Source organism: Vicia villosa, linkage group LG1 (assembly GCF_029867415.1).
Source record: "Vicia villosa cultivar HV-30 ecotype Madison, WI linkage group LG1, Vvil1.0, whole genome shotgun sequence".
NCBI lineage: Eukaryota > Viridiplantae > Streptophyta > Magnoliopsida > Fabales > Fabaceae > Vicia > Vicia villosa.
The window spans coordinates 130,487,237-130,559,325 of record NC_081180.1 but is presented as its reverse complement, the minus strand read 5'-3'; the positions used below and the strand labels follow the sequence as shown (position 1 = coordinate 130,559,325).

The 72,089-nt window shown below is 36.1% G+C and overlaps 4 protein-coding genes across 4 annotated transcripts; 1 reads left to right on the top strand and 3 right to left on the bottom strand.

Moving 5' to 3' along the window:
- Positions 1-26,012: 26,012 nt before the first annotated feature.
- On the top strand, positions 26,013-33,176 carry LOC131644201 (protein neprosin-like). Its single transcript, XM_058914633.1, has 7 exons — positions 26,013-27,068; positions 27,199-27,285; positions 27,434-27,709; positions 28,275-28,448; positions 28,722-28,775; positions 32,024-32,170; positions 32,259-33,176. The coding sequence occupies exons 1-7, from the start codon at positions 26,865-26,867 to the stop codon at positions 32,634-32,636; spliced, it is 1,320 nt and encodes a 439-aa protein (XP_058770616.1). The 5' UTR covers positions 26,013-26,864; the 3' UTR covers positions 32,637-33,176.
- Positions 33,177-34,328: 1,152 nt separating this feature from the next.
- On the bottom strand, positions 34,329-46,177 carry LOC131644204 (ammonium transporter 1 member 2-like). The gene is made up of 10 exons (XM_058914635.1): positions 45,855-46,177; positions 45,703-45,762; positions 45,537-45,584; positions 44,817-44,949; positions 44,622-44,698; positions 43,313-43,411; positions 43,148-43,218; positions 42,978-43,068; positions 42,783-42,883; positions 34,329-36,116 (listed from the first exon to the last, which is right to left on the bottom strand). The coding sequence occupies exons 1-10, from the start codon at positions 46,104-46,106 to the stop codon at positions 34,559-34,561; spliced, it is 2,490 nt and encodes an 829-aa protein (XP_058770618.1). The 5' UTR covers positions 46,107-46,177; the 3' UTR covers positions 34,329-34,558.
- A 3,362-nt stretch (positions 46,178-49,539) lies between these two features.
- On the bottom strand, positions 49,540-50,708 carry LOC131654095 (NAC domain-containing protein 102-like). The gene is made up of 3 exons (XM_058924517.1): positions 50,630-50,708; positions 50,060-50,334; positions 49,540-49,803 (listed from the first exon to the last, which is right to left on the bottom strand). The coding sequence occupies exons 1-3, from the start codon at positions 50,706-50,708 to the stop codon at positions 49,540-49,542; spliced, it is 618 nt and encodes a 205-aa protein (XP_058780500.1).
- Positions 50,709-58,320: 7,612 nt separating this feature from the next.
- LOC131644202 (uncharacterized) lies at positions 58,321-60,862 on the bottom strand. Its single transcript, XM_058914634.1, has 5 exons — positions 60,608-60,862; positions 60,338-60,501; positions 59,700-59,784; positions 59,503-59,584; positions 58,321-58,625 (listed from the first exon to the last, which is right to left on the bottom strand). The coding sequence occupies exons 1-5, from the start codon at positions 60,770-60,772 to the stop codon at positions 58,531-58,533; spliced, it is 591 nt and encodes a 196-aa protein (XP_058770617.1). The 5' UTR covers positions 60,773-60,862; the 3' UTR covers positions 58,321-58,530.
- Positions 60,863-72,089: the final 11,227 nt, after the last annotated feature.

Here is a 72,089-nt window from a genome sequence, read left to right as displayed (position 1 = left end):
TGGTGCCCAAATCTCCTGGGAGTGACGAGTAGACAGGGTGACCCCGGGCCTGCGTGCCTGTATTCTTCGGCCTGCGTGCCATTTTCTCTTTTGTTGGATAATGCTCGGATTACTTTTGGGGGCCTGCGTGCCCGTCATTTTGTTTGTAACTTTTGGACATCGCCGGCCAGTTGGTCGGCAATTTTTAATGTTACATGATTTTGCTTGCTTATATCTGTTTATCTACACTTTCGGCGTTATCGTTGTATGCTTGTTTTTTCTTTGATAACTTTCCTGCTGTGCTCGTATGACGAGGCATTTCCTCTATACTTAGAGTATTTTACGATTGTTTTAGGTAACTGATGACTTGTGCTCGGATATGCCGTAGAGTCACCTGTATACTTGTGATATTAGGGGTTTTGTGGACTATGCTCGGCCTAGATTGATTGCCCGGGCGTGTTGAGTACGGGCCGGGTGCGCAGAGCAGGTATGCGCCTTTAGCGAGCGCGAGACCGCGGTTGTGGCCAAGCGTTCGCGGCGTGAACGATCCCATCGCGAGCTGGGGTTCTGCCATGCAGGTACTTCCATGGAGGGTCTAGGTGTAGAATCCGCCGAGGGGTCGGTCCGTCCATCCGATGAGAGGGATCGACCGTTGCTGTCGTGGAATGCTCACGTCCGTACCGGCGACGTGGATCCGTGCCCGTCTGTTACCTGAGTTTGGGCCAGAGGTCGGGCGTTTTAGCTTATGTTTAACTATAATAACGTCTGAGTTTTTCAGCATTCCAGGGTCGAGCAAGTTTCTCCCCGAGAAGATTCTCGAGGTAGTAGGCGCCGTTCTCGGTTTTGTCATAAACTCGGTACGGGCCTTCCCAGTTTGGGGCTAGTTTGCCCTCGCGCGAGTCTTTCATGTTTCTGCGAAGCACTAGGGCGCCGATTTCAAATTCGCGCTTTATAACTTTGGTGTTATGGCGAAGAGCTATTTGCTGTTTTAGTTTAGCTTCTCGGAGGGCTGATCCTGCTCGGATCTCTTCTACCATATCGAGTTCTTCCCTCATGGCCTCGTCGTTAAGTTCTTCCTCGAGGGGGAATTCGGTGCGCCGAGAAGGCTCTCGGATTTCTACGGGAATTACGGCTTCGGTGCCGTAGGTTAGTCGGAAAGGAGTCTCGCCTGTGCTCGAATGGGGCGTCGTCCTATACGCCCAGAGTACACTATGTAGTTCTTCGACCCAAGCTTTTTTGGCTTCGCCGAGTCTTCTCTTTAATCCTCGGAGGATGACTCGGTTGGCTGCCTCGGCCTGCCCGTTCGTCTGAGGGTGCTCGACTGAGGTGAAGTGTTGCTTCGTGCCGAGCTTGGCCACAAACTCTTGGAATTTTTTGTCAGTGAACTGGGTGCCATTGTCGGTGATTATGGCCTGAGGGACCCCGAACCGGGCGAGTATGTTTCGTTTGTAGAAACGGAGCACGTTTTGAGATGTGATCTTGGCAAGCGCCTCGGCTTCTATCCATTTCGTGAAGTAATCGACGGCGACCACGAGATATTTATTTTGGTGCGAGCCGACCGGGAACGGACCGAGGAGGTCCATTCCCCAGGTGGAAAAAGGCCAAGGGGAGGAGAGGGATTTTAGCTCGTTGGGGGGAGCTAGGTGCATGTCGGCATGCCGCTGACATCTGTCGCATTTCTGAACATGCTCCTTGGCGTCCTGCTGCATAGTCGGCCAATAATAGCCGGCTCTGAGGGCTTTCCTCGCCAGAGATCGGCCGCCGAGGTGCTGGCCGTTAATCCCTTCGTGAAGCTCTTGCAGTACTTCCATTGCCTGCGAGCCGTCGATGCATTTAAGAAGGGGAATGGAGAAGCCGCGCCGATAGAGTTTATTTTCGATGACCGTGTACGAGCAGGCTCTCCTCTTAATGGCTGAAGCTTCCTTCGGATCATCGGGGAGCTCGTCGTTCATGAGGTATTTGTATACCGGAGTCATCCAGCAATGGGCGTCTCCGATGGCAAATACTTGTATGGTCTGCGCGTTTTTGCCTACGCTTGGATCGGACAAGATTTCTTGTATCACCGACTTGTTCCCTCCCTTCTTTCTTGTGCTTGCGAGCTTGGATAAGAGGTCGGCCCTCGAGTTGTGTTCCCGAGGGATGTGTGCGACGTCTGCCTTTGTGAATCCTTTCATCTTTTCTTTGACGAGCGATAGATATTCGGCTAGCGTGTCGTTCTTGGCTTGGTAATCGCCGCTAACTTGTGACGCGACCAGTTGAGAGTCGGTATAAATCATGACTTCCCGAGCGCCCACGTCCTCGGCGAGGCGTAGGCCCGCTAGGAGGGCTTCGTACTCGGCCTGGTTGTTCGATGTGGTGAAGGATAGGACTAAGGATACTTCGATGACGAGTCCATCGTCGTTCTCCAAGATGATACCGGCCCCACTGCCCGCGTGGCTTGAGGCGCCATCAACGTAGATGGTCCACTTTTTCTCGGTGGGTGTTGGGGAGTTGGAGATCGTCGTCATCTCGGCCACGAAGTCGGCGAGCGCTTGAGCTTTTAACGCTTTCCTGCCCTCGTATTGTATGTCAAATTCGGACAGTTCGAGAGACCATTTCAGCATTCTCCCGGCCATGTCTGGTCGGCTGAGAAGTTGTTTGATCGGTTGGTCTGTCCGGACGATGATAGTGTGGGCGAGGAAGTAGTACCTCAGTCTCCTGGCGGCCGTTATTAGGGCCAGTGCGATTTTTTCTATCTGTTGATATCGGACCTCGGGCCCTTGTAGGGCTTTGCTAGTGAAATACACTGGCTTCTGCCCGTCTTCCGTTTCTCGGATCAGGGCTGCGCTGGCCGCCTCGCCTGAAACGGCCAAGTAGAGATAGAGAACCTCGTTGCTGTCTGGTCGGGATAGCACCGGAGGTTTGGAGAGCACTTGTGTAATACGGTGAACTGACTTTTTATCGATCGAAATGTCGCGGTTAAGCATGAGTCGCCACCGACTTTTATTTTATCCAAACTATATTCGGAGAGGCAAAAAGAAACAGAAAAAAAACCTTTTAAGAAATCTGAGTTCGGGGGGTAATTTATGCAAAGGGAAGGTGTAAGGCACCCTTTGCATCCATGGTTTGCCATGGGCTCTTAATTGCTTTGCTTGCTCGTTTGTTTAGAAAATGTAGATGAAAGAGATAGGGACTTTAGCTCGTAAATGAGCGTAGCCCTTTTGAAAAATTATGAGAAAGAATATAATGAAAGTTTGAGCATTGCAAGGCAATTAGGGGCAATTACCTTAAACTCAGATGATAGGTCTCTTTTTAGCCTTTCAGAATGAAAGGGTCTATCCTTGCCATAAGAGGGCAGGAAGCCTTTCGTTTGGAGGTTGAAGGGTCATCGAAGCATCCTTTGCCATAAGACTGTCCCATGCCATAGAAGGGCAGGTAGTCTAAGGCAAGGATCAGAATAAGCCATTTCGTAGGCAGCCAGAAGATACCTCAGCCTTTTTTCGTGGGCAACTTCCGAGGGTCGAGGTCATATTGTGTATCGAAGGCAGCATCATTTAGGGTCGTATGACCTTTAGTATTCGAGGCAACATGGCTGAGGTATCTTCGAATTCGAGGGACGTGGCTTATTCTGCAAAAACACAAAGGCAACAGGCAACAGGCAACAAGGCAACAGAGAGGTTACCCCAAAAGTGTGCGTGTGTGCAACAATCACGTGGTTAATTCAACATTTATTTGTGATTAATTATCTAATTCAATTAAGACTTGCACTCCCTAGGATTACTAACCACGCAGTTTAATATAAAGCAAAAAAACAATAGCAATATGGGGAAGGGAAATTGTAACCAGCGGAGGAGAGGGGAATCGAAACCGGCGGGATAATAAACAATAATTGAAACAGAAAATATTAGAGTTAGGGTTTTAGGGTTACCGATACGCGTAGCTTTGGCAATTGACAAACCCTGAAGATTGGAAAAGAAAGAACAAACAGAAAAGTGGGTGAGTGCATCATCGGTTCGAAGGCAAAAGAACTAACCCTAAAATAAAAGGATAAATGTTGAAAGGCTAAATAAATGAATAAAGAAGAATAGATACTTAGCTTTGCATTTGATCTGATATGGTTGGTGATCGAAGGATGCCTTGAGACTAACCCTGAAAAGGCAAAAAGGCTGAGGAAAGATGAAGGCAAAACAAACCCCTGATTTTAAAAGAAAACAAAAATAGACTTTAATTTTAAGGTACTTAGCTCTGGGTTCTTGATCGGGCGCGTTGTCGGAGTGAACCATGTCGATAACCCTGAAAAGGCAAGGCACAAAAGAAAGAAAATATTTTTCAGTGTATGGAATGTTCTTCACAAACCCTGATTAGGGCATGGTTTAAATAAGAAAATATAAATGATTTTTAATTAATTATTGGTCTCGCGACCTAATTAATTAAATTGATATCAAAAATTAAATCGAGAGTGAAAATAATTTTTATGCAATTTTTGGAATTAAAATAAAGCATATATGAGTTTTAAAAGATAAATAAATAAATAATCTATTTAAAATAAATAAAATAAAATAAAATAAATATATTAAGAAAAATAAATAATTGACATAATATGAATAAATAAATATTATTTATTATTATGTATATAAAATATAAAAAAAAAGTTTATGAAAACTAAATTATATTAGTAAAAGAAGAAGAGGAAAAGCGAATAAAACAAAAGTATATGTAATTATAAACAAAATAGAAAGATTATATAATTAATAATTAATATATATATATATAAAGAAAATAAAAAACTCAGCTTGATCCCATGCTGCTGGCTTCCGATTGTCCATGATGCACATGCACCTTTGAAGGCGTTAGATCAATAGTGGAGACGATCTGACGGCTGGAATGTGGGGTGCACCATGATCCCCAGTTGCAAGCTTGCACTAGATCTGCCTGTGAAATGAAACAAAATAATAGGTAAAAAACAATTTCACGACGCTGGGATCGAACCCAGGTCGTCTTGGTCACAAGCTACGCGCCTTGCCATCCAGTCAACGCTGCGTTTGTGATAAGTAGCTGCATTCAAAGAAATATACAGAAACAAAATCCAATTGGTGGAAAGACGCGCGCGCTGGATGTTTTTTGAATGAGCCAATCACGTGAAGACACTCCATCGTCTTCCTCGTGAAAAACTTACAGCATACCTTTTACAGCACCCTTTACCAGTTAGCTATAAAAGGACCATACTTTTTACACCTGTTCATCGTAAAACAATCCATATGTGCATGAAACTTAAAAGTAAAACCATGGTTCAACTTGGTTCGTCATGGCGAATTCATCTACGGCGTTAATTTAGCCTGATTCTGCCTGCAACGAGAAACCCTAAAAACAAACCCTAATGCTCAACAATGGAGATTCGTGATATATTCACGAAAACATCAAATTAACGAACCAGAAACATTCTACACATCACAATGATCATCAATATGCAAACGAAATTCAATTATGCATCATGAATCATGCTAATCGACTTAAAACAAATTCACGAAAAACCTGGCATGCAGTTATCAATTCCAGTCGTGCAAGAACTCGAGCGGTATCTGAATAGCTTCAGGGAGGCTTGAAGAAAGTGTTTGGATCTACAGCAGCTCTTGAATTGGCCTCGAACTCAGAATTTGATGTTTGAAATTTCCTTGAATTCTTGAACTCGGGATAGCTCTTTTTGCTGCAGATTTTTCATCCCCTAGTATTAGAGTGTGCTTAGGTACTTATAGAGAGTACATTAGGTCACTATTATTGGATGAAATCTTCTTGAATCAATAATTTGTTCTTTGAGAAAATTTGACTTGCAAATCTTTCTAAATATGTCCAAAATCAATCTCTTTTCTCAATTTGCTTTGAACGAAATTTGACCTATTTGGAGGACAATATTGATTGATTCCTTGGTTTAAACTTAAAGCAAAATCATATCTTTATTTAATTTACTATTTTATATAATTAAATTATGACTTAAATAAGTAAAAATCATAAAATAATTAATAAAATGCTGTGAACTTTGAAAGATATATTTTTAGGTCGTTCATGGGCTTAAGGTGTAGTTTGGATGAAAAAATATAGGCCCATTTGGAAATGTTTGGAATTTTAGGCTTTTTCTCCTTTGTACACCTTTGAAAAATAGGTGAACTTGCACCCCATGCCATTTCTTCATATCTCAATATTTTTTCAAGCTTGTAGACTCTTTGAAAACCTTAAAGAGTCCTATAACCAGTGTCTTTGGTCTCATATTAAAATAAATTTTCGTTCTCCTTGTGTGTCCTTTTGAAAAAAATGTCTTTTTGTTGACTTTTGAAAAGGACCTATAATGTATGAAGCCATATCTCTTAAACCATTGACCTATGGGCTTTGATTCTTGGACCATTGGATGGAGGAATGAATTCCCTTCAAAATGAGCTTTGGTGGGAATTTTTCTGATGAAGTATGAATATTTGGTGAATTTTCAAAGTTTGGTTGACTTTTTCAGTTCATGCCCAAAATAGTAACCTTTAACTTTTGATCTTTTCTTGTATCATCATGATCAACCCTTGATCAAATGATGATTTTAGGGTTATGAGGATGTTGTTGACCTTATGGAACCACCTTGAGCCATTGATTATTCAAACCCTAGTTTAGGACTTCTGTGTGAAAGACTGTGTTTTGGAGCTTTGTCTTTTGATTTGGTTTTATGTATGAAAAATAGCATGGGCAAATTTTGGGGTATGACAGCTGCCCCTGTTCAATTATCTTAAACCTGAAGATGTAGAGTGGTCTGCGCGCCAGTCGGTATCTGAAGGTGGAAGATGATTGAACATAAGAATACCAAGAAATTTGCCCTATTTGAAGTAGGGACTTTTGTCGGAGATGGGCTTGTGGATGCCATCTGGTAGTTGAAGTTTGAGAAATGTCGTTTGCGCGTTGATCGTGTCATTACCGTTCGTAGTAAATGAATTAGATCTTTTGGAGAGATAATCGTGTCTACATCGTTCGTGATGATAGAATTAGACTCTCTTGTCGTGTCAGCACCGTTCGTAGTAACTGAATTAGACCGTGGACGTCAGTGATCGTGTCTACACCGTTCGTGATGATAGAATTAGACCTCTGAAATTTGATCGTGTCAGTACCGTTCGTAGTATCTGAATTAGATCTTCTGTCGTGTCAGTACCGTTCGTAGTAGCTGAATTAGACTGAGAAGGTCAGTGATCGTGTCTACACCGTTCGTGATGATAGAATTAGATCTCTGAGAGTTGACCGTGTCAGTACCGTTCGTAGTACCCGAATTAGATCTTTTGTCGTGTCAGTACTGTTCGTAGTAGCTGAATTAGACCTTTTGTCGTGTCAGTACTGTTCGTAGTAGCTGAATTAGACTTTGAAAGTGATCGTGTCATTACCGTTCGTGGTAAATGAATTAGATCTTCGAGCGTTGATCGTGTCAGTACCATTCGTAGTAGCTGAATTAGATCTTGGAAAGTTGGAGATTTCGTTCATTTGTCGGTACCTGTATTCTGAAAAAGGTAAGGTTAATCTTTATGCCATGTCATGATGCATGGGTTATGTAATGAATCCCTCAAAATAAATGAGAGCTTTTGCATGTTATGTATGAGTTCATTATGAGGTAATGTATGCAGTGTATGAATATGTTTATGACATATGATATGTGAATATGATTTATGTTGTCTTTGATTAAGAAAGTAGATCTTTATGTCCTTGTAATTGTACTGTCTGATCTTGTCTTGAAGATGCTCAACTGGGAATTTATGATTTCTGCTTGGAGATGATCAGTGACTTGATGTACCCTGATTTTAGAGATAAACCATGTTGGAGAAGAGCAACATATTGGATGACCGGTAATGCGGGAGATGTAAACTCTGTTGGGGAGTCATGTCTTTGTTGAGACGAATATGTTTGAAGATATCTTCTTGAGAATTGCTCTGTGGGGATATGATCTTACGAACGTGGCTTTGTGGGGAGATGTGGGTGTCTGGAAAGTTGCCCCCAGTATCATAGTAACTTACTACTTGATTCAGGACATGCCACTGAGTATTGATCAAGATGTTGAATTTGGACTTGCATAGATTTGCCCCAGTTAGCAGGAACTTTGGAAAGATTCGCCTCGCGAGGATTTTATGAGATATTTACTATGGGCGATATGCCCCCAGTAATCATAGGCTCATGACAATGTCTCACGTTGATCGGGGAGTAGCTTTAGATATGCTTGGATGCATGCCCCTGATTGTTCGAGCATCTATGAGAGATTCTTAGAATCTTGACTTGATTGCCCCAGATTGTTTGGGCAAAGCATGCCATGCCCCTTGTATACGTACGAGACATTGCTTTCTTGGAGTAATTTTGTCTGTCGGGATAATTTTCAATCATTAGTTGTACTCTGTGCAAATTCTTTCTGTTGCTAACATTCGGAATTATGTAGCAGAATATGCTTAATAATGAATTCATGAGATGCAATGCATACATTTGTCTTGAGTTTTGAAAAAACATTAAAACAAGAGATGTAAAAGCGTGATATTCGTAAAAACATGCTATTTGTAATAATGTGATGTTTGTGAAAAACAGGATATCAACTTAACATTTGTAGTAAGCTTTAAGGAGTCGGGATACCCTTTTGGTGACAGTATGCTTTTGAACTAACCATGCTTCAGTTAGGACTTTCAAGGGTTGTAATGTGGCTTGGTTCACGGTTTAAGAAACAAAGGATAAAGGCTCAAAATTTGATTGTACCCACCCCCTCTTCGTGATGATCTTCAATCCTAAGCTCAATTAATTCAACTTATGCATTCAGGTTCCAAGAGACTTTTGGATTTGCGTCTTTGATAATGATGATAGTTCACCAGCACAGAGAACTTTTGAGATGGCAGTCACTTCTTCCTTTTGGTAGTCACAACTTTGTGCTTTTCAGGAATTTATTGACAAACCTTTCTTTTATTTATTTATTTATTTATTTTTTTTTTTTGATATCCCTAACTTTTGCCTGAACTGTCTATTTTGAGCTTACAGTCAGCGGGATGCCTTGATTTTTTGCCTAAGTCATCTTTTGATTTTTTGACTTAGCAGGCTTTTCTTTGTATATATGTTTTTTCATTTTTTTCTTTTTGAAAGATATTGACTGCCTTGTTTGATGATTGATGAACCGTCATTGTCTTTTGATTGACATTTCCAACACTTCTTTGATGTGTGTGGATGAATACTTGTGATTGAAACCTTTGTTGAAAGGTGTACTGAATGATTCTCTTAAAATAGAATGCACAGCCAGATTAACTGAGAACTACCCTGCCCCAGGTTATGGTCAAGGGTTTTAATTAGTATAAGAAAGAAACTTCTACTTCTTTGGCTCAAAGGGGTTGACGAGGGATTAACATCCTTATATCTCCACTGTTTAGGAATTGAAACAATGCCTGTACATCGTCAGCATAGTCCGCTCAAAAGCATACTGTATGAGGTTGTGGTATCGTTTTCGTCATCCTCCCTCAAAAGGCATACAGCTTTAGTAGGAGTTTCATATCACAAAACATATGCAAAGTAAAGATGCAGCTTAAATGAGTGATAGCGAAATAATTTATTCAAGACAGACATATGCAATGCACTGATGATGATTATTAAGACAGATAATGTCTATCATAAGTCGAATGTTTAAACAAACAGAAAGGAGACTTGCAAATGAAAGTAGATCTAATGATCCAAAAGTTTGTCCGTCTAGACGTCAGTCTGTCTTGTCATGACTAGGCATAGGAGCGGTAATCACCATAGGAGTTTCGGGAGAGTTGAATTTGATTTCCTTGTTATCGATTAGATCTTGAATCTTATTCCTCAATGTCCATCAATTTTTTATGTAATGTCCAGGAATGTTGGAATGGTACGCGCACCTCGCATTGGGATTATAGTCAGGAATGTAGGTGTTAGAATTCGTTGGCTCGATTGCCCTGAGCGTCTGGATCATATGAGTGAATTGATTGTTGTGACTCAGTTGTCGTGATTCCATTATCGTGACTCAGTTGTCGTGATTCCATTATCGTGACTCAGTTGTCGTGACTTTGTTGTCGTGACTCAGTTGTCGTGATTCCATTATCGTGACTCAGTTGTCGTGATTCCATTATCATGAATCAGTTGTCGTGATTCCATTATCGTGACTCAGTTGTCGTGATTCCATTATCGTGACTCAATTGTCGTGACTTCGTTGTCGTGATTCCATTATCGTGACTCAGTTGTCGTGACTTTGTTGTCGTGACTCAATTGTCGTGATTCCATTATCGTGACTCAGTTGTCGTGATTCCATTATCGTGACTCAGTTGTCGTGATTCCATTATCGTGACTCAGTTGTCGTGATTTTGTTGTCGTGACTCGGTTGTCGTTACTTCATTGTCGTGGTCTTTTCTGATTTGAGTGTCATGATTAAATCTTTAATGGCACGCTTCAATGGTCTACCATCCTTTACACCATAACCAGGATTGTTCGAATAATAAGCGCATCTCGCATTATAATTGTACCCCAAGAATAGGAGTGCCTTTAATTCTTCTTGCCCCTTGGACAAGTTCAGGATCAAATCTTGAGACTGGGCATTCTGAGCTTGAAGGTCTTTGACTAATTGCTCGAGATTCATGATGCATGGAATAAAAAGCGAGGAGGTGAGAAACCTGTGGTGGAAACCTGTGATGTAATGTTATGAATGCAGATGCAATTATTTTCAAGGATCTCTAGAAATTTAGTTAGCAACGTTTAAAAATGATTTGGTCGCTTCTTCGTTTGAAGAACTCTGATTTTTGGTGTTTTTCTATGGGAATCAAGCTCACCATATCCAGTGGGTCATAGCCTCTGATTCGGGATATCTTTGAACTTGAAGGTATATGGCTAGAGGAAAATAAATCCTCTTGCCCCTTGGTAGGTGTTGAGCCTTCTGAATTGGAAGGTATGTGGCTAGAGGAAAATAAATCCTCTTGCCCTTTGATAGGAATTTAGTCTTTGATAAAGGCACCTGAAATTGTGCGCCCTAAATTCCTAAGATCCTTGAAAGGGTTAGTTAAAACATGTTATGCTTATGATGTCATGATGCCATGATGTTATGCGTATGCAGTTCATTAGGCATAGTGTGAGATAGTAAGGACAAACAAGTCCTTTTAACAAAACCTGCAAGGAAACGAAGGTCAGTAGCAAACACAAACAAGTAACACAAGTCACACAATTTTTGGCTTAAGGACTGCATGGAGTCTGATCAGGTGTCCTTCCCAAGGGTATTTCTATGGATAAGGAGATTTCAGCAACGGGTTCTACAAGTTATCCAGAATTGTCAGCCCTTCTAAAGCACCCTCGGACATGATGCATTTGCACCATGCAATGATACTTTGAGAAAGAACCTATCTGAATTGTAGCATCGGGTAGCGACTAGTCCTTAACATTTGTCAAGAGTAGTCCCCCCACTACGTTCCTAAAGGCCAGGATGGGTTAAGGGTAACTAAAGGTCCTTGAGCTCCGGCGCACCCACAGACACATACATAGACCCCCCTCATTTGAGAAAGGTGTGCATATGCTATGGAGTCCTAACTCAAGTGTGAACTTCATATTGACTCATCTCCCACATATGTGAAAGAGGTCGCCATGACTATGCCACTCCTAATCTTAAGTGTTCTTGAATCCGGGAATAGGATTCGTCCTTCAATTTTCCCAAAACAGCCCTGAAAAATAAAACAAGCAAAGCAAACAATAGAAAACAATTAAGTGATTCCTAAACTTTTAAGGTAACCCCTCTTTTATCGAAATTTATCCCCAGCAGAGTCGCCAGTTCTGTAATACGGTGAACTGACTTTTTATCGATCGAAATGTCGCGGTTAAGCATGAGTCGCCACCGACTTTTATTTTATCCAAACTATATTCGGAGAGGCAAAAAGAAACAGAAAAAAAACCTTTTAAGAAATCTGAGTTCGGGGGGTAATTTATGCAAAGGGAAGGTGTAAGGCACCCTTTGCATCCATGGTTTGCCATGGGCTCTTAATTGCTTTGCTTGCTCGTTTGTTTAGAAAATGTAGATGAAAGAGATAGGGACTTTAGCTCGTAAATGAGCGTAGCCCTTTTGAAAAATTATGAGAAAGAATATAATGAAAGTTTGAGCATTGCAAGGCAATTAGGGGCAATTACCTTAAACTCAGATGATAGGTCTCTTTTTAGCCTTTCAGAATGAAAGGGTCTATCCTTGCCATAAGAGGGCAGGAAGCCTTTCGTTTGGAGGTTGAAGGGTCATCGAAGCATCCTTTGCCATAAGACTGTCCCATGCCATAGAAGGGCAGGTAGTCTAAGGCAAGGATCAGAATAAGCCATTTCGTAGGCAGCCAGAAGATACCTCAGCCTTTTTTCGTGGGCAACTTCCGAGGGTCGAGGTCATATTGTGTATCGAAGGCAGCATCATTTAGGGTCGTATGACCTTTAGTATTCGAGGCAACATGGCTGAGGTATCTTCGAATTCGAGGGACGTGGCTTATTCTGCAAAAACACAAAGGCAACAGGCAACAGGCAACAAGGCAACAGAGAGGTTACCCCAAAAGTGTGCGTGTGTGCAACAATCACGTGGTTAATTCAACATTTATTTGTGATTAATTATCTAATTCAATTAAGACTTGCACTCCCTAGGATTACTAACCACGCAGTTTAATATAAAGCAAAAAAACAATAGCAATATGGGGAAGGGAAATTGTAACCAGCGGAGGAGAGGGGAATCGAAACCGGCGGGATAATAAACAATAATTGAAACAGAAAATATTAGAGTTAGGGTTTTAGGGTTACCGATACGCGTAGCTTTGGCAATTGACAAACCCTGAAGATTGGAAAAGAAAGAACAAACAGAAAAGTGGGTGAGTGCATCATCGGTTCGAAGGCAAAAGAACTAACCCTAAAATAAAAGGATAAATGTTGAAAGGCTAAATAAATGAATAAAGAAGAATAGATACTTAGCTTTGCATTTGATCTGATATGGTTGGTGATCGAAGGATGCCTTGAGACTAACCCTGAAAAGGCAAAAAGGCTGAGGAAAGATGAAGGCAAAACAAACCCCTGATTTTAAAAGAAAACAAAAATAGACTTTAATTTTAAGGTACTTAGCTCTGGGTTCTTGATCGGGCGCGTTGTCGGAGTGAACCATGTCGATAACCCTGAAAAGGCAAGGCACAAAAGAAAGAAAATATTTTTCAGTGTATGGAATGTTCTTCACAAACCCTGATTAGGGCATGGTTTAAATAAGAAAATATAAATGATTTTTAATTAATTATTGGTCTCGCGACCTAATTAATTAAATTGATATCAAAAATTAAATCGAGAGTGAAAATAATTTTTATGCAATTTTTGGAATTAAAATAAAGCATATATGAGTTTTAAAAGATAAATAAATAAATAATCTATTTAAAATAAATAAAATAAAATAAAATAAATATATTAAGAAAAATAAATAATTGACATAATATGAATAAATAAATATTATTTATTATTATGTATATAAAATATAAAAAAAAAGTTTATGAAAACTAAATTATATTAGTAAAAGAAGAAGAGGAAAAGCGAATAAAACAAAAGTATATGTAATTATAAACAAAATAGAAAGATTATATAATTAATAATTAATATATATATATAAAGAAAATAAAAAACTCAGCTTGATCCCATGCTGCTGGCTTCCGATTGTCCATGATGCACATGCACCTTTGAAGGCGTTAGATCAATAGTGGAGACGATCTGACGGCTGGAATGTGGGGTGCACCATGATCCCCAGTTGCAAGCTTGCACTAGATCTGCCTGTGAAATGAAACAAAATAATAGGTAAAAAACAATTTCACGACGCTGGGATCGAACCCAGGTCGTCTTGGTCACAAGCTACGCGCCTTGCCATCCAGTCAACGCTGCGTTTGTGATAAGTAGCTGCATTCAAAGAAATATACAGAAACAAAATCCAATTGGTGGAAAGACGCGCGCGCTGGATGTTTTTTGAATGAGCCAATCACGTGAAGACACTCCATCGTCTTCCTCGTGAAAAACTTACAGCATACCTTTTACAGCACCCTTTACCAGTTAGCTATAAAAGGACCATACTTTTTACACCTGTTCATCGTAAAACAATCCATATGTGCATGAAACTTAAAAGTAAAACCATGGTTCAACTTGGTTCGTCATGGCGAATTCATCTACGGCGTTAATTTAGCCTGATTCTGCCTGCAACGAGAAACCCTAAAAACAAACCCTAATGCTCAACAATGGAGATTCGTGATATATTCACGAAAACATCAAATTAACGAACCAGAAACATTCTACACATCACAATGATCATCAATATGCAAACGAAATTCAATTATGCATCATGAATCATGCTAATCGACTTAAAACAAATTCACGAAAAACCTGGCATGCAGTTATCAATTCCAGTCGTGCAAGAACTCGAGCGGTATCTGAATAGCTTCAGGGAGGCTTGAAGAAAGTGTTTGGATCTACAGCAGCTCTTGAATTGGCCTCGAACTCAGAATTTGATGTTTGAAATTTCCTTGAATTCTTGAACTCGGGATAGCTCTTTTTGCTGCAGATTTTTCATCCCCTAGTATTAGAGTGTGCTTAGGTACTTATAGAGAGTACATTAGGTCACTATTATTGGATGAAATCTTCTTGAATCAATAATTTGTTCTTTGAGAAAATTTGACTTGCAAATCTTTCTAAATATGTCCAAAATCAATCTCTTTTCTCAATTTGCTTTGAACGAAATTTGACCTATTTGGAGGACAATATTGATTGATTCCTTGGTTTAAACTTAAAGCAAAATCATATCTTTATTTAATTTACTATTTTATATAATTAAATTATGACTTAAATAAGTAAAAATCATAAAATAATTAATAAAATGCTGTGAACTTTGAAAGATATATTTTTAGGTCGTTCATGGGCTTAAGGTGTAGTTTGGATGAAAAAATATAGGCCCATTTGGAAATGTTTGGAATTTTAGGCTTTTTCTCCTTTGTACACCTTTGAAAAATAGGTGAACTTGCACCCCATGCCATTTCTTCATATCTCAATATTTTTTCAAGCTTGTAGACTCTTTGAAAACCTTAAAGAGTCCTATAACCAGTGTCTTTGGTCTCATATTAAAATAAATTTTCGTTCTCCTTGTGTGTCCTTTTGAAAAAAATGTCTTTTTGTTGACTTTTGAAAAGGACCTATAATGTATGAAGCCATATCTCTTAAACCATTGACCTATGGGCTTTGATTCTTGGACCATTGGATGGAGGAATGAATTCCCTTCAAAATGAGCTTTGGTGGGAATTTTTCTGATGAAGTATGAATATTTGGTGAATTTTCAAAGTTTGGTTGACTTTTTCAGTTCATGCCCAAAATAGTAACCTTTAACTTTTGATCTTTTCTTGTATCATCATGATCAACCCTTGATCAAATGATGATTTTAGGGTTATGAGGATGTTGTTGACCTTATGGAACCACCTTGAGCCATTGATTATTCAAACCCTAGTTTAGGACTTCTGTGTGAAAGACTGTGTTTTGGAGCTTTGTCTTTTGATTTGGTTTTATGTATGAAAAATAGCATGGGCAAATTTTGGGGTATGACAACTTGTTTGAGGTGGGATAACGCTCGTTCGCATTCCTCGGACCACTCGAAAGCTGCTTCTTTCCGAAGAAGCTTAAAGAATGGAAGTGCATGCTGGGCGGATTTCGCGACGAAGCGGGATAATGCCGTGAGCATTCCGTTTAGTACTTGGATGGATTTTTTATTGGTGGGGGTAGGGAGGTCTGAGAATGCTCGGCACTTATCAGGGTTGGCTTATATTCCTCGTTCTGTTAAGTAGAAACCGAGGAATTTGCCTGGCCGTACTCCGAAGGTACACTTCTCCGGATTGAAGCGCATCCTGCAGGACCTGGCCTGCTTGAAGACCCGCTCGAGATGTAGTGTGTGGTCGGAGTCTTCCCGAGATTTGACGATCATGTCGTCCATATACACCTCGAGTGTGTCGCCGACTTCTCCTCGGAAGACCTTGTTCATCATCCGCTGGTAGGTTGCCCCGGCGTTTTTGAGTCCGAAGGGCATTACGTTGTAGTAATAATTGCCCGATTCGGTCATGAAAGCCGTGCATTGCTTGTCGCATTTCGCCATGGGAATCTGGTTGTAACCAGAATAAGCGTCCATGAAGGACAACAGTTTATAGCCGGCCGAGTTGTCGACCAGTCTATCAATATTAGGTAAAGGGTAGGCGTCCTTTGGACATGCCCGGTTAACATCAGTATAATCAACACACATTCTCCATTTTCCATTAGATTTTTTAACAAGTACAACATTTGAGAGCCAAGTTGAATACTTGGCCTCGGAAATAAAATTTGCCTCTAGGAGGTCTTTTACAGCTTTCTCGGCAGCCTCCGCTTTCTCGGGAGACTGCCGACGCCTACGTTGTACTACGGCCTTGGCGGATGGATTGATGGAGAGGTGGTGGCAGGCGACCTCAGGGTCGAGTCCGGGCATCTCTGCGGCGCTCCAGGCGAACAGGTCGGCATTGGCTCGAAGGCAGGCTACAAGTTGCTTTCTTGGTAGGTCAGGGATGCCTTTGCCGATCTTCACTGCTCTGTCGGGGTTGTCTCCCAGGGGGATCAGCTCGAAATCTCCGTCGGGGACAGGCCGGACGGGATGAGGGGCCTTTGATTGTGTTTCTTCCCCGGTCTTCAGTTCTTCTTGTGTGAACCTTGCATCGAGGTCGACTGAGCTGACGTTGGCCGTTGGAACCTGGTCCTCCCGAGGATGCTTGTCTTCGGTCTTTGGTTTTTTGTTGGAGCTGGTCGGAGGAGCGATCAGTTCTAGCCCTTTGACGGATGCGTCGAAGATCCTTCTCGCAGCTTCAATGTCGGCGTTGATGGTGGCTACTTTCCCTGTCCTCGTGTAGAACTTCATCTTCAGATGGACCGTGGAGGGTACGGCGGTTAGCTCGGCCAGTGTTGGGCGCCCGATGATGCAGTTGTACAATGTTTTGCAGTCGATTACCAAGAACCTGGTTTTGACTTGCCTGGACGCTTCCCCTTCCCCGAAGGTGACAATCAGCTCGACGTAGCCCCATGGTTTGGTGGTGGCTCCGTTAAAACCTTGGAGGTCGGAACCCACATAGGGAGTGAGGTGCGAGTCATCCAGCTGAAGTGTTTGGAAGAGGTGGGAGTACATGATGTCGACCGAACTACCTTCATCTACCAGGACCCGTCGAACGTCGAAGTTTGCCATTCTGGCTCGGACGAGGAGGGGAATGGTGGCGTTTGGAGCTCCGCCGGGCAGTTCTTCGAGGTAGAAAGTGATTGGCTCTGACTTTCCTCGGAATTTCCGCAGAGTAGGGCCGAGATCGGCATTGGCGCTGAGCAGCTCGTCGAACTTTCTCTTGACTGAACTGACGGTGAGAGAGCCGGGGTCTCCGCCGTTGGAGATGACCATTGCGGTGGGGAAATGTTCCCAGGTGCTGAGGGCGGTCGTCACGCCGACTGAAGGGATGAAGTCTTCTGGTCGGGTTACGGACAGCGCGACTTGAAGCGGTCTGCTGTCTGGTGAGTTCCCCTCGTCAGAGTTTCGAGGGATGTCTCTTCTGGGGGGTTCTCCCTTCCTGGTGTACCTTGCCAGGTGGCCTTCTTTGATCAGGGTCTCTATGGCATCTTTGAGATTTATGCATTCGTTGGTCATATGCCCGTGACTTTTGTGGTACTTGCAGTACTTGGACTTGTCCGTCCCCGGTCTTGTAGGATTTGACTTCGGGGGCCTAATGTTGGATTTCTTGAACTCGGCGTTCTGGCAATCGGCCAGGATTTTCTCCCGGGAGGTGTTCAAAGGAGTGTAGTCGTTGAAACGCCCTGCTGGTCCTCGCCGTTCTTTGACATCTCGGGACCTGTCGTCCCTTCTTTTGTCTTGTCCTCGGCGTGACCCCGGATCCTCGAGGTTTGAGCTGCGAGTAGCGTCACTGCCCCTCGAGGCTTTGATCGCGGCTGCCTCGCCTTCCTCAAAATCGATGAATGCCTTTGCTTTGAGGAGGAGGGCATTCATCGAGTGCACCTTCTCAATCTTGATGGCCTTCTTGAAGTCACTGCCGGGGAGAAGTCCTCGCTCCAAGATGTACCTCTTCATGTAGTCTTCTGTCTGCACTTGGACGGCCTCTTTGTTGAATCTTTCAAGGTAATCTCGAAGAGGTTCGTTGGGTCCTTGTACCACGGCCTCGAGATTGGCTTCCGATTTCGGTTGTCGTCGGGAGGCTGTGAAGTGGCTCAAGAAGAGTTCTTTGAGCTCGGTCCAGGAATGGATGGAGTTCGAAGGGAGGTTCCTGTACCAATTCATCGCTCCCTTTCTGAGGGTGGTCGGGAAAATGCGGCACTTGATCGAGCCTCTGACGACGTGATAGTCCATGACCGCTTCGATGCTCCGAATATGGTCGTCGGGGTCAGTGGTCCCGTCGTATTGGTCCAACACTGGTGGTTTTTCCATACCCCGAGGGAGGTGGGCTCTCCGGATATGGGCGGACAAGGGGCTGCGGAAGTCCTCCTCGTCGCTTGGCCCCGGTGAATGATAGTGCCTGTTTCGTCGGGAATCATCTTGGTCCCCGCCCAGCGCAGCTTTGGAGGGGCCCCGGCGGCCCTGTTCGGGGGAGAGGTTTCTCTGTTCAGCGGCTTCAGGTTTCTGGTTCTTCCTGTTCTTTCTGGGTGGAGAACGGGAACGGGTCCTCCGGTGGCGATGTCTTCTCGGGGGAGACCTCGAAGAAGATGGAGAACGCCGACGGTATCTTCTCGGCGGTGAGCGCGAGGAGGAATAGGAGCGTGACCTGTGGCGCCTCCGCGGAGAGGGGCGACGCCTTCGCTGTCTTTCCAGTTCGTGAATTCGGTCGTCCTGAATTCTGAGGAGGCTGTTCGTCAGTTGTATTTCTTTGAGCAAGCGGACGGTGATGGGATCAGCATCCTCGGGAATGTTGAGCGGTTCCTCTTCCTCTCCGTGACGGGCTCTCCGCCTCTTGGAGGTGTGGGTGAATGAGGAAGCATGTTGCCCGTCTCGGGGGTCGGTCTCATTCACATTCTGGGCATGCTCCGGCGCGTTGGTCGTTCGGATCTGCTCGCCGTTCTGAACGTGCCCTTCTGGAGGAACATGGTCAACATTCTGGACATGTTGTGGGACTTGCACCAGCTGAGTGTCCTGGGTTTCATGCCCGGACCTTTGTCGCCGACGATCCCCCCGACGATGATTAGCTAGTTCGCGGGAGGATTCCTCGATCAGCTCGTGAAGGAGGAAAGGGTCAGCGTTTGGGATGTTGTTGTTGTTGTCAGCCATGACGATCGGAGATGATTAGCTTTGATCTTTGTTCTTTAAAGATGGGGAAGCAAGTTTCCCACAGACGGCGCCACTGATCGTACCTGATCAGAAGAATCGTCGTAGGCTGCTCGGACTGGATCTTCTAGGAAGGAGAAAGGGGGGGTGTACCTGCAAGGTACTCCGATGCCAAAGTAAGTTGACGAGCAAAGGAGCGCAAGTACTAGCTAAGAGTGAGTAAGAATTGAATACCTGACCCTCTAATCAAAGAGGGTATATATAGCCCCCAGCGCTGGGCCATGATCTCGCTATTGGGTTGGATCCCCAAGCCCAACTAGGAGACTGCCAGGTTTCCTGAGCGGAAATATCGGAGGTGCGTGTATGCCCTCTGTCCTGGTTAACCGCTCCGAAGTTCCAGGGAGACACGGTCTTTCAAGTGCCACGTGGAATCCGAGTTGTTCGGAGGGTTGAATATGAAGGAACCCTGCGTGGAGCAGAGTCCTCGGCAACATAGGTGTTTGCGGGGTCGTTAGTGCCGAGCATGTCGGGTGCCATATGCTCCGGGGATATAGGGCAGCCGAGCATGTCTAAGGTGGGCATCCTAGGTGCGTAGGAGGGTCGTAGAGGAACGTGGGCCTCTGAGGTTTATTGGGCCGAAAATCATATTGGGCCTAACCTTGGCCCAGTCCAGAACAATGACCAATATGGGAATGATGGAGATGATGGGGTTAAAGACAATAATGGAACCAGTGATGATAATGAAGAATCAAATGAAGACTCTGGGGAAGAGCATGACAACTGAAATGACTCAGATGGTCCACCTGCAAGGACAAGAAATCCACCCATCTACCTTAAAAACTATGTGACTGATTTGGAAAATATGGAAAATCATAATGATAACCTCCAAAATTTAGCAATTTCTATGTTTAGCTCCAATGAAGATCCTAGCTCCTATAAAGAAGCAAGTAAGTCAGTCACCTGGAAGAGGGCTATGGATAATGAAATGCAGTCTATTGAGGTTAATGACACCTGGAAGCTGACATCCCTTCCACAAGGGGTAAAAACAATAGGTGTCAAGTGGATTTTCAAGACTAAATACAATGAAAAGGGACAGGTAGAGAAGTATAAAGCTAGACTTGTGGAAAAGGGATACTCACAAAGTTATGGAATTGAATATAGTGAGGTCTTTGCTCCAGTAGCAAGGTGGGATACTATAAGAGCAATTTTGGCTTTGGCTGCTCATAAACATTGGTGTGTATTTTAGTTAGATGTAAAAAGTACCTTTTTACATGGAAAACTAACTGAGGATGTATATGTGGAACAACCTTTGGGTTATTACAAGGGTGGAAGTGATCAAGTCTATAAACTCAAGAAGGAATTATATGGTCTAAGGCAGGCACTAAGAGCCTAGTACAGTAAGATTGAATCTTACTTCTGTGCAGAAAAATTTGTCAAGTGCTCCCATGAACCAACTTTATTTGTCAAATATGGAAGTAAGGGCAAGATTCTCATTGTGAGTTTGTATGTAGATGATCTCATTTACATTGGAAATGATGACGAGCTGTGTCATACCCCAAAATTTTCCCACCACATTGTTATACTCAAGCTCATTTGAATATCAGGAGCTCAAGACTTGAATGACCGTACACTCTCCTAAACAACAATCCTCAAACTAGGGTTTTGCTTTTCTCAAAGAGAAATCAACTTCTGATGCTTCAAATGGACTTCATGGCCTCTCATATGCCTTAAATAATCCTCATGCTAATTTTCAAACTTCAGGTCCAAGGATTGCTCAGTCAATTGCTCAGAAAGTCAACAGTCGACTGATTTGACCTAAAAGTCAACTATGGTCAAAGTACAGTCAAAATTCCTGATTTTTGGTCAACATCCTCATTTTGAAGTATCATTCATCATATGATCAAGGGTTGATCATGATTCATCAAGGAAAGTTCAGAAATCAACAAAACAAAAAGTTTCTAAATTAGGGTTTTTGACCTAAAGGTCAGCTGAACTTTGACCAGCCATAACTTTCACATGGAACATCAAAAATTTCCCATCCAAAGCTCATTTTGAAGGAAATTGAATTCCCTACAAAATTGTCTCTCACATGCCAAGTCTAAAAATGCTTCATTTGAGAGATATAGACCAAAACATTATAGGTCTTTTGAAAAGTCAACCAAAAGTCAATTTTTTCCAAAGGACATATATTAAGCATCAAGAAAGATTTTGACATGAGACCAAAGAGGTTGGTTAGAGGACTCTTCAAGCTTTCTAAAAAGTCCAAAAACACACAAAAATATGGAAAATTGAGAAAGTTATAAGATGTAAAAGTTGAGCAATTTTCAAGAGGTGTACAAAGAGAAATATGGTCCAAAATGATTTTCTTCCTAAATGGGCTTGATTTCTTTTTGTTCTAACATCATCTTAAGCCTATCCACGACCCATAGGTCCTTATATTCATTTTTATTATTTTTATTTATTTTTATTTTTGAATTTAATCACTTAAATTCAAATTAAATGCAATGAAATAATAAAAATAATCAAAGATTTGATTGAGATTAAATTTCTATCAAATATTGAGGAATATATTGACATAAAAACAAGAGAATTTCGTGGAGAGAGAAGGAGATATGATTGGAACTAAAATAGCATGATTTGCATGATTTTTCAATCAAATATTCTCTCATCCAATCTTGGTTTTTTTTTGGCTCTCTTTGACCTAAATTCCCAGCATTATATATACCTAATGACTCTGCACATAATGGGACGAAAAGTCAACCAAGTAGAGTAGGGTTTCAAGAAACAAGAATCCTAAAAAAGGTACAACCTAAGAGCTTCTTCTATAGCCAATATCTACGACTTCCAAGCATTGCATCATCATCTGGAGGTTACCAGGAGTCATTCCCAGCCATTAACAAAGTCCAGAACACGTGTGAAAGCCACACACGAAGGTGCAGCAATTTGGTAAAAGTTGAAACTTCAAACTCTCGATTTACACAATATAAACGTTGTTTATGCATTCATACATGTTCATCATGCTGTTTTGAGTCAATTTAATGCGTTATTTTTGAGGTTTGACGCAGGTTTAGACATGCACCATTGTTAGGGCATCACGTCTGTAAGGCTTCGTGCAGTAGGTTACAACCCTTTTCAGAACTCAACGACCGTGCCATTGAACTCGAAATGTCTTAATTAGTTAATCTGGGCCTTTGTGTGGTTTTGTTTCACGTGTTTTTTGTAGTTCGAATTTGCAGAGTTTTTCGAAGGAAATTTTCGCAGGTGATTCGATGAAGAAGATGAGCAGTTGGCCAATGTGTGGCGCTCTTTGGTTCGTGAGTCAGCCCGCTGACTCTCTCTCCACACGCGTGTCTCCTTCACAATGGACAGTCAACCAATTCAGCCTATCTTTCTCTCTCCGATTGGCCTTTTCCAATGCCCCTGGGGCCCACGTTTGACCAAGTTTTTGAATCTCTCTTTCTAAACTTGACTTTTTATATTTATTTATTATTATGTGTTAATTAAACAAATTAATTGCGCAGCATAAATGGCAAAGATTAGTGACCTGTTACTAATAAGACCTGGGTTCTACTCCCAGCGTCCTCAAAGTTTTTTTCAATTTATTCATTTGCAGATCCGGTGTACCCCACCCACGCGAGCTTACGATACACCTTCGCTCATCCACCGTCAGATCGTTTCACGCTGCAGATCCAGAGACCCTGGGACGCTACTCCATCATGCACCCTCAGGGACTTCACCCATTGAATCAAACGTCCAGCTAAGTCTTTATTTCTATTTTTCTTTTTATATTTTTATTTTTAATATTTTCTTTATTTCCTTTCTTTTTTTTTCTTTTACTATAACTTCTCTTTTATTATTTAGTTTTAACAAATTATTTTTTTATAATTTTATACTTAATCGAAAATTCGACTTTTCTCATAACATTTAAAAATAATTGTTTTAACCCTAAATACTGTTATTTTTGTATATACTTTGAATTAATTAATTAATTAGGTCAAACAATTAGATAATTATTTTGGGTTAATTTAATTTACTTTATACCTTAAACCCTGGTTTTATCATGATCACTAAGTAGGTGTTGCACATTAACCCTGTTTAACTTTTGGCTCATTCAGGGCTTGCCTTTTGCCATGCCCTTATTATTTGCCTAAATTATTATTATTTTTGTTTTTTTCGATCTGCCACGTTATAATTGTTGAGATCACTCATGCACTAACATTTTTTCTTCTTCATGTCTAATTCTCAGGGTTAATCGAAATCCTTCAGCCACGCGTCATACCAATCAAAAAGCTAAGTTTTGATTCTTTTCTTGTTTAAATATCATTTTAATTCTCATTTTTTATTTTGCCTTTTGCCCAAAATATGGTTTATTTCAAATAGTCAATGAATCTCTCCTACACTCACCCCTATTATTTTCTGTTTAATTCTCAGATGTTCAGAGTCAATCGAAGGTTCGAGGAAGATCAAGGCTCAAGATAATAATAATTAAATCAATTATTCATATTTCTTATTTTCAACTTTAATTCCCCCATCCCCGCAGGTGTTTATTGTAATAGCGTAGGAACTTTTATTTTTCTACCTTTAATTTCTGTAGTTTTAAACTGCGTGGTTAGTAACCCTAGGGAGTGCAAGACTACTAACTGAATATAGATCACTAACTTACAAGATAAATATCATCGAAGTTAACCATGTGATTGTTGCACCCACACACCTTTAGGGTAATCCCTCTTGTTGCCTGTTGACTTTGTTGCCTGTTGCCTTTAATTCTGTTGCCTCTATGTATGCTAAATAGTCAAGTCCCTCTATTCCGAGGATACCTCAAGCAAGGTTGCCTTAAAGAATAAAAATCATCTAGTCCCTCGAAGTTTCCTCGGAAAAATAAGACGATTGTCCTATTGCTAAGGTATCCTCGCATGATGCCTAAAAATGACTATTATATCCTTCCCTTAGACTACCTGCCCTCTTTATGGCAAGGGACAGTCTTATGGCGATCGATACTTTTCTCGACGACCCTTAACATCCAATTGAAAGACTTCCTGCCCTCTCATGGTACGGATAGACTCTTTCGCCCGAAAAGCTAAAAGAACGAATTTTAAAACTTAGGGTAATTGCTTTTAATTGTTTGCTCTTTTTCAAATTTAAATTCAAATCTATCTTTCCCACTCTTTTCAAATACTTTCAAAACAAGGCTACGCTTATTTACAAGCTAAAGTCCTTAACGAATCTTTTTCTATTCACACCCTACTTTTTCAAACAATTCAAACATTTTGAAAGCAAAGTGAGCTAAGCAATTAAGAGCCCATGGATAACCATGGATACAAAGGGTATCTTACACCTTCCCTTTGTATAACTTACCCCCCGAACTCAAAGTCTTTTAAAAAGGTTTTTTTCTGTTCTTTTAGCCTTTCTATAAATTGGATAAAATAAAAGTCGGTGGCGACTCTTGCTTACCGCGACATTTCAATAAATTCAATTCACCGTATTACAAGCTGACTGAGGAATTCAAACAGTCAATGAAGAAAACGTTTGCTATGACTGACCTGGGAAAAATGAAGTATTTCTTAGGAGTTGAAGTAAGTCAATGTGATCAAGGAATATTCATTCATCAGAAGAAATATGCCTTTGAGATTCTGACCAGGTTTGGTGTGGGAAATTGCAACAAAGTATGCAGTCTAATTGTACCAGGAAGCAAACTTGTGAAAGATGAAAAGGAAAAGGCCAGTGATGCTACACAGTACAAGAAAATGATTGGATGATTGATGTATTTATTAGCTACAAGACCATATATGACCTTCTCAGTTTGTTTGGCAGCAAGATACGTGGAAAGGCTCGCTGAGATGCATGTTGCTGCAGTCAAGAGAATTATGAGATATTTGTAAGGATCCTTGAGCTTTGGCATCATGTACAAGAGCAAAACTGATGGAGATTTGGTGATGCAAGCATGGACTGACTCTGATTATGCAGGTGATCATGATGACAGGAAAAGCACATCTGGCTATGTATTCACCATGGGATTAGTGCAGTTTGTTGGTCTTCCAAGAAGCAGCCAATTGTCACCCTGTCCACTATTGAGGCTAAGTTTGTGTCAGCTGTTTCTAGTGCTTGTCAGTGCATTTGAATGAGAGCAGTGTTGAATCATTTGCATCTGAACCAAAGTGGTTGCACTATCATAAACAGTGACAATAGTTCATCTATCAAATTGTCAAAAAATCATGTTATGCATGGAAGATGTAAACATATTGATGTCGGGTACCATTTTCTGAGAGATCTTAGCAATGAAGGAGTTATTGAGCTAAATTTCAGCAAGTCACAAAATCAGCTAGCTGATATCATGACTAAGGCTCTTAAGGTTAAAACTTTCTACAAATTAACGGAGGGACTTGGGAAGTGTGATCCATGGTGCACCAAGTAATCCATTAGTGTTGTTGCCTTTTACTTTCTGCTTCTACTGTTTTATAGTTTTATATTCTTAATTCTTTAATGTTGTATGTTGAACAATTGTTGTATAGAGATCAACTTAAAAGAGGGTATGTTGGATATTATCATGCTGTATGGGCTTATTGGGCTGTAACCTTTGTTGAGGCCCATTGATTTGTATCCTTTACTATGTGTATAGCCTATACAAGGCAATGGTATGATAATGAATAGAACTATAGAATAGCTGATACATTCTTACCTAACAAAATATTCAAAATTCATTTTTCATAAAGAAAAAATAGGCACCGAAATGAAATTGAAAAGTATGTCAGCCCCACGAGGAAAACTCAAAAGGTTCAAGGCGTAGGCTTCTACCAACTGAGTCTCATTTAATTCGTCAGAGTTTAAGAAAAAGGTTAAGCAAAAGGATGGAGAGACTGTGAAGGAAAGCAAAGCTAGAGAGAGCGGTTTCAACTTTCAAGCCTACTATGAACAACATTTTATTAAATAATATATTTAACAAATTGCTTTTAATTTGTTGGTGTAATCTTTTCGTCTCCCCATATCTTTTTTGTAAGTTCATTATGACTCTATACAGAAAGATACTTTTAGTAAAAAATTAAATAAAAATAAATTACAATAATTACATAATAAATTTATTATATCATGTATATTAAGAGGATGGTAGTGTGTTGTGTATATACACACAAATAATAAAAAAATAAAGAGAAACAAAATAAATGCTACAAACTACAAAGTCTAAAAATTAGAGTTGAGAAGTATTAATGGCGAAGTGTATGGTGGCAGATACACATTGAAGAAGTGCAATAAAAGGGTGATTGTTTCAGTTGGGTAGGTCTACCTTTCATAATTTCAAACCACACCCCCCTCTCCTCTATCTCATACAAACTCCCCCTCATTCAATCCCAAATATTAAATTCTTCAAACTGCATAACTAGCAGAGTTCATCAATACATGAATCAAATGCACTCAATCATGATCTTCATGATGCTGAAAGCTCAAAACAATCTCTGAGCAACACCTTTGTTATAAATTCACCTCACCAACTTTTCCCTCTTTATCATTAATATTTTCACCACAGAAACTTAGAAACAAAAAACAAGTCATTTTCCACTTTTTCCTTTCAACCTCTTGTTTTTTGAGCATGGTAATGCACATGAAAATCACATTGTTCTATTTGTGTTTTTTGTATTTCTTGGCTGAATCATCATCATCATCATCATCACCATCTTCTTCATCATTCACTATCCAAAATTACACAAGGTATAAACAAATCAGTAGCTTGAGGCTTGAGAGGATTAATAAGCACTTGGAAAATATTAACAAGGTTCCTGTTCTAACCATAGAGGTAATGTTCTATTTATTGTCATTAATGTTTCTGTTTGTTTGTTTGTTATAGTGGTTGAAATTTTAATTCCATACATTAATGTTTTTATTAAATATCTTTATTTGTTGGTGTTGGATGAAATTAATTTCAGAGCCCAGATGGAGATCTTATAGATTGTGTCCATAAGAGAAAACAATTAGCTTTGGATCACCCACTTTTAAAAAATCACAAGATCCAGGTACTTATTTAATTTCTGTATTTTCTATTTTCTATTCAAGTTGACTATTAGATGATTACATATAATACTTAAATGTAAATTGTATTTAATTTATTTTTATAAAACCGATTTAATAATTTTTATAAAACTTTTTTTTTTATTGATGCAGAAAGTGCCGAGTGAAATGCCAAAAGGAATGAAAGTGAAGAAAGACGACAATGGTGATAGCAATAATCATACTAAGACTAATGTGTGGCAAATGTGGCACCGAAATGGAACTAGATGTCCTAAGGGGACTGTTCCGATACGGAGGAGTACGGTGCATGATGTGTTGAGAGCGAAGTCTTTGTATGACTATGGAAAGAAACAACGGACACAAATTCCGGTTGCTCGCCGGAGTGATGCCCCGGAGCCTGATATACTTGCCGCCGGTAATGGTCATGAGGTACGTGTATGTGTATGACAGTATGTGTATGTGGTTCGCTACAATAATATTTCAAATTTTATTACATGATTATTCTTTGGAATTATTTTGATGCATTGTTAAATGTATTTTACATTACCATTATTATTAATTTTAAATTGATCGTGTGAAAAATAATGAAGGATTTAGAGGTGATGATAACTGAATCATGTGTGCAAGGGTTGAAATAGTATAAAATATCATACAAAATGTAATTGTCACAGATAGATCAATCTAGCTAGCAAATGATTCAAGTTGTTCCCTTGATTATTGATTAAGCTTCAAGTTGTTATCTCCTCATTATATTAAACAACTTTTCAAAAAGAAAAATAATTAAAAAAATACCAACAAGATCAATTTCCTTTTCATCACTCGATACAGTTGTAATTCAAAAAGATTGCTTTGTTTGTACTTCAACTAATATTATCTTTTCTTACACTCTTAACCTTTGTTTTATTTAATCATAATATTATTTTATTGATAGAAGTAGACTTTACACTAATTATATATTTATTAAATGAATTAAAATAAAAATGTTCGGGTGTAGCATGCGATAGCATACACAGGATCATCATCACAAGAGATGTACGGTGCAAAAGCATCGATAAGTGTGTGGGACCCATCAATTGAAGTGATTAACGAATTCAGTCTCTCGCAAATTTGGGTTCTTTCTGGATCGTTTGATGGTCCTGATCTTAACAGCATTGAAGCTGGATGGCAGGTACTCTTAATAAATTCTAATTCAATTTTTTAATATTAAATTTAATTAATTAATTAATTATCTGATAGTGAGATATAAATATAGATACACTCGATTTCAATGGATTCATTGAAAGAAGCAAACAACATTCCATGAATTAATTAATTAATTAATTAAATTATAGTATGATATGAGATACTTACAGTGACAAGACATATTATTATATTGAATGTATATAAATATTAATTAATTATATGAAATAGTCTCTAAAGTTTTGATTATTCTACTAGTCAGGTCAGTCCGGAGCTTTATGGTGACACTAGACCTAGATTATTCACGTATTGGACGGTCAGATTTCTTTCTTCTGCTTCATCTTGAATTTGAGAGTTATTCATACTATTAAATATGAGACTTTTATATACATGTTTGCCAAATTTATGTAAAATTTAGTATATTTTATCTAAATTTTTGAAAATTTTAATTAAATTATGGGAGTCTATAAATAATTTATTTTCTCTTATAATTAATAGACATTTTCTTCTCGGTAAAAAAATGTTATCATGGGTACAATATATTAGGCGATAACGCAATACTATTATAGTTATCATTTGTTCCTATACAACAAATGATCTAAGAGGCAAGAGGACAAACAAATTCTTGACTATGAAAGGGGGAAGAAATTACAATAACAAAGAAAAATCGGAAGTTATTTGTAGTAGAAAACTTGTGTGTCCCATTCGGTTGAGATCTAGTAGCTTCAACATGGTATTAATTGCATCCCAGCGTCTACACAAATATCATCATATACTAGCTCAAAATGTTGCAAGTGTTGCTCATACTAAACACCCTTTTTGAATACATGACCTTATTCTATAGTTTTATCACTTGTTGTTATCTATTAACCTTGACAAACTCCTTACACTTTGCACCAACATTTTTCGTAACATGAAAAACACATAAGAGATGGACCAATTATGGGAAACAACTTCAATGACATTCATTATGGCAGTTTTTTGATCATTCACCATGACCTTGGGGAACAATTTCTCAAATGTCAACATCTCCTTTAGCTTCCTCATTGCTAATGTAAAATTTGTCTCCCTCTCATGTTCCAAGTAAACAAGTCCAACAAGGAATGTCAACCCAATTGACGTAACATCAAAAATCTCAAATAGTGGTAGCTTATACTAATTGATTTTATATATCTGTAGTCAAAGATCAAAATTAGATGAAACATATTGAAAAGTTTCACTGAATTATGATGTGTCTAGAATATACTACCCATAACAATTGAGTTATCTTTATTTCTGATCCAACACAAATACATTTCATTATGAATTAAGCTAAAAAAAATTGCGTTGTTGTGAATAGACCTCCAATAGTAGACCAATATATAATTCTTGCTCTATACACTAGGCCGACACTTGTTATATTCTCAACATTCCTATCTTTCATTGTACACATTATGTACCTATGTTGCACACATTATCTATGATTTGAGAGTGTGTTTGTCTTAAGGTCTCAGGTTCGCATCCTACTAATTTTTAATAACCCTTGTGTTGGGCTAGTCCATACAAAAATGTACTTTGACTTTAAACTGGACCCCACTAGTGGACGGTAGGATTGATTCTTCTAATATATTCGATTGCAAGACCGAATACTAAGATTTAAAAAAAAAAAACACTAAAAATATATAAAAACATCATGTTATTAGATTTTTAGATATAAACCTTTCTCTTTTAGCTCAACTATTAATATAATAATAATAATTATTATTATTATTATTATTATTGGGTGGGGATTTAAAATGGAATAGATTATGGATAGTAAGGAAAATGGGCTGAGCTAAAAAAAATTATGGCTTATTTATTAGTTGGTCTTTTAGTCCGATTTGTTAATATCTAACAAAATAAGAAAAATAAAACAGTTAAAAATTAGGTTAATTGTAACATTTTTTTGTATTAATGTAATTTTAACTTTTAAAAATTTAATATTTAAAATTATACTACCGTATTGTACATCCTGAAATTTGTATTGTCAGAGTAAGGCATTAAGCGTCTCGTTTCGCATGATCTTACGCTTGAAGGACTATGTACCTCTCAAATTTTATGAGATCAGGATGGTTCATAATTCGTCTTCACGAAAAGAAATAGTTCAAGTCTAGACCCTATCCAAAAGCAGGACGAGCTCAGCTTGGGAGTAACATGAGTTAGGCCAAGGATCAACACATGCTCGACCTAGAAGTAATACGAGTTTGGCCAAAAGCAAGACGAGCTCAGCCTGGGAGTAAGACGAATTTGACCAAAAGCATGTTGAACTCGACATAGGACTAACTCAAGCTACGCCAAAGAGCAACACATGTCAGACCTAGGAGTAACACGAGCTCGGCCTAGGAGTAACACGAGCTAGGCCAAGAAGCAACACATGCCTAACCTCGGAGTAATACGAGCTCGGCCTAGGAGTAACACGAGCTCGGCCAAAGAGCAACGCAAGCTCGGGGGTCCTTCAGTAGGCTATTAGCAGACAAAGTGTTTATAGACATTATGTGACATCAACATCTCCGAACATCCCCAAGCACATTAATTATCAGATAAATAGGCTATTATGACACTTGATTAGCATTTAACCACATTTATATCTCTGGTCTCATATGGAGCTGTCAAAATGGGCTCGGTCCATCGGGCCGGTCCACGAGCCCTATATTTTATCGTGGGTCGGGCTGCAAAAAACTTTAAAAAAACACAACCTTGTCTTTTTGGTCCAGCACACCGGGCCTATATTTTTTATGGGTCGGGTCGACCAAGCGAGCTTGGGGCTGGCCCATTAAAAATAAAATTTTAAAATAATTTTAGTTAATCTTAGAGAAAGCTTTATCTTCCACATTCACTTGTATCCGTTGACTCTTTTCAACTACAAGTAAGTCGGCCCATTTCTCGAACCAAAGGCTCATGATACCACTGTTGGGGGCAACACAGGGGTCAACGAGGGAACATATTACACTTGAGACACACTTTGTGAGAGACACATCACTTGTCCCACATTTGATTCTCAACACGGGCCACAGGGCCTTTTGATAACTAGACTCATTTTTGACGGCTCATAAAATAATCGGACCGACCAATTTCAACCCCTTTATATGTTTTTGCCTCCAAGCCAAAGCGGATCGGATCAGACCAACTCATTTGACCGCTCTAGTCTCAAATCAAATTAGGGGAAAGGATTATATAAAATAGTGCAACAAATCATTTGAGGAGAAGAGAGATGCCAAAAAATCATCATAAGAAGGTCTTCATTGTTTCTAGTCAATAGTTAAAAATGAGTTTCAACCGTCTCCCTTGGCCAAATACAATTTTGTTATTTACAGGAAGACTTATTTATATTTTTATTGGGATGTGTTTATCCATTGTATACTAAAATATCTTTACAGGAAGACGTATTTATATTTTTATTGGGATGTGTTTATCCATTGTATACTAAAATATCTTGTACTGATATAATATAACTAGAGTTTGTGTATTGTTTATTAAAATATAAATTAATTTTAATTGGAAATTTGTGATGCTTTATAAAGTTTTGAAAGTTTTTTGTTAATGCAGAGTGACTCTTATCAAGCAACTGGATGTTACAATCTTCTTTGTGCTGGATTTATTCAAACCAATAGCAAAATAGCAATTGGAGCTGCAATTTCTCCTGTCTCTTCTTATGCTGGCAACCAATATGACATTTCAATCCTCATTTGGAAGGTCTATATTAATTTCTTCCACATGCAAATCCATTTCTCATAAAAAAATATTTTTTTTTCACTTCTATGTTGTTCTGAATTTGAATTAGGATCCAAAAGTAGGAAATTGGTGGATGAGTTTTGGCGACAACACATTGGTAGGATATTGGCCGGCAGAGCTATTCACACATCTCGCCGGTCACGCCACAATGGTGGAATGGGGTGGCGAGGTGGTGAACTCACGCTCCAACGGCCGACACACCTCCACCCAAATGGGCTCCGGCCATTTCGCGGGAGACGGATTCGGGAAAGCGAGCTACTTTCGCAACCTCGAGATTGTGGACATTGATAACACTCTTAGCTCAGTGCAAAGCATTTCAACGCTAGCTGAAAATACAAACTGTTATGATATTCAAAGCTCGTATAGTAACGAATGGGGTACATATTTCTATTATGGTGGACCTGGGAATAATCCTCAGTGTCCATGATTTTTAGTTGAGTACATATAAATTCAGTTGGACACGTATAGTTTGGTTTCGAATTTGTCCCAGGTTGTTGAAGTAATGTTTTATTTTCTTGTTACATTCTTTACTTGTACGTAATTAAAGAATTATTGTTCTGCTGTTTGCATTCTTGTTTGGTTTTTTTTGGAAGTATATGTGAATAAGCAGAACACAAAAACTTGGTAAGAAATGGCAAATTTTGAATTTGTGAACTTTTATATACATGCTATATTTTCACCTTACTTTCCCTTCTCAATATATACTAAGTTGCTATAGATAGTTTTTCTTATAAGCAAAGAGGATGTATTAAAATCAAGTAAAGGCTAACTCATCCCTACAAGTCAGGCGGTTTTGTAGGGATGGGTTAGGCCCAACCACATTTTTTAACAAAAGAATACTCAATCCAATACAAAAGAAGGAAGTTTAGGAAGCAAAAAGCTACTAGATACAAGAAACCGAACTGGAAGCCTAAACACTAAAATCAACTATAACATTGAATTTACAAGTTGCCCCGAACCAATCCTGCGCAAGAGATTTAGCTAAAGAAAAAATATCTTTCACCCCTATGTGATCATCCCTAAAAAGAATATGGTTTCTTGTTAACCAAATTGGCCAAATAACAGAAACCAAAAAAAAGAAGGCGCAATTTCTTCTTTATACGACCTTTTAAGAGGATGTTCGAAGCTAACAGATGATCTAGGAGTGAGTCACATTGAGGCATAATTTGAGTTTTGGTATGTTTTCTTGGTGGGGCCTCAGTGTAGAGGCTGTTGTAATTTTAGATTTCCTTGTATATCTAGCATGTCTTGTGCTAGTTACTTTTCTTTAATGTTAATTACTTTTGCCTCTTTCTACTGTGATGCATAATTCTACTATACCAAACTTTCAACAATTCGACGGGCTGTGCAGAAATAAAATAGAAAAATTTAGAATTATTTGGTACGCTAGCATCTGAGTAATTTGGAAAGGACGAAATGAAATAATTTTTAGAGAAAAGGATAGTTCAAAAGAGCATTTAGTTGAAGTTAAAACTTTATCATGGAAATGGTTGAAAAACAAAATGACAGAATTTGGTTACTCTATGGGGCAGTGGCTGAACAGCCCAAGACAGTGCTTGGGATCATAGTCACAGAATTCACTGGATCTCAGAACTGCAAATTGGTTTGTGCAAACCAGTTCGCAGTACTTTTTTGAACCGGTTCGTGACAAATCTACTTCACATAAACCGGAGACCAAGCGTACCACTACACTAAGTTAAAAAATAAATTTAAACTAATTCATTTAGAGAATTTAGGTTACTGCCATAAGAACACCACAGTAAATCCCAAACCACAACTGAAAGAAAATAAATTACTCAACTACCACTTGTAATGTAGCAAGTAGAACTGAGAATGAATGAATAAAACAAACTGGAGTGTCCTATTAATAGATGTGGGACTAGAAATATATTATGTTTCAATGTGCAGCTAATAAACTATATAACTTTACCTGCTCTTTCAGTATCAAAATAATTAAATTATTTTAATTAGAGCGTCTCGATTAATATATTTGAACGTACCACGAACTCAAATAGCCTACCGACTATGTATATCCCTCGCGTATAATTTTTTGAGAGTTACGTACCGCGTACCCGAATTCGTATCACGTACAAAAACGAACTAGATTTAGAGAGAGCTGTTTAACAACTGAAACAAACTCAAACAGCCAAAATTTACACAATCACTTAGATATATACGTTGCACAATTTTATCCCACATATACACTTATTTCTTCATAGCTATTTTTCTATTTTATCTTCTAACAATGCATATTAAATCTATCAGAAGAAATACTCTCCATTCTTGTTGATTATGGATCAAGTCTGCCAAACCCTTAACAAATGACGAAGCAATGAAGTGACCACGACATCACACTGGTGGTGCAGTGTTTGGCATCAGTGAATCGTTCCCGCCGGCGGAGGGAGAAACACCTCCGGCAGGCTCAATCCTACCCATCATAGACCCTAATTTTCTAACCGACTCATCATCACCTTCATCATGATACGCATAAGCAAACCCACCATGTCTACTCAAATCCATCCCCTTACTCTCTTCATCTCTCGACACCCTCAACAACTTCATCTTATTCAATCCATAAAACAACGGCGCCATCGTCACAGTAACCCACCCACACACCACCACCACCTCAACCACCTGTGCCGCAAACAATCCCCCTCCACCACCCATCAACAATCCAAACGGCCTCCCAACCCCATAAATCTCGTCAACATACTCCCCCTTCGCAAACAACCCCGTAAACAACACTCCCCACGCGCCACACCCTCCGTGCAACTGCGCCGCCTCCAAAGGATCATCATACTTCACCTTAACCGCCAATCTATTAAGCCCAATCAAAACCCACGCCGCAACAAACCCACACACAATCGCCGCCCACGGCTCAACAACCGAACAACCCGAAGTTATCGCGGCGAAACCGCCGAGTAAACCGTTACACACGTCTATCACATTCCAGTGTCCGTCTAATAACCGTTTACTAAACAGAGTCGTTAAAGCCGCAGTGCATCCAGCCAATGTCGTTGTGACACCTGTTCTTCCAATAGCACTCCATTGACCATAGTAATCCCTTCCGTTGGTATTTCCGTAGTTTTTTACGATTGTCAAAAACGAACCGGGATTGAACCCGTACCAACCGAACCATAACAAAAACGAACCTAACACTACTAAAGACGCGCTGTGTCCTTTTAAAGCAACAGAACGACCGGTCCGGTCGAACCGGCCGATTCTCGGACCTTCTATAAATGCTCCCCATAACCCTGCTATACCACCAACCATATGAACCACGCCGGAACCGGCGAAGTCGATGACGCCGGACCCGAATAAAACATCGCCATTGGTTCGGGTTGGGCTGGCCCAACCACCAGAAGACCAAACCCAATGCGAAACAATGGGATATACAAAACCGGTTAAGAAAGAAGAGTATATAAGATACGCAACAAACTGTGTTCTCTCTGCAATGGAACCACTGGTGATTCCCGCGGCGGCAATGGCGAAAGCCCATTGGTAGAGGAAGAAACTGTAGTCACCTTGAGGTGAAGGGTAATCACTTAGACCGAAAAAGTGGCGGCCGATGAAGCCGTTGGAAGGTGCTCCGAAGGCAAAAGCAAAACCGAATAGGTAATAGGAGAGGCCGCCTGCAGCGGCGTCGAGGACGTTGGTGAGCATGATGTTCATGGTGTTTTTGGCTCGAACGGAACCGGCGCAGAGCATGGCGAAACCGAGCTGCATGGCGAAGACTAAATAAGCTGAGAAGAGAAGGTAGGTGTTATCTACTGCGTAGGTTGTGTCGCTGAGTTTTTTTGAGATTGCATTGAATTGGGTGCAGAGGTAGTTTGCGACGGCGGTTGCGTTTGCGGTGGTGGTGAGAAGTGGGGCAAGGTCGTTGGCTGAGCAAGAGAGGGAAGCCATAGTCGAATGTATTGAAGAGTGAGTGAGTGCAGAAATGGACACAAGTGAGGTGAGAATATGAATTGAAGTGGTGGAGTGGAAGTTGTCTATTCTATCTCATTCGTTTTATAATAGTGGAAGAAGAACCATGGGATAATCTCAGCTATTTTTAGTGGTTTTTATAACAGCAGAAAGAATATTTTAGATTGGAATGGATTATGAATTGATAGTATTTTTGGGGTTAGAACTTGTTCTGTCCTCTTCATTACTCATTTCCACATTTCTCAGTGTCCCACCTTTATGTAGTTTTGTACAATTGTGTGCATGCACTGCCACAAAATTATATGTACGCATATTATTGTTCTTTTTATATTATTTTAAACAAACATTGGGGCAGCATAGATGTTTTGGACAAAGCTTAGTACAGAGGTGGGGTAATTAATTGTTGAATGGATTAGTTGATTAGTTAATCACTATAAGAAAAATGGTGTCTAGCAATGTGATATTGCTACGTGAAAAACATGTCGTTAAAAAGATGTTGTAATGTGACATTCACGTCGGAAAGCACACTACAAATAAATGGTTTCTGACAATTTGTTTTTGCCACGTAAAAATCACGTCACAAAAAAAGAACATTAATGTTAAGTAAAAATCATGTGGCTAATCAGGTTTACACATGTTATGACTTCTTTGTATTCAAGGGAATTTTAAAATTTTCAAAAATTCAATTGTGGTGTGAAAATTAGGTCGCTATATCAATGAGACGAGTGAAATTAAATATGTAAACCTGTTCATACTTCGAAACCAACAACACAACAAACAACAACGGAGTAGCCATATCCACCGCCGCCAAACACAGATTCGGTGAACCATCTTCTCTTTTCCATCCGACCACCACTCTCCTAATTTCACATTTTTCTTTGTATCCATTCTGGCCACCGCTCGCGTTCACCATCACCACCTTCCATTTCCAGACCACCATGGTCACCCTTTCATTTCATAGATTTAGAAAGAAAGGAGAGTTTTTGCTTCATTTTGTTTCTCGTGTTTTCCCAAATGATCTTTGCATTCTTTCATGCATGAATCTCAAAGCTCTTTTCTCTTTTGGGCATTTCGAGGAATCAGAACATTGTCCAGGTTGTCACATTCGGGTATTAAAACCCATTTAACAAATTAAGCAAGCGGCAAAAAATAAGTAAGATAGAGAGTAAATAATAATACCGAGAAGAATTTGCTAATCAAACATTGGGGCAGCATAGATGTTAAATAGTAAAGGCGTGGCTTCAAAAGCTACTTAAGTGAAATAACAAGAAGTTTAGGAATATGGAAGAAAAAAAAAGGAAGAGTGAGTGTTTTTATCTAATAAGGACTGGTAATGGATAGGCGAAGAAGAAATGTTTAAAGGTAATAATGGCATTGGGTTCCTCATAAAAGTCATCATGGCGAAGAGAGAAGAAATCTTTCAGGATATGCATGATCATTGCTAACACGACATCGCACGTCATCAAAACCCAGGACTAAGGGGGTCTCTGAACAGACTAAGGCTGAGATGAAACGAGTTCTTCATGAGTGGGATATATTCTGAGATTATTTGTCCTATCACTTCAATCTTCTCGGGCTTTGTGCTCGGGGAACTTATGTACATAGCAGAAATCCTATAGCAGTCAAGATGATGAACCCGAAAGGGCATGAATGTCCTTTACCAAAAAACCGGTTGACACCTGTATGTCATGGTCGGGCAAGACTTGGACATCTTCCTCAGGTAGTGGTCGGACATGAAGGTCCTGGAGCTGAGCTCGTATAGACACCAGGATATTCGGGCAGACAGTCCGATGTAACGGCTCAGAGGTAGTCTCAGAGTCGCATGGAGGTTACGAAATTCATGAAGAAACTGTTATGGATCATGATTGTCGACAGTAATGGCGACGACGAACGTTATCTCAAGCGTTTAAGCAGGGCCGGCCCAATCCGTTTAGAGGCCTAAAACAAATTTTAAAGTGAGGACTTTAAAATGTATTTCAAAATATTAATTTTGTGGTTGTTAAGAGTTGAACTAAATACCAATAGGAAAAGAGGCCTATATATTATCAATTCAACTACAATAATATATGTAATTCAAATGTCATTATATATTTTTATATCTAAATAAAAAAAATTTGAGGCCTTTTTTAGCCCAAATTTTTTAGGCCTAAAGCCCTAGCTTTAGCAGCTTGGTCCTTGGGCCGGCCCTGCGTTTAAGTGAGGAACACGAAGAGGCGGATCATTAGGGTTATATTGGTTTGGAAACATGGGTTATATAAAGAGAGCGTCATAGCAAGAAAAAAGATATCCAAGAGACAGATCACGAATACACTGATATAGAACATAATTTGTGAATAATTGCAACCTCTTCTCACTAGCATCAGGAAGATCAACCAAAAAGTATTTTTAACCAGAAGAGAAGGTAAAAGTAATTTTTATTAGCTTTACAATTTTTTTTGTTATGTTATCTCTTGTAATTTGAAATCATGGTGATAGCTTATCTAAATTATTTGATAGTAAAAAAATTTAATGTGTTGTAAATTTATGTAAAATATGTTTAGCAAGTGTGTGACTTAACAGAATATATATATATATATATATATATATATATATATATATATATATATATATATATATATATATATATATATATATATATATATATATATATATATATATATATATATATATATATATATATATATATATATATATATATATATATATATATATATATATATATATATATATATATATATATATATATATATATATATATATATATATATATATATATATATATATATATATATATATATATATATATATATATATGTAAAATGTAATATGATAATAGTAATATAAATTATTAGTTATATTTATTTTAATAGGTTTGATATGAAATAAATCAGACTCATATTGACTAAAGTTTAGGTTCTGTTTAACAAGATATTTTTTGAATTTATAATTTATAATTTATAGTTTATAAACTCATATGACAGTAAGACATATGTTTGATAACCGTCTTTTCATCTTGAATTTATAGTTTATTACATATTTCCCGATGCTATTTCAATTAACGTTTTAGTTTTTAGTTTTTTTTTCCCTTATTATTTTGAATAAAATTCATTAATATCCTTTATAATTTATTCTAATTTAAAATAAAACAAATATATATTAAATATTTTTTATGTCATTTTAATTTATCAACTAATTGAACCGTTAATTTTACGAAATACTTCAATTAGATTATCCACTACAAGTCATCGGTCAAAAACTATAAATTATTAGATAGTTTATCTGTCAACTGTTATTTTTAACAAACAGAACCTAAATCATAAGTATAAGATTCATGCGTTGGACTTGGACTCATTGATCTAGTGCTGGAAAACAAGCTATGCGTGATAGAGCATTGATCAATGTTTGCAAAAAATAGGAAGAAAAAATAGAAAAAAAAATGTTATTTAAACATTAAAATTTTTTATATTGCATACATTTGTTTCTCTGCGACTGGCTTTTTTTAGATATCACATTTTTATGAATTTCAAAATTACACCAATTTGCACAAACAAGTTATTCAAATAGAATTTCCCCATTAGAAACACTTGGTCTCGAGAAATTAACACACGTTTTATATATCGTATGAATATAGTAAACATTCGAACCTGAAACAAAGTGTCTAGCTTAACAACATTAGTATTTGTCATTTGAACTAGATCTTATGGACAAAGATTAGTTAATTATAAGATTGTTATATAAAAATTGTATAGAAGTTGACAAAAGAAGGAGAAGAATGCGAAAGGGAAATATGTAACCTTTGAGGATTTTCAAATAATTTATTTACTATAGGATTGCCCTTTCTGTAATGCTATAGACAGTGTAAACATTAAAATATCCAGCTTATAATAGAAGAGAGGTTGAACTCGAACCATCACTAAACCTTTCTAATTTTTTATCAACATTATATATAGTAATACTTTAAGAAAGAAGTCCAAGTTTATGAACTACAAAATTGCATATGAAATCATCAATACCATCATCATCTGAGCCTGGCATTCTTATTAGTTTGAAAAATCTTGAAAATGAAAGTGTTTATTTAATGAAATATTAGCACAAAGTCACTAGCATAGTTCATCATCAAATTTCAAGATCCTTAGTTAAATTATTGAAAATTTATCATTCTTTACAAAACCACTCTATTAAATAAACAAAATTTGTGACGTACTGACAACTACCATTACTGGTTTACTATATCATTTTGCAGAAAACTGTAAGATTCTGTGATGAGAAATAAAATAAAGCAATTTGAGGATGCATTGCATAGCCAAGTCGCCGCAATATGGTCCATTCCACACCACAAGATGCGGCAACAAGGAAAAGGAAAGTATTCATCAATTATTCAATTGTAAGGTGTAACATCTGGAAAAGTCTTCACCTAATGAACCCAGAAAGTTCCAAAAATATTGTGTGGCCTAACAAACCATCATAATCCATCATAGCCACAAGACAAAATTGGGGAAAATTTAACATGATTAGTAATAATTTACCTAACACAGGGCTATCATTAATTTATATATACATTTTTTTGTTACAGTATATCTAACATATTCACCACATATTTGACAGCATATGAGATCCACAAATTACCTGCTCCACATCAATTTATTTATTTACTTTTACAACACAGCATCCATTTAGTCAGATATCTTTTGATACAGATATTTGATCCTACTCGCATCATCTTAATAGAAGAAATTACACTTGGGGTGACAGAGAAACTGTTCCGGTCGACCTCAAGTCTGCGTTACTGCGGCTACGAGGTATTGTCCATTTTGAGTGTGAAATATTTCGTAGCTGCAGTGATACGGAGTTGAGGTCGACCAGAACAGAAACAGTTCTCTGCGCATTAACCAATTTACTCTACAAAATGGTAAATGTAAAGGATGAAGCATTCAAGTTAGTCCAAGAAAAATTATAACTAGAGTAATTATTTTTAATAACTCACCATAGGCATAAACAATGAATTTTACCAATCTAATTTTTTAATATTCACAGTATAATATATCAATGATCAAACATGCAAAATTTCATATAAATTGGACATTTGAAAATATGTAATCTTAAAAACGATATTTACTATATTTCTTTAAGCCAAAAGCGTTGTACATGAACATAACAAGCCACACCATGGAGAAATGTAATATAGAATTTATACCAATTTTCTACATTTTGGTGTGTCCTATTATCCTATGGTCCAATCAAATGTGGGTAATTTAAACCAAGATATGTAAATGTAATATAGAATTATAACTTTCCTTTTACTTAAGAATGCTTGAATGATAAGGATTGCATCTCTTCTAGCTTAATCATACGTCACGAGTTTGAACCCAGCTTTAAGAAGACAACGGTGTTAAAGCTCTTAAGAAAGAATTTTGTCGCTCATTGTTATACTATCATATTTGAGAGATTAATCTTAACCCTTACAATGCAGCAGATACCTAATTTACAATAAATAAGATGGTCAAATACATTATCGAGCTGTCTTGATTTTGTTGTCTTTCCACAAAAACTCCAGAAGCATTTGCAAGTAAAATTGGACTTTTCAACAGCATGCAGAAAGGTTCACTCAAGAGTCACATAGGTTACGATAAAGTCTCCAGTTAGTTTTGATACTTTCTGGGATCAGAGTGTACGTGTCTGTGACACTGTGCTCTAGCTAGAGATAAAATGGCAGTATGACTCATGACACATTAAGCAAGTACAATGTCTTGAAGTGTGTGGAGAAACAAACATAGACGTTGTACAATCCATTAATGATGTTCAAGCACAAGTTGGATCAGGCAATCGCATTAGTCACCGAAGAGTTCAACAACTTCCAGGTCTTATCAAAGTCAATCAATCTCACTGTATATTTCCTTATTAGAAACTAAGATCTATATAAAGTAAAGGAAAATGAAGAAAAGAGAGAGAGTTCAAGAAAAATAGAATATTACATAAAGAGTGCAAGTGGTGTACTTATAGTACTCCTCGATGTAACTAACTTCCAACTGAATTCATATTTGTGACTAACAGAATTCTGACATAGGGAAAAAGAGGGTTGGGCTAAATCCAACTCTAAATACAAGATAGTAGCCTATTATATATTCTTAAGAGCTTGAGTTTCTAAAAAATCACATGTGTGTTTCGGATGGGGAAAAAATATTGTTTTTTCCGGAAGTATACTTCTGAAGTGACGTTGGAGGTAGAAAAAGAAGTGCTCTCTTTTCCTAATTAGGCAAACATAGAATATGTAAATGTAACAAAAGGTGTTTTGTTTTCTTACCGATAAACATCATAACTCCCTTTGCACACAAAAAAGACACAACTCATGAAGTACACACATCACTCCATACATAAGAAATTTAAAACTGAATGTGTCTATTTACATGATATAAAGACATTAGAAAATTGGTAGGAAAGATGAAAGAAACCAGGGTCAATCTGGATGCTTAGGACAATATTAAACAAAAATATTGTTACTATGAACATATTGTTTTCCAACCATGTCATGAATTTGGTACTTAATTATGATTGTATACTAATACTCACAAACTTACATACACTGCAGCTTCTCCAGCATTTACAAGCAAAACCGAGCGAAGGAAGCACACACAAAACTCAGTTTTTCTCTGATTTAAGTTGTATACCAAGTAAAACAAGCCCTGCTGAAGTAAGTGCAGACAAGAGTGTGGAAGCGTAAAAAAGAGCAAGCAATGTTCCCCTCAAAGACTGCGGCCAAATATTTAGACATTTTAGGCATCAGAAATAGGAAGTTAACAAAAGGAGGTTGAGGTGTTGTGAGTAAGAAGTTATTTCAAAGCACCTTAGCAAGCATTAAGGCATTGTCATTTGCATACTGCAAAGAACTCTCTGGACTGCTTTGAACTCCCTGAGCTATCTCCCATGTAAGAATCCTAATTCAAAGTTTATAGAAGAACTAAGTTTTGGGGTCTCAATCATCTTACCGATGAAATTTTTACATGGAACACTTACCCAAAAACTAATGCAATTGCAGCCCCTATATTGGCTTTAAGGGGAGTAATTTCAACCTGCAATGCTCCAAACTGCAGCCAGCAACCAGGTTATTAATTTTACAGAAACCTAGTAGTTTCTCAATACAAGAAATTTCCCATAAATGGAGACAAATTAAATACGAACCTTCAGCGTCCTACTTTCCTCTTTGGGCTGCTTATCAACAACTGCAGATGTTGAATTAGAAGACAAAGCTCTCCCAGCCTCAATCATTGCCTTTGCAATCTATAGAACATATCCTCATGTCAATGTTACAAAGATAAAAAAAAATCACCATTTTAAATATGGCAAAGTTGATTCTATGTATTAGTATAATTGTTTAGCCATGTTATTTTAAGCACAGGTTACTTGAGATTGCAAATCTGGTGTGTTTTTTTCTGACACTTAACAATAGTAATAGTCTTCAAATAAATAACTGACTTGAAAATGCCAATGAAAAGTCTGACGAGAATTTGGATTTTAGGGATAATTCATGTAATAGCTAGTTCGCATGAGCATGGCTCTGTTAGAATAATAATGCAAGTGTGAGTCAGTGGGGAATAGTCCTACATTGGATATGAATGTGGTGACTTGAGAATATACAAGTGAGAGAATCCACTCACCTATCACCTTAAGGCTTTAGGTGGATAAGTGGTGTGTCTCTCACAAAGGTGCATAATCCTCAACTTTGTATCAATGCTCCTAGTAAAAACTCCCCCAAGAAGATTGATATGATCTATGTTAGCAATTAGTCATTGAAAAAGCATGTTAGGTTTGGCATTCATCGCCCGGCAATGAAAAATGTCTCTAGTCAATTATAAACATCACACTATGTAGTAAATATAACAAAAAATCATGTTTATATACAAATACTTTTATGGTTCATTGATTTCCACATTTGAACCTAATAACAACTTGACATCCTAAATTTGTTTCAATATAATAATTGTTTTCAAATAGAAAAGATAAATCGCAAAAGAAATTAAGCTCATCTTATAGAGGGTACATGACCCGTAACAAACAAGATTAGGACCTAGTTTAAATTAGCTTCTAACCTACAAGGGATTCTCAACTTAGATAAGTATTTAATTCTTAGTATTACTTAACTAGTGAAAAAAAATATGTTTATTATAGGTACGAATAAGCTACATGATAGAGTGTTTGAAAAACTTGATTGTAGAAGCTTATTTTAACTTCTCTAAGAAGCTACTATGTAACAAACTTATGGTCATTAAAGATGATTTTAATTTTCCCTTTCCCCCAAGTACTTGTTGAAAAGTTTGTTCGAGCTGATTCTAGTTAAATGATTAAAGCGATGTACAACAAAAGAGCATAACACCCCTTCATTCTATTTGGATATCAGTTAGTTATTCCCTTAAAATGTCAATCATTTTCTCATTATGCATTTACTTCACAGAAGCTAAAGAACTACCAACACATAGAGTAGTGTAAATACCTTTTGTGTCTCACCTTGGCCATATTGCCCCATTGACTGAAACCTTCTTCCAGCAGATACCAAACGTTTTCCAAGTGCTATGCAGCAAAGAGAACAAAGAGATCTTCAAGCTAAATCCCTCGTAAATTTCAGAGACAGGCTTTTTCGAAGGAGTTCTCTATTATAAGCTCACGGCTAATTTTCTCATGCAATTACCTGATTTGGCAGTGCCTGACAAAGTAGCCTCAATCAAAGGAAGCTTTGCGACTAAAGAGCGAGAGGATGATGTATCAGCAAGCTCCCATGCTCGAGAGAGGTTTAGCAATGTCTCTCCTAACTCTTTGCCACACTAAGAAAATATACTCATTCCCATTAAACAAATTTATCCATTCTATTCTGGAATTGAAAATACTCAAGACACACATAGTAGAGGAATTTTTTGGAGGCAATCAATGGATTAGCACAAAGTTACATACATGTAAACCATAAATAGTGCACCTTAATTTTCCATGAATACATTGATTGAAAATGAAAAAAATTAAAACATATAAACACATGAAATCATCTTATCAGTGTATCACAACTAAGAAATCAGTTAGTTAAGAATGCTACTTTGGTCAACACTTAATTATCAATTAGTTTTGATGCAAATAACCAGAAATTGGATGGTTCTACAAGAAAGCGAAGAGGATAAACTATTAGCATTGTACTCAAAAATCTTAACAAGAATCTACATTGTGCTTGCATTGGAGGTAGTAAGCTATAAATTACTAGCCAAGACCGAAAACAAACACATAGACACTAATAATAATTTTTAAAAAGTAAGAGTGATTGAATGTAACATGTATCAATCAAAGTAGTACCGGTGGCCGCACATAGATTTTTCAGATACCAGACACGCCTTCAATTTGAAGTATGTACTACATAAATACTAACCTCATCCAAGACAGGTCCATTTGAAAGGTCGAACGCAGCATCATTTAGCTTTTACAAATCACAAACATGATTACAAAGTTAATTTTGGTATTTGTTAATAATAGAAACGACTAAATGAAAGTGTTGGATGTTAAATTACGTCTACAAAGGATTGCACTATACTTACATCTAATCGAAGATCGTTGGGGAACTTCGCAAAGTAATCAGAAGGAAGATCAAAACTGTCCTGCAACGTGAATTGGGAATTTTCAAATATAGAAAACAATAATAATAATTTAAAAATTGAAATTTGAAACAGAGCTAAAATGAATGGCTTACGGCAATGTCTTGGAGAAGAGTTTTGGGGTCAGGTTGGGTGGAATTAGGAGAGTTGGACTCTGTTAGAGCGGAACAGGGAGAGAGAGGTTTGGGAGTAAAAGTGGTAATGGAATTGGTAGAAATGAATTTGAGTGAGGTTGTGGAAGTGAATGGATGGGTGTGATGTTGGGAAAGAGGGGATATTGAAGACCAGGATTTGGAGAGAGAGGGAACAAGATGAAACTGAAGAGAAGGTGAAGCCATTGTTTTCATCTCAACCTTGATAGAATGAAGATTTGAAGCTATGCAGTGGCAATACTCTCTCAGCCACGGAAACTCCCACGGAAAATGTTAAATTTGCATGTCACTTATCCCAAAACTAGCGGGATACCCGTGCATTCACACTGTTTCATATAATTTCTACGAATATGAGAAGAAAAAAAAACAATAAAATTTTATTGACTAACTACATGTTTAAATCAGTGGTTTCATTTTTCCCGTACTAAAGTTGAATTAGTAAGTTACTCCTTTTTATTAAAAATGATCATTTGTCGTGTAATAAAGTTAGATCAGTACTAAAGTTTTTCCTGTTTATAACAATAGTATTTTTTTGCCATGTATTAAAGTTAGATCAGTAGTAAAGTTGTTCTTGTTTATAACAATAGTATTTTTTTCCCTTAATGTTTTCACATATTTGAAAAAAATGATCGATAAATTTTTTTGTTATTCAATATTTAGATTAATAGTAAAATTGTTTTCATTTATAATAGTAATATTTTTTTCTATATATAAAAGATAATTTTGTTATGATATTATTTATAGAAGTATTTGAATCAATAGTATAGTTGTTCCCCGTATAAATAAATATTTTAATCAACAATGTATTTTTTTCCGAATAATTTTTTTTGTTTGTTTTGACAATAATAAAAAATTATTTTAAAAAATGATTTTAAATAAATATTGTTTTGACAACAATGGTTTCTCTTCAATAATTTCTTTTATCAATCTAAAAATTTATAAATAAATAAACAAATATGAATAAAAATATAAATAAGTAGAAATGAAATAAAATTAAATAAGATATAAATATTACAAAAAATTGAGTTAAATATGATATAAACTTTACCATTTACCAAAAATAAATTCAAAACTCATCAATTAAAACTTATTAAAAAAATTCATAAACACAACAAACATTTTTAATAGCAGTCAAACTCAACAAACATTGGGAGAAGGATGAAACTTCATAAAGAGGCTATTTAGCAAATATTGGGAGAAGGAAAATTATTTTTTGGTGCATGTCAGTGTGCATTGATTGGGAAGAAGTAATGGAGTTGAGTCAAAAATAATAGAATAAAGTCATGATTATCTTCAAAATTTTGAAAATATAATGATGTCTCACATAAATGAAATATAAAACATTGAAAATCTATTGTAGAAAAACAAATTGAACAACCTAAAAAAGAAAATAGTATATAAGTTAATATTTATCTAATAATAAAAATAACATTATAAATTAAGAAAAAAAAATAAAACACAAAAATTAATATAAGAAAAACAACATAGATAACTTTTTTTCTTGTTGGAAACAAAAGAACAACTCGTGGAAAAAAAATATAGATGAAATGTTAGTAAACATAGAAATGGAGAGAACATAAATTAAAAATAATAATATGAAAGAAGGTATATTAAACATTTGAAATAAATAAATAAAGAAGAAAAATTTAAAATTGAAAAAAGAGAAGACAGAAATATTGAGAGGAAATTAATAATTGTTGAGGTGACATAGGAGAGAGTTGGTATTCAATGTTAGAAAAAAGTGAAAAAAAAGTAAATCTGACATTAAATATTATATTACTACTTTCAAATATTTTGGTATTCAATGTCGAAATGATCACATATTTAAGTTATCAATAACAAAGTGCATAGTTTAGAAGAGATAATATATCAATAACTTATTCAATGTCAAAATGATCACAATAAAATATATCAATAACTTATTGTACATATTTAGAAGAGATAATAAATATGTGCTTATAATTTTGTTTGTATATAAAAATATTTTAATTAATAATTTTTTTCTATATTTAGATATTATTATTGTTTTGATTTTTCATAAAAATATTAGGTTCAATAAAAATATTAAAGATACATTTATCAAACTTTTAAAGTATACGTGTAATTTAAGCATTCATTTATTTTTAATTTACTATAAAATGGTTATTTTAAATTCTAAATCTTAAAGTCACTTTGATTTTTATTTGTTTTGTTTTAGTAATTTTATAAATTAAAAAAACATTAGAATCAATTATAAACTTGTCTTCATGTATAAATTTTAATTTAAAATTATTTATTAGAGATCTAATCAAACCTATTTTAAAAAAATAATCAAACACACTACAATCAATTATATATTTTTAAAATTATTTTTGATTTTTCTTAAAATAATTAAAAATTTCCCGTATAAACAAATTTGTCGTTTATAAAATATTTGTCGAAATATTGAAAAAATATATATTATTTTATATAAAATTTGTAAGTTATTATATATTTTTTCATTTACTTTTTATTTTTTTAAAATTAAAATTTCTTAATAGTTATCTATTTAGGGTTTAATCTAACAATAATTATTTTATAAATAATACTATTAATTATTAATTGGAGAGAAAGAAATGAGTGTAGTTAAATAATAAATAATAAAGTATATTAAAAAAGTTATAAATGTCATAAAGAATAATAAATTTTATTAATATTATAATAATGATGGTATAAATGATACTAAATAATTTTGTTTCTCTTAATTTTTTTCCTTATAATATGATATAAATGATACTAAATAATTTTGTTTCTCTTAATGATACTACATTATAACACCCCTAATTGCATGACAATAGTCCATTATAATCGGTCAATAAAAACCCGTGCGTATGCACCGGTTCTGGTCGGTCACACGTATTGTTTTTCCAAATAATAATTGTTGTTTATAAAAAATACATTAATGAGAACAAAATTAATGTTTGAAGTACATAAATTTTTTTATTCAAAATAAATTATAAGCAGTTTTTGAAAATAAAATTACATGGTATTTAATAACTTTTTTGGAAACAATACTATTTAGTCAACATTCAACAAAATATTTAGTCCACATTCAACAGGGTGAATTGAAAATTTTGCCTTAAAATTTAAAATCAATAATTCAAATTGAAAACTCATCGTTATACTGAAATAAATAGGCTAATGAATAACCTTAATAACAATTTTATTTATAATGAATAGCATTTTTGCTCTTATATTAAATTATAATTATGTTTTTTTTTGTGGAAACAGTAATGTTGATATCCTCATAAAGATATGCATGTGAATAGTATATTGGTATGGTATAGAGGTCTACACTGAGTTTTAGAGTTTAAAGTGTAATTTCAACTGATCACAACTGAAAATGATCAGTAGTATAACATATCAGGAAAGTTTGAGAATTTAAATTAGAAAGAGGAATTGATACAAATATTAGATGCATTTGTTGATTCTATAATTAATCTATAGATTTCATACAATAATATCTCAGCTGCTAGAGAACAAAATTCTAAAACCACCTGCTAGGCTGCTATATATTTGAACTGGTTCATGACAGCTTGTTAGGAATGCAACTGTAATCTGGTGCAGAATTTAAGCGTTTAGTTTCTAAAGAAAAATAGCGAAACTGGATCTATATGCGATATATTATTAGTTCGAGGGAATACCATAATTTCATGGTTGCGGGTTCACTGTATTGAGCCTGTGGTTGCCTTAGCTGAAGACTGATCGGCGCATGTAAATCATATCCATTGATAGTGCATGAAAGATTCGATGCCACATTTTCTTCATTTGTACTCCTTGCTTCATAAACCTTCTTCTGTAGCTCTGCATTTTCTTTCTGAATGAAGTCCATTTTTTTATGGAGTTCAGCATTTTCTTGATGGACAAGAGTTCCCTACAATGGCATTAACGGAAATTGGTCAGAAATTTGTGAGAAAGCCTAGTCACATACAGCAAGAAAACCAGACTCGTGTTGAATTTCTCAATCTTTCCTTTCTTGTTTTGTAAATTCTACATAATACCTAATCATCAAGCTGCAAATAAAAAATCAAACTAAAATCAGATAAAAAAATTCTATGAAACATTTCCAGACACTTCGACATCACCAACAATAATTTGAAAAATTAAACTTAATTGGACACTAAACATACCCTTAAATTATTTTTCTTGCTGGCGGGCCTATCAACGTTGGCAAGACGATATTCATGCATAATCCAATTAGTTTTCACTCCTTTGGGGGCTTTACCGGCATAGAAAACCAGTGCTTTTTGTATCCCCATTGGTTTCACTTTCCCAGTTGGTTTATCAGCTCCGGTAGCCTTCCAGTAACCACTTCCGGCAACCCGGTTAGGCCAGGAACTGTTCGAGTATTTTCGATCCCCCTGAGAGAAAAAGTACCATTCTTTCTCACTGTGATAACCCATTTCTGCATACATCACCAAAAACAAATTATTCATATGCAATTAGAAAGAAAAGTAACAAAAGAAACAAAAGGAAGTATCAGAAAGTTGCCATGGATCAAACTTATACAAATCAACTTCTTTAACAACAGAAACAAAATATGGACAGTTTCCTTTTATATGATTTTGCAACTGCATCTTTCTGACCGTCATATCAAGTGGCAGCATAATTACACTTCCAAGTATGATATCAAAGATGTGTATTTTACCATCCTGCTTCAACTATTACCAACACATTCCTTTTTTATCTCTTCAAATTACCTGTATAAATTGAATTGAAGTTTGGCTTAAAACACACATGACAGAGGTTAATGATAAAGTGTGTGCAACCAAATTCCATGATTATAGGAATAAAATGATTTGAACATGTGCTGTTTACAACAGAATTTAATAACATAATTTCAAATATCTTAACAGAAACATGAAAATGAAAACAGTCCATACACCTTACCATCATATCAGTCCATACACCTTACCATACATCCAAACCAAAGCGCATTTAAAACCGTCATCGCACCATATGTATGTCATTCAAGACCTGCTACATAACAGAAAAATGCTCACATTAAAACCAGTCCAGTTCAGCATATTCATACCTACACTAAGTCAATTCAAGTCCAGTTCTAAACTGAACCATGCCCTGCATCCTTCATTCTCCAAGCTATCCTTGAGTATTCAAACATCAAGCCAAACATTGATATCCATGGTAAAATAAAGCAAAAGTTGAATCTAAACAAAGTAGAAATTAAAGTAAACCAATTTTATACATATCCAACTATATGATGAACCACATTCACATTCAGAACATCAACCATGGTAAATAACCAACCTCTGCCAAAAATGCCAACCTGCATAAATACAAATCTTATGCTTCATTATGTAACCAACTTTTGTTAAACAAAGAAGATGCTAAAGTTTGTAACAAAAACCCTAAAATCAAAACATGACATTCCAAAGCATCATCTAAAGGTAATCACATTTTTCTTAAAAATTACTTCTTTATCAACCAGTCAGTTCTAAAAGCTTGTAACAAAAACCCTAAAAACAAATTGGAAAAAACCTGAAATTTTAGAACAGAAAACGATTTGAAACCATAAACTAACCAACAACGCATCATATCAAAGTGTAGATCCACAAATAAGTTGAGTGAGATGATAGGATCGGGGGACAAAGCTACCAGCGCAAAATCGAGCGCTGTGAAATCGCCGAAAACTTCAGATCTGCCGCCATAAACTCTTCGTGTGAAACAATACCACAAACCATAAATAAATTTCCATCTTCTTCGCTTGAAATCGAATCAAAAGAGCAGAAGAACATGAAGAAAGAAGAGGAAGAGACAACTTCAAAGAAATAAAGAATGAGAAATGTGAAGAGAGAGCAAATCAGAAAAAAAAATCAGTCAAGATAGCAAGCTTACGAAAATTCCCAACCTGCACTTGACGAAGCAAAGCCGACACCGAATATGTTCCCACCATTAAAGGCAATTTCAAAGATGCTGCAAAGACAGTTTCAAAGTTGTACCTCAACAACAATTAATGCAATCAATATATGATTTGTTTGAATCAACAAACCGAAGGACCAACCTTGTTTACGACCAACAACGACAAAACATTGATTTTGTGGACACTATAACAATAAAACAGCAACAACGTTCAAACCTTCATCAAAAAATAATTAACAAAACATTGTAAGCAAACAAAAAAAATGTCATTTCGTTGGCAAATCGAAAATAAAGGTTGAAATCAAACTTGTTTCAGAATACTCACCGGCAACCTCTCCGACCGAACACCGATGATAAATCTATAAAATTAAAACCGTAATTTTCCCGTTATTGAACCCTAGCCACAAAACCAAAACCCTAATTTTAAACACAAAACCAAACAATTCAGAAACAGATACAAATCAAAGAAATTTCATAACCGACACAAATCGAAGAAATTTCATAACCGATACTCAAAACATACCTTTATATACTCCAAATCCTCCCTGCACAAAATTCACCACAAACCCTAACATGAAGAGTGACATACAATAACTACAACATCTTCAGTAGTTTCGAAGCTCCGTAAGTTTCCGTGGACATACCAGAAACGCTCCAAGAGTATCATAGAGTACCATCCGGTTTGTAAAGAAGAAAGAAAGAAAAAGGAAAGGGAAGAGAAGAAACGTGAGAGAGAAAGTGAGAAAGGAAGAGAGAGAGAATGAGAGAAAGGACTGAGAGAGAGAGAGAGAGAAGAAATTGAAAATTTGAATTTAAGATAGTGAGATACAGCTATTTGCCAATTCAAAAAGATATACTTTTTCAGTAACCATTAAGTTGTAGTTCCCCATATGACATCATCAATTCATTCATTCCTAAATAACAAAGGCACAAAACAACAACTATACAATTGGAAGTCAATTATATGACATCATTAGTTGAAAAAAGTAAAATTATGACCAAAATTGCCCCCATTTTGGAGAGGTGGCAAAATTAAAAGGAAGGGTATTTGGGTATTTTCCAGAACAATTTCCTTTCTTATATTATAGACTCCCACAAAAAATGTTAAATTTGCATGTCACTTATCCCAAACTAGATAACTGTTTTTTATTAGTATTACTATTATTAAGGGAAAAAACTCAATTTGCTATTTTTCTTTTTTTGAAAATAAATTTATTTTTCCTTTGTTCAAGTGACAATGCTAAAATTGTCAGACTTTTTCAGATTTTCTTGAGACTTCACATTTTGACCTATTTGGAATCTGGAGTTTCTCTTTGTTTAAGTATCATCATATAATAATGAGCATGTTATCTTCTTTCTTTTTATTTGACTAAACTTGTAGTATATAATTACTCTCTAGATCAAAACTTCATAAATAAAATGTCCATTAATGCGTAACTTCAATATATTTGATTTTTGTTAATTAAAAAAAAATAAAGAAGTTGGATTATTTAATCAGTTACTCGAGCCCATATGCATAAGAACAAGGGAAAATAAATAAATTTTCAATCTTTGAAAGAAAATTGATTTTGTTCAACATTGGAGTTAAAATCATAATCATGGCATTGGGATTAAGGCTGGCAATGTCTGTTGCTTTCCAATCGTACACATTTCAACTTGGCCAGAGTAACTACAGAACTCCTTTGAGCAAGATGTTGGTTCTTAAAGTTGAGGTCTTGCCAAAAGTATGAATCTTCCTCCACACATTGTTCACACCTTCTATACCTTTACATTCTCATAATCTTCGTCATTGTCACTGTTATTCGGAATTAGAAAAGGAAAAAACAAAACAAAAGTAATTTCATTCCGAGTTGATAATTGAAGCATGTCTTACAATGCTATTAAACAGTACTGTATTAGTGCTTAGACTTCAATGGAGACATGAAAAGTTAAATCCAGCTCACAATATGAATGAAATTGTTGTTTTATGTTTGAGTGAAATAGAAAAAAAGGAACGTAACAGAGAGAGGGAGTATTGCTGCTGAAAGATATTTTCTTATTCAATTGCAGTATGTTTAAATACATCAAAAGAAATAACTGAATAGAAACTAATGCTCCATACTATTAGGAACTACTACTGACACTACTAGAATGCTCCATACTATTAGGAACCACTACTAAGACTGCTAGAAAATAGGAAACAAACTTATGCAACTGACAACTTAAATAATAATAATAATAATAATATTTTTTTTGACTAATTCAAACTAAACTTTAGCAGCATCTTAAAGCACGTGTTCAACACTCCTCCTTGCTTTGGAGGCTGCAAACTCCTAGCTTCTTCCTTAGACATTCGAACCTATTGAGTGAGAAAGACTTGGTAAACATATCAGCAGCTTGGTCTTCAGTCTTACAATAAACAAGACTTATATCACCATTTTCTTGCACTTCTCTTAAGTAAAATAACTTGATATTAAAATGCTTGGTCTTCCCATGAAATGTAGGATTATGTGAGATCGAAATAGCTGCTTGATTATCAACGAAAACCTTTGTGCATTGATCTTGCTTCAGGCCTAAATCTGCTAGAATATTCCTTAGCCAAATAGCTTGATTAACGGCTAACGTTGCTGCTACAAACTCAGCTTCAGCAGTTGATTGAGCTACGATTTCTTGCTTCTTTGAACACCAAGAGAAAACACCTGAGCCCATGTTGAAACAATACCCCGAAGTACTCTTCATATCGTCCAAGCTACCGGCCCAATCACTGTCAGAATATCCAAGTAATTTGAAGTCTTGTACCTTGCAGTATTTGACTCCATAATTGATGGTTCCCTTGATATATCTTACAACTCTCTTTGCTGCCTTCATGTGCAGTTCACTTGCACAGTGCATGAATCTTGACAGCAAGCTGACTGAGAATAAAATGTCAGGCCTTGTAGATGTAAGATACATAAGGCATCCAATCAAGCTTCTGAAATGAACTTCGTCTACTTTATCAGCTCCATCCTCCTTGATGAACCTCTCCTTTTGATTCATAGGAGTGTTCATTGTTTTACATTCATCAAACTGAAACTTTTTTAGGATCTCCTTTGCATATTTTTGTTGACAAATAAAAATCTCATTCTTCTTTTGAGTGATCTCTATGCCCAAAAAATAGCTCATAAGACCAAGGTCAGTCATTTCAAAAACACTCTTCATTTCTTGTTTAAATTCATCAATTTGTGCTAGGTTGCTACCTGTCACCAAGAGATCATCAACATACAAGGAAATAATTAAAATATCAACACCAGCATGCTTGATATAAAGTGTAGCTTCCGCTTGACTTTTTTTAAATCCCAAGCTCAACAAATGATCATTGATTCTGCTGTACCACACTCGAGGGGCTTGCTTTAAGCCGTATAAAGCTTTTTTCAGCAAATAGACTTTTTCTTCTTGGCCTTTGACTACAAAGCCTTCTGGTTGTTCAACATAAATCTCCTCCTGCAAAAAACCATTAAGGAAAGCTGATTTGACGTCCATGTGAAATACGTTCCAGCCTTTATTTGCTACAATTGCAAGTAGTAGCCTAATTGTGTCATGTCTTGCTACCGGAGCAAAAGTATCAGAATAATCAATTCCAAATATTTGAGAGTAGCCCTTCACAACAAGCCTTGCTTTGTGCTTGTTTATAGAACCATCGGGATTCAATTTTGTTCTAAACACCCATTTCACCCCAATAACTTTTCTATCATGAGGTTTTGGAACCATCTCCCAAGTTTGATTTTTTTCAATCATGAACAGCTCCTCCTTCATTGCATCCAACCATTTTTTATCCATGGCCGCGTCTCCAAAACATGATGGTTCACACACAGCAAAATTGTACTCCACTTCATTGCTTCTTTGGTAGACGTCAGCAAGTGACCTTGTGCCTCGGACGGGTGGATCATCTACTAAATCTTCAAGCTCCAACTCAATACTCTGATTCTTCGTAGAGTCATTCCAACACCATTTTTCATCTTCCATGAAGTGCACATCTCTACTTATTTGAATTTTTTCTGTTTGAGGCTGAAAAATTCTATAAGCTTTTGAGAGTGTACTGTAGCCAATAAATACTCCAGCTTCTGCTCTTTTGTCAAGCTTATCACGCTTAACCCGAGGTACATGTGAGTAGCACAAGCAGCCAAATATTTTTAAAAAATCTAGAGAAGGTTTAGATCCAAACCAGGCTTCAAAGGGAGTTTGATTTTGCAAAGCTCGTGTAGGAAGCCTATTTTGGATGAATACAGATGTATTTGCGGCTTCAGCCCAAAGCTTCTTTGGTAATTCCTTTTGATGTAGCATACACCTGGCCATCTCCATGATTGATCTATTTTTTCTTTCACTGACTCCATTTTGTTGAGGAGTGTACGGTGTTGTTAGTTGATGTTCAATCCCGGCTTCATCACAAATTTTCTGAAATTGAGCACTTACATATTCCGTACCATTATCTGACCTCACAATTTGAATATGGCAGCTGCTTTGATTTTCTACATGAGCTTTGAATTTGCAAAATACATCAGCTACTTCTGACTTGCTTCTAATAAAATAAATCCAACACATTCTGGTTAAATCATCAATGAAAATGATATAATAAAGACTTCCCTTCAATGATGGAGTTCTTTGAGGTCCAGCAAGATCAGTGTGGATAAGTTGAAGCTTCTGGCTTGCCCTCCAACTACTTTCAGGAAATGATTTCCTTGTTGACTTTCCAAATTGGCAAGCTTCACACTCAGTTGCCTTTTCGGTTAAGACGGGAATTCCGCGAACAAGTTGATTCTTCATCATGTAGCTCATTCCCGAATGATGGAAATGACCCAACCTTTTGTGCCAAAGATCAACAGGACTTTCTTGAACCGAAAATGCAGCTTGTTCCTCCTTCATTGGATCGAATGAAAACGTCTTGTTCTTCATTTTGACCTTGAACAAATTTTTTCCAGCCGGATCCTTAATTATGCAGGTTTTATCTTCAAAGATGACTTTGAACTCTTTCTCAAGTAGTTGTCCAACACTAATCAAATTTTGATTAATTTCAGGAACATATAAAACATCAGTAAGAGTTTTTGTACCTGAATGACTTGTTAGAGCTATTGTTCCTTTGCCTTTTACTGCAATTTGTTCACCATTTCCAATTCTAACCCATTTGACTTCAGTACTGTCTAAGTATTTAAACAGTTCTTTGTCATAAGTCATGTGGTTGGTGCATCCACTATCAATCAGCCAAGATTCATATGAGCTGTTGCTAGAGAAACAGGTTGCAACAAATAATTGGTCCTCTTCCTTCTGCTCTGCATTTTTTGCTTCAGCTGCAACTTGCTGAATTTTAACTCGGCAAATTACATCTTCATGACCAATCTCATTGCACTTGCTGCACTTTGCGTCGGGCCTTCTCCAGCATCTAAATGGCGGATGACCTATTTTTCCACAATGATGACAAGGTGGATAATTTTTCTTTTTACCCTTTCCTTTGTTACGATTATCTGCATTAGCTTCTTGGCTCTTGGCTGGTAGAGCATCTTCAACCATACGATCTTCCCTCATAAGCCTTCGTTGCTCTTGGGCCTGCAAGGCTTGTATGACTTCTGACAAACTGATCTTACAAAGATCCTTTGTGTTTTCCAAAGAGGCTATAGATGCCTCATATTTTTCTGGCACTGTTACAAGAATTTTTTCAACAATTCTTGAATCAGCAAACTCAGTGCCCAACAATCTTACCTTGTTGGAAATGCCCAACAATCTGTCTGAGTATTCTTTGATTGTCTCAGACTCTTTCATTTTTTGCAGCTCAAATTCCCTCATCAAGTTTAGAACTTTCATTCCTCTAATCCTTTCATTCCCTGCATATTCTGCCTTCAGATAGTCCCATATTTCCTTTGCTGTTTTGAGAGTCATTATTCTGGTGAAAATGATTGATGAAACACCAGCATATAAACACGACTTTGCCTTTGCCTTTTTAGTTTTCTTTTCTTTGTGATTTTTCAATTGAGCCATAGTAGGATTGTTCGGCAGCGGAGGTACCTCATAATCCTCTTCCATAGCTTCCCACAAATCCAAAGCCTCAAGGTAGGACTCCATTCTCACAGCCCAAAGATCATAGTTCTCACCATCAAAAATAGGAGGAGCAATTTGAGAGAAACTTGATTCAGCATCCATATCACAGGTCCCTCAAGAAGAGAGCTCTTGATACCAATTGTTGTTTTATGTTTGAGTGAAATAGAAAAAAAGGAACGTAACAGAGAGAGGGAGTATTGCTGCTGAAAGATATTTTCTTATTCAATTGCAGTATGTTTAAATACATCAAAAGAAATAACTGAATAGAAACTAATGCTCCATACTATTAGGAACTACTACTGACACTACTAGAATGCTCCATACTATTAGGAACCACTACTAAGACTGCTAGAAAATAGGAAACAAACTTATGCAACTGACAACTTAAATAATAATAATAATAATAATATTTTTTTTGACTAATTCAAACTAAACTTTAGCAGCATCTTAAAGCACGTGTTCAACAGAAATCAAATCATGCTTCAACGCTATTTTGGAAGTAAAACAATTTGCAGTTTAAAAGAAAAAATTACAAGCTTGTGTTCTTGTATCGCTACAAAACTGCTAGATATAATTTCTCACTCTAACAACGAGGCGTGTTAGTAGATTTCTATGACTACAAGACCTTTTCAGCCGAAGGGGATAACAGATTCCAGCTTGATCTTTAGTAATCTTGTCAGCTTGCAGCAACCTTTGCCACTTTTCGTTGTTCAATTTGACCAGATAGAGGACACTGCATCTCAGTCCAACTTATTGGAACCATAGTTGCACCTAAACAAAGAAAGTACAACTGGTTGAGGCATACATGAATTTGACTGTGTATATAGTGTAGGAAACTAAAAAAGAGAGTCCAGTCAGATAAGCATAAAATAAAAACAAGTTTGTTTTCAGATTGCCCGACAAATATGAAATTCTCCAACAGTTAGGGGAATAGCACCTGCAACTGCGAGCTTGCAACTTACATGAAAAAAAAATTCTGTGCTGGATTTGATTCCCACAAGATGAAACAGCATTAGGAACATAGATCATAAGGGAGCTGTTCATGTTGTGGGAATGCATGAAAAGCCAAAATTCAAATCAGGTACCTAGACCAAAGTACAAGCATTACACTTAAACTGATGTAACCTAATCCACTCCCTCGTTGATCTCAATAATGATGCATGTTTATATGCAGGGTGTGTAACTAAATTTAACAAACTCTCCCTCGATTACAAGTCACTCTAATAGCTAACTAAAAAATTAGTTTACATCAGTTTTTCGTGTCTAACAAGAAGTAAAATATAAAACCAATCCAAGCTTATCTCTCTAGTTACATTCTTTCAGTCATGACTAATTGAGATTCCAATTTAAATTGGCACATCAATTCAAAGCTATAAATAAAACAGCAGTCCAAAGCCTACCCTTAGCTCACAACCCATTCCTTCATACAAACAGTGAGTGTTATTCTGCTAACTAGCAACTAGTAACTACTATCTGACAAATTGCTGTAACTCAAATCACATCATAGATATGTGATGAAAGTAGAGGGAACCTACGTAGAGGAGGACTGTGTGTCTGTGCCCCTGCTCAAGAGAAACTAGGAAAAGAAAAAGCAAACTAAAAATACATATTTGAGGGTGAACCTCCCACAATATGAACACAATCTCACCAGCAGTGCTTTCTGCAGAAACAACACCAAGCTCATTCTTTGCAGTTGACAAAAAGTACGCCCGTGCATCTCCAAGTGAAAGCTGATAAAGAAGGATTGGGTAAGTTAAAGTGTTACTCAAGTAGCAACAAATTGTTTTGAGGGCAATTTGGAAGTTATGAGATTAACTTATAAAACTCTTAAAGCAGTAGTAGTACCACAAGAGCTTTAACAATGTCACCAGGACGGAAAGATAAGTGCATGTCTACTTTATCAATCTCAGTTGCCCTAACATCTTGCTGCCTGCCAAAATAAGAATCATGAATACCAAATATATTAAAACAGGAATAATCATTAGAACTCCAAATGACAACCGCATGAAACTCGTGATATAAAGTTAGTTGTGCACAAATAATAAAGTAAGTTCAACTGTTCAACCAAACCGATACAATTAAACGGACTACAATTCCTACAGCCCTTTTATTTCTTTTTTTCAAGTAATTGCTAAAGTCTCCCTATAACAAAAAATGATCATTTCAAAGCTAGAGATTGTCTATGAAAGAATAACAATCTCGCTTAAAGCACGCACATACTTTCCTTTTTACAAGAAAAAAATTCTAGCGCTTAACAATACGTCCAGAAGTTCCAATACCAATGAGAGGTCATGCAAGCTACTTGTCCTCCATAAAAAATGTATGCACACATAGAGAGTAGAGACTATGGTATCAGAAAACTTTCCTATTTTATAATTTCACCCCTAATTTTAACAAACACTTCAGCTACCTTATCTGCTATCACTTAAAACTTCATAGCTAACTTATCTGCTATTTGAAACTTTGGTAAAATTATAGCATACCTAATAATGCCGGTAAATTTTTCGCGAACAGACTTTTGACCAACACACATAATATCAGTAAAAGCAGTTTTAGCCATCACTTTGGTAACCCTAACAATGACAACAGATCCAGGCTCAGGAACAGGTCCATGAGCTTTATGACCAGTTACTTCAATAGTAGGTCTCTGAATTTTCCAAACAAACAACAACAGAATCAGTAATTTTGATGAAATTAGAATTGAAAAAACGAAACCCTAATTTAGGAGTGAGAATGGGAAGGTATTGGGGAACCTGGTCAGGAGAGTCCGAAGCTGGAGGTATGGTGTGGCGGAAGCCAGTTAAGGAGGCGTAAACGGTGTTGTTGTGAACCGCCGCGTATGTTCCTCTTCCGGCTTTAACGTCGGAGGTTTTGCCTACTACTTCTCCCGGTGTTACCATCTCTTCTACGGCTCCCATTAACGCTTCTTTCTCTTTTCTTAGCCGCTCAGAAGTTTCACTTTGTTTTTGAGGCTGACCAACTCACTCCTAGTCAATTTCATTATGAATTCGTGAACCGGCCCTTTCAAACATATTTTATTATTTAATTTTTAAAAACAAAAAATTATAATGCGGACAATATTGTTCGGATGGCTTTAAATTGAACAAAAAAAATTTGACTAATAGGGTTGAATTAGTTATTTTTTTATTTGAACTAGTAAGAGACCCGTGCGAAGTATGGGACGTGCATTTGTTTTAAATGTATATTTTTTTAATAAAAAATATCTGATACCCGTAAGAAAATTTGTATTAACTATTTTAATTTTGAAAAAACTATCAAATTCAACCATCATATATAAATATTTAACATTTTTACTTTCATATATTTACAATCATATCTAGAACAAAAATTCTTAACATTATGAAGATTATTCTATTTATTAAAAAATTATCAATAATTATATTAATTTAGATTTAGAAATACTATCAATTTGAAATAACTATTATTGAATGATGAATGATGTGTTTCTCACTATCATAAATAAATACTATAAAAAAAAAAAAAGAGATTTGTACATAAAATAAGAAATAGAGAACATAACAATAGTGATTATTAATTAGTGTTTAATTTTGTAATAATGGTCATTAAGTATCATTTGATTTTGTAATAGATTTAAATATATAAAATTGCTTCCATTAAATGTATAAAAATTTATGTTGTGCATCTGTACAATGATATTGATAAGGAATATAGATACAAAATAATTATAAGAATATATTATACTCCTATTTGTTATCAACATTTTTTTTGGATACATGAAGGGCGAGAGCCCAAAAAAAGAAGAAAAACTAAACCGGAATCAACCGGGAATGAACAAAACCGGAAAGATCTGATCCGAAACAGTCCTTTACGAACGAAGGACAATCCTGAAACAGTTTGAAAGTTGGCATTTGATGGATACCATGCTTAGCTAGAAGATCAGCACACTGATTTATCTCCCTGAATACATGATTGAAGGATATCTCCACATCAGCACAAAGAAGCTTCCTAATCTTGCAAAAAAGATTACCACTTATTGGAGCATTTCTGGTTCTATTGATGTCTTTGATAACTTGATAGGCATCTGACTCCATGATGATTTTCTTGAAACCCATGTTAATTCCAATTTTAATACCTTCATAGATAGCCCAGAGTTCAGCATCCTGGATTTTGCAAATACCAAGATTTTTTGAGAAGCCTCCTAACCATTCTCCATCTGCTCCTCTCAAAACTCCTCCACAACCCGCAAACCCATTCTTGTTCGAAGCGCCATCCACATTGATCTTTATCCAATCACCCGTCGGTTTCTCCCATCTGATCCGCTTTTCCTCCAAATGAGGAACCGTGGCAATAAAATGGGAAGCTTTGGCTCTATTATATTCCTGAATCTGATGCATGATGAATCCAAATTCATCCACTGGTCTATTGAAGTTATCCTCATGCTCCTCTTTATTATGCCAAAGCCAGAGGTAATAGCAACTAGTAGCCCAGAACACTTGCGAATCATTAATCGAGTCCCGCCCGATATGCTTCAAAAAATTATGATGAATCCAGTTATCAAAAATACTTGCAAAAAACAGCAAACTATTGTTAGTCAAAACCGCTGTTCTCCACAGCTTGCTAGCCTTTGGACAATCGCGAAGAACATGCAACGAATCTTCCTCTACGCTCCCACATCTTCGACACATAGAACTCCCCAACCCCATGCGTGCTTTTTTGGAATTAGTTATTAGCCCATCATGATATAAACGCCAAACAAAAAGGCGCACTCTCTCCGTACTATTAATCCTCCAAACAATCTTCCAAACGTCCTCATCCATACTATCATCAAGCTGAGTAAGGTTTCTGTACATGTTCTTAACAGAATAAACCCCCATAATCTTGCCTTCTCCCATGCGAAAATCCGGTCCAGCATCAATGCAAGGTGGTGGGATACCTTGAATTCTCCATACGATGTCTTACGGGAGCCAATCCACGAGAATCTCCCAATTCCAGGTATCATCATTCAAGCACAAATCAGCAACACACGCATGTTGGATGTGTAAAGGAATACTAAGCTGCATCTCATCAATATTACATCCATCCTTGATCCAATTATCCTTCCAAGCTCTGACCATTTTGCCATCTCCAATATGCCAAGTACAATATTCGTCAATCTTCTCCCACTTACGGACCAACAGCTTCCAAAGGTTAGAATCTGCGTTCTTCGAGATAGGAGCTCTAAAGTTTTCGCCTCTACCATACTTCCCCCATAAAACTTCACTCCATAATTCATCATTTTGCTCTTTTAACTTCCAGCCCATCTTCAGAAGGCATGCTTCATTCATCACATCTAACTGTCTCAAACCTAGGCCACCTTCCTCTTTAGTTCTAGTGAGAATGTTCCAGCCTATTGCATGATGCTTTCGGCCACTATCATTATCACCCCAAATAAAATTTCGCTGCAGTTTGTGAATTTCTCATAAGCAGGTTTTGGGAATCTTCATGGTCATCATAGGATATAAAGGAAGAGCTTCGATCACACTTTTAGCAAGGGTGACTCGACCAGCAAAGGCCAGGTGTTGACCTTTCGAATTGTTGAGTTTCCCTCTAACTTGATCAATCACATATTGAATTTCACTTCTCTTAAGCGTCTTCCCCGTCAAAGGAACTCCCAAATACTTGCCAAGAGACATTGTTTCAGCAAATCCAGACTTCTGAACAATATCCTTCCTTTGACTCTTGTGGACATTTGGAGAGAAATAAATCCTTGTCTTTTCATAACTGACTTCTTGTCCTGACATCTCGCAAAATTTGTGAAGAATATTCATGACACTATTAATTTGGTTATTGCTTGCTTCTCCAAACAACAATAAGTCGTCAGCAAACATCAGATGAGAAACTGCAGGCCCTTGTCTACTTACTTTAATAGCTTTCCATTTACCATCATCAACGGCTTGAGAAATGAGATGAGAAAGTTTGTCAACACATAACACGAACAAATAAGGAGATATAAGTTCTCCCTGCCGTATTCCCCTCCCAGGTCGGAAATACTCCGAATTCTTACCATTCCATTTGATATTAGTTTCAACACTACCAACTCCATGCATGATTAGGTTAATTATGTTTTCTGGCAGTTTGACTTCCTTAAGACTTCTCCATATGAACTCCCAGCTCAGCTTATCGTAAGCTTTAGCGAGTTCAACTTTGATAGCGAAACATCCTTTCATTCCTTTCATCTTGTTCATGGTGTGTATTACTTCTTGCGCCACAATGATATTATCGTGAATGCTTCGTCCCGGAACAAACCCTGACTGGAAAGGCGAGATAGTTTTATCCATACTATGTAACACCCCATATTTTACATTTATTAATTTAATGGGAGTTTAAATTAATTTCTTGGATTATTGGTATTTTAATTGAACTCAAGTTGGAAATTGTGTAAAATAAGCTATTGGGCCAAGTTGTGGTTAGTAATGGAGGGGGTGTGATTGGTAGGCCCTATTACTAAAGTTATTTTGCTTTATTTTCATAAAATAAGAAAAAAAAAAGAAATTGGAAATTAGAAGAAGAAAACCTAAGAGGAAGAAGGAGAGAGCTCATGGAGAAAAGAGATTTTCGTATTCATGGTGCAGCCCTCACAAAATGGGTCATAACTCTCTGCTCGTAACTCCAAATCAGGTAATTCTCGAAGATTCGGATTCTACACGAAATTTCCTTCGATTTGATATATTAATTCGTGTCAGGGAGGTTCTCGATGAGGGAGATAAGCGAGTTTGAAGATTGGGAATTCTTGCTGAAAGTGAAGAAAAGAGGCATACGGGTTTGATGGAGAAGAAGGGGAAAAATCCAGATTCTTGGCTAAGGTAAGGGGGACTCTTCCGATTAACATCTATTATCGAGTTATGGATAATAGGACTGATATAGATATATTATTTCATGTCAATTGAATCGTATGACAGAGTTGGGATTTTGGGGATATTTGTTGATAATTATCTATTTTGATGAATTCCATGAATTTGGTGTTGTATGATGTTTGATGATGCATAATATATGTTATATGTGTGTATGATATATGTTGTGTGGCTGTTTTGTGATGGTTGATAATCTTGAATCGATTTGGTCGAGGTTGAGGAATTTGGGATTCGGGTTCGTATGCGGTCAATTCCGATGGGAATCTCTAATCTGACCAGGTCGCGCCGCGTCCCAGTGTTGGCACCCCGAAGGCGTACTTGTTTTCTCGTTCCGCGCCGTGTGTATGTGTTGCACCGCGAACTACTTGGCAGAGAGCCAAGGATTTTTTTGAGACGTTCATTTGGCGCCGCGAACTAAATTGGCGCCGCGTGCTGTTAGTGTTTGGAATATTTTAAAAAAGTTTAAAGATGCATAACTTTCGAACCGTTGGCCTGTTTTAAGTGCAGTTTCGAGCAGTATGAAGCTTATGAAATATTCTTCATGTTATAATAATGAAATGAGCAGCATCTTGAATTTATTTTATCATCATTTGCTTGTTTTGATGTATGATGCGTTGTGGATATATATGATAGGATATAACGATACAAGCTATGTTTAAAACATGATTCATTTGATGATTTGTTTGTTGGTATGATGAAGCTTATGAGATAGGTTTGTGATAATGTGAGTATGATGTGAATATCTTGTCTGTTGGATGGATGACGTATTGTTGACATATATGATGAAATGTGACAATATAAGATGTTGTTTTGAAAAACATTATGATGTGATAATTTGTTGAGAATTATATGATGATGATTGCTTTGTTTTAGAATGATGTGGATACATGTATGTTTTTCCTTATTGATGATGATGATGATGATGATGATTGATGTGGATACATGTATGTTCTTTAATGATGATGATGATTGATTGTATTTGAATGATGCTAATGTATATAAACATACTTTGATGATGATGATGATGTTGATGATGATGATGAAATGAGTATTTTATGATGTTACTCATAGACTTGACGATGGTATAAGTATGTTCATGTATGTTTGCATTCATTCATATTCATTGATGATGCTGTATCCATGATGATGTGTTGGATCAGTGAAGGGCATGATTCCCATTGTGTGGAATATGTGCTGGCAGGGCCGTATCTTGATGATGTTGGATCGGTCATGGGTTATTCCCGTTTGATGATATTGGTACCACATGCATAGTGTCAGTTCATACATATGCATATTTTTATAACATGATTGGATGTATTCCAGTGTTATAAATATTGATGATGTGTTGGTTGATTGTTTTGTGATGATGAAACTTGTCTGGATGTCTGTTTATGAAACAATTGGGTGAATGATGTAACTATGATGTGTTATTATTTATGATTCAATAACATTTGTTAATTTGAATGAGACTCACCCTTACTGTTGACATTTTCAGATTGGCGAGTAGCGGCTTTTGGCTTTGGTGAGGATAGCTCATAGGCCAGTTTGTTTAAGTATAGCGTCGGTGTCATGCTCTGATATTGTAACACTGGGGAACGCTAGTTTAGAGTCTATGATGTTACTCCATTATGTTGTTATTGTATTAATTTTGTGGGATATTGCATAGATGATGTTATGCTTATCCGTATGACGAATATTCCGTTGTGTAGAAACATGATTTTGTTAAACTGATGATTCGTTCCTAAGTGAAGCATGACAATTGATTTATGATAAATTGTTTTAAATTGAATTGTGGCACCCTTGTTTTCATGTTTTACTCTGAATTATTTTATTAATTTCCGCGGGGTTTAGAAGGGTGTTACATACTACTCTGCAGTCTTTGCACAATGATTTTACTCACAACTTTATAAATTACATTGCAAAGCGAAATGGGACGAAATTGTGTGACCTTTTTAGGTTGGTGAACTTTCGAGATCAAAACAATATCAGTTTGATTAACATCAGCAAGACAGCTTGGTGATCTCCATGCGCGTTTAACAAAATCACAAACCTCTTTGCCAACAGTCTGCCAAGATTTTTGATAAAAGCCTGCCGAGAAGCCATCTGGACCAGGTGCTTTCCACGGTTTCATGCTGAAGACTGCCTGCTTAATCTCCTCATTATTGACATCAGCTCCGATCTTCACCAATTCTTCTCTCTCAATATTCGGATAAGAGTATTTGGTTTGTTCCCAATACTGAAAGGTGTTCTTCAAGGTAAACAATTCCTTGTAATGATCAAGGAACAAATTCTAAACCTGATTAACATCCTCCAACCAAATGCCATTCGAATCTTTAATAGTAACAATCTTATTCCTTCTTCTTCTTTGCACAGTTTTAATATGGTAGTACTTTGTATTTCTGTCTCCATCTATCAGCCATTTAGCACGAGAACGTTGAAACCACATGTGCTCTTCCTCCTTTAAAATGTCACTAAGGTTTGCTTGAAGCTTCTTCTCAAGCCTTCTAATTCCTTTATGAGTATGAGTTGCTTGAATAGTGCTTTGAATACCTTCCAACCTCTTCATTATAGAACTCTTTTGCCTCATTAATTGCTGAAAAGTATGGAATTTCCACTTTTTGACACCTTGCCGGATGTTGTGGAGATTATTAAGAAAAAACAATAAAAAAAATTATTTTTATTATAAAGAGAAAGTCTATTTTAATCATTTTAAATAATTCTTAATTTACATTTAAAATAATATTTAATTTTTAAAAGTTAACTTAATTGTGTTAATTACACCAACTGAATTTTATAACAGAAAAAATAATTTAATATTATTTTTAATTTAAAATGCAATATTTTTAATAACATAATAATATTGAGAGGTATTAGACTTTTATAATTATAATTCAAAATAAAATTAAAATGTTATAGTATTACATTTTAATCAAAATATAGTATCGGGAAAAGGGAATATATCTTTCTTGGGAGAGAATGAAAAGAAGATCTTAAAAATAAAGTATTGTTGTGATTATAAAAAAAGCAAACTAAGTGACTTATAATGTCATTATTACATACTATTACATATTCATCTTACACTTCTATCCAACAATTTAGTCATATTTTTTATTAGCCAATGTTATTATTATCTATTATTTCTAACTAACTGCAATTATGCAGCATTTTTCTTATAATATCTAATATTTCTATTAACATAATTCTTATATAAGTAAACAACACTATATTTTTGCTAATATAGATTTTGTAATTACATGTCACATTAGCTCTAATAAGCTAATTGTACTTGTTTGTCTGTTCTTCAGACTCACAGACCAAATACACACTGCACCACTTAATAAAATATTATGTTAAAACACTTAATAAAGTTTTGATAAGATAGAGTATTTTGTCTTGAAGAAAAATAAATTCATCATTGATGGTACCAATAGCACTGTTGGATAGTGACGTGACAATGTAAGGACTGCACTTGACAGTATCATGTTGCCTTCATCTACAGCTTTGGACAACTCATGGGGTTCTGCATGAAACTCTCTTGTATTTTATCTTATTGCTCTATCACTCTTCGACATTTTTCTCTATGCAAAAGTTGAGAAATAAAATGAAGGCTTTATGAACTATCTTCGTGTTAATTCTGCATTTTTTCTAATAATAATAGTCAAAATTTTGTTATTTTTTTATAATAATAATAATCATAATTTTGTTATATAGTAATTAAAGTTAATTCAATTAATTTTTTTAAAAGGCGAAAGCAAAGAAAAATTATATTAAATAGTAGGTTTAAGAAATGTCTGAAGAAAATATAAATATAATGAACCATCGTATACTCGTTTCAAAAACTTTAGAGAAATAAGACCAACCAACTACCCCTATTTACTCAACTTTAGTGACAAACCTTATACCAAACCCTTAATGTTACGGCAGTAGAAATAAACAAAGATTATATTTAATATTTTATAATATTTATTATCTTTTTAAAAAGTAATAGCAACTAAACAAATTTAAAATTTAATAAAAATTTAATATATTGTACATTATAATGTAATAAAGTTCTCTGAAAAATATGTATCAATTAGACATAAATTTATAATCATAATTGTATAGTAAAAAATATACAAAATAATAGTACAAGTTTGCCATATATTTAAATTTAATATCCTTTTATGCCAAAATAGTTTTATACAAAAATAATAATATTATTATTAATTATATTTTAATATGTGTTAGTAGTAGTCATTGTAGTTAGTATATTGTATTTTAGAAAAAGGAACATCAAATAAACAATCATAGACTTAAAAAAATAAATTAACTATTTATTTTTTATAATTTTTGTTAAATTTATTAATTTAAATTAATTAATAGTTAAATATTAAAATTATAATTTTAATAATATTTTAACATTTTATCATGTCATAAAAAGTTATTTAAAATCATCAACTTTTGTAAGAAAAACATATATTAAAATTGGTAATAAAATATTTCGAGTTTTAATAATTTTATAAACATTAAGTCTATTATTTAATATAAAATGAAACATTTAATAAAAAATAAAATATAATCATCAACATATTTAATAAAAAACATGAGGCATATATAATTAATAAAATATATATGATAGTATAAAGATAAAACTTAATGGGATAAATAACCTTCACCCCCTGCCATATGGGCGAGTTTTGAGTTTGCCCCCTATTAAATTTTTTTGTTAGATTCCCCCCTTATAAAACACAGATTCCATTTCTGGAACCCCCTATCCCTTGTTTGGCTGACTAGGCGGCTGACTGGGCATGAAAAATCTCTTGTTTGGCTGGAAATCTCTTGTTTGGCTGGATTTCTATGGATTTCCTTATAGAATATTAATTCTAAAAAATGATCTCAATGGGGATTGAACCCAGGACCCTTAGTAAACCCAGCAAATACCAAACCACTACACCAATACATTTTAGTTGTTTTAAGTGTACTCCTTTATTTATTTATTATATATTAACGTTTATAGTTATAAAACATATAAAATATATTTTTTAACGTTATAAAACATATAGTTATGATAATTTATTTTACGTTAAACTATATGTTTTTTTAAAATAAATATATTAACGTTAAAAAATTGACTATATATATATATATATGAAACAAAAAACGTCAACATATAAAACAAAACAAAAAAATTTATAAAAAATATGTAAACATATAAAAATTGAATTTTATAAAAAATAATTAATTAATACAGTTTATAAAAATGATAATTTTAAAAAATGCAACATATATATATATATATATATTATATTAGCGTTTTAATAAATTATATTTTATAATTTTAAACTAATTAACATTTTATTTATAAACTAATATTTTTTATAAACTAACAAACATTTTTTTATAAAGTAACAAACATTTTTTATAAATCAAAAAATGCAATATAAAAAAAACGTTACATAAAAATAATGAGTCTAAAAAAAAACTTTATAAAAAAAAACGTTAATGCTATATAAAACAAAAAAACAATTTTAAAAAAAAAATACTGATATATCTTAATATAATACAAAACGTTAATGCTATATATATATATATATATATATATATATATATATATATATATATATATATATATATATATATATATATATATATATATATATAATGTTAATAAAACAAAACATTAATATATATAATGCTATATATATATATATAATGTTAATATATATAAAATGGTAATAAATAATATACTAGTATATCTTAATATAATACTTAATATATAATATATATCTTTCAGTTTAACAAATGTACATAATTGATAAACTGGTCTAGTGGTTAGCTGTTGTTATTTAATATTAGGGGTTGTGGGTTCGAAACCCAGCTTGCCCAATTTTTAGAAATCTGTATTTTCTAATTTTCCCAAACGCCACATGGACGCCCCGTCACCAGATTCCCCACGCCATGTCACCAGATTCCCCACAGCATGTCAGCCAAACAAGGGATAGGGGGTTCCAGAAATGGAATCTGTGTTTTATAAGGGGGAAATCTAACAAAAAAATTTAATAGGGGGCAAACTCAAAACTCGCCCATATGGCAGGGGGGTGAAGGTTATTTATCCCAAACTTAATTGAATGTGTAAAAAAATTGATATAAGATACACTTATGAGATTACATTGTGTAGGTTAAATCATAGCATACCTAGGTCGAAAAGAGAAAAGAAAGTGTATAGAAAAATAAAACATCATTGCTTGGTTTCATCATTGTCACTATTTTGTCTCAATCTCAATCCAAAGATACTCTAGGTTGGAAAGAGTCAATAGGGGTGGACACGGATCGGATTCGGTCGGATTCGGTTTCAAAATCCCAATCCGATGAACACCTACGGGTGGCTATTATAGATCCACTTCTGACCGTTTTCTTCAACGGTTAGGTCGAGTATCGGTTCTTCGGATGACGGTTTATTCGGTTCGGGTACTTCGGTTTGTTAACATGTGAATAAAAAATATTAGCATTCAAAAGTCATACAAAAACCAAAGAAAGAGAGGAAATAATTTCTACAATCAAAAAATTGTGTAGGTAATGGCAGCGATGAGTGATGAAAAGAGAACATTAAGAAGAAAGATGTGAGTGGTGGTGGTTTCTCTAGGAGGAAGAAGAAGAGAGATACTTTTCTTTTAAGACAAATACATACATTATTATAATAACAGTAGTGATATTTTTAAGTTAAAAATATTAAATTGTTGTAAGATAAAGATTAGACTTTATAGGTTACAGCAAGCTACACCATAAGAATAGAGAGGCACACTACTCCATATTTTTTCTGACAAATCACGTGTGCCTTTAGTAAGATGGTAAAAGTAAAACTACAATTGCATGTTAACACACTTTATCGGTCGGTTTCGGGTTTATATGGATCAAGACTTGTCATCCGCTTCCGACCAATTGTAACCGTCACAGACTGAAAAACCGACCCGCAGACCCGATACGATCCGAACGAATGCTTGCGGTTTTAAACAGACCGGGTTTCGGTAGGTTGAGTATTTCTTGTCCACCCCTAGAAAGAGAAAAGAAAATGTAAAGAAAAAGAAAACATCATTGTCACTATTTTGTCTCAATTTCAAACCAAAAATACTCTAATTTTACATTCAAGTTTAATTTGTGAGTTGAAGATCTTGTAGTGTACTTGTAGCTTAGACTGACATAGTACAAAAATAGTGTCATGATTACAAAGATAATAATTTTTGAAACGATAAATTATCATCATATTAAATTCAATTAAATTATTCTTAATATTCAAGAATTAATAGTCAATAAAGATAATATATTTTATCATTATTTAGTCATACATTAAATTTAAGTATTCCATTATTATTTAGATGAAAAATAA

Excerpts from the sequence above, each read along its gene's own strand:
- LOC131644201 (XM_058914633.1), top strand. The coding sequence starts at position 26,865 with ATGGTAATGCACATGAAAATCACATTGTTCTATTTGTGTTTTTTGTAT. Across the intron at positions 27,069-27,198 it reads TTCCTGTTCTAACCATAGAG|AGCCCAGATGGAGATCTTAT; the intron begins GTAATGTTCTAT and ends AATTAATTTCAG. Across the intron at positions 32,171-32,258 it reads TTTCAATCCTCATTTGGAAG|GATCCAAAAGTAGGAAATTG; the intron begins GTCTATATTAAT and ends AATTTGAATTAG.
- LOC131644204 (XM_058914635.1), bottom strand. The coding sequence starts at position 46,106 with ATGAAAACAATGGCTTCACCTTCTCTTCAGTTTCATCTTGTTCCCTCT. Across the intron at positions 44,950-45,536 it reads ATGGACCTGTCTTGGATGAG|TGTGGCAAAGAGTTAGGAGA; the intron begins GTTAGTATTTAT and ends ATATTTTCTTAG. Across the intron at positions 43,219-43,312 it reads AGGAAAGTAGGACGCTGAAG|TTTGGAGCATTGCAGGTTGA; the intron begins GTTCGTATTTAA and ends TGCTGGCTGCAG.
- LOC131654095 (XM_058924517.1), bottom strand. The coding sequence starts at position 50,708 with ATGGAATTTGGTTGCACACACTTTATCATTAACCTCTGTCATGTGTGT. Across the intron at positions 50,335-50,629 it reads CTTCAATTCAATTTATACAG|AAATGGGTTATCACAGTGAG; the intron begins GTAATTTGAAGA and ends TGATGTATGCAG. Across the intron at positions 49,804-50,059 it reads GCAAGAAAAATAATTTAAGG|GGAACTCTTGTCCATCAAGA; the intron begins GTATGTTTAGTG and ends ATGCCATTGTAG.
- LOC131644202 (XM_058914634.1), bottom strand. The coding sequence starts at position 60,772 with ATGGGAGCCGTAGAAGAGATGGTAACACCGGGAGAAGTAGTAGGCAAA. Across the intron at positions 59,785-60,337 it reads AAATTTACCGGCATTATTAG|GCAGCAAGATGTTAGGGCAA; the intron begins GTATGCTATAAT and ends TTATTTTGGCAG. Across the intron at positions 58,626-59,502 it reads TTCTGCAGAAAGCACTGCTG|GTGCAACTATGGTTCCAATA; the intron begins GTGAGATTGTGT and ends TTCTTTGTTTAG.